Consider the following 72,089-nt stretch of genomic DNA (forward strand, 5'->3'; position numbering starts at 1 on the left):
TCCGGTGTGCTGGCCTCATTTGTTGGGGAATTGAATTTAAGAGTCATGAGTTAATATTGCAGCTCTATAAAACTCTGGTAAGACCACACTTTGTGTTGTGTTCAGTTCTGATCCCTTCATTATGAGAAGAATATGGAAGCTTTAGAGAGGGTGCAGTGGAGCTTCGCCAGGATGCTGCCTGAATTAGAGGACATGGCTTTTGAGGAAAGTTTGAGTGAGTTAGCGTTTTTCTCTTTGGAGAGAAGAAGGATGAGAGGTGATTTGATAAAGATGTAAAAGATGATGAGGCATTGAGGGTGCCATTAAACTTGATCAATATCTTCTAATATCCTGATAACTGAGCAATCATTGCTTATTTTTTCTCAGTTTATTCCCACCCTTCATTTTGGAAATCTGTAGAACTTGCACTTTCATCTAGCTTTTAAAGCCACAGGACCAACAATTGGCCTGAATAATCCTGGATGGAATCTTCATTTATGTAAAACAATGGAGGAAGTTTTCTGTAGCCTGACATTGCTTGGGTTAAGATATCTTGTAAAGGTGCTACCAGGCAGTAGACTTCATAATTCATGGGTGATAGAAGTTGTAAAGTTATGTATCCTTTGAATGACTGAATTTCCAACACATTATATATGTGGCTTATATAAATTATTTAAATTAAAGCAATAAAGATATCAGAAATTAATTTAAATTTTAAAATGGAGTAAATCAGAATTGTTTTTGTGCTTATTATAATATTGTTTTCAGTTTTACCTATTGGCAATTGTTCATGAAATAGGAAAAAAGTTACTGTATGTCATTACAAAAAATATAAACATAATTAATATTGTGATGTTGCAAAGCTACAAGTAAAGATTAAGACAATATAATTTAAATGAATATTGAAGTAATTGATATTGAATGCACTCCTTGAAATAGTGGTAGTGATTCAATCATAATGTCCCAGAGGAAATGGAGAAAAATAATTAATTCAATGAAGCATTAACTGAGCTTAGGAGGTCTTATCTAAAGATTAATCATATGACATTGTGAAACATGTTGAAACAGCATGAAATGAACTGGACCAAAGCATTGTTCAAAGCATAAAGAAACCTCATTGCAGATTGCTGGGTAGAAAAAGTCCTTTTATGATTTCTCTTAATTTCTTGCCAAGATTATCCATGCTTTAAACTATGAGTTGTAAAACAAGTACATAGTCTTCATACTTTCAGGATCATTAAATTCTACTGATAAACCTACTTTTGTACTAACAGTTCCTTCTCGAGCAATACGATATTGCTTTTAGTGACAATAGATCTGGTGTCCCACTGTGATACCAGTTATATTATATTGTTACTAAATACCAATTAACAGGCCTGTGATTGTGGGATATTTCATAAAAAATGGATGTGTGGAATGTGAACTGGTGTGTGTGTGTGTGTGTGTCGGGGGGGGGGGGGGTTATTAGTATCAGAAGTGTCAAATTATGCAGGCAATTTGCTTAGGCTATGTATCTATTCCCTTGAGTATAGACTTAAGTAACCACATTTGTTTTTTGACAATATTACTGCTAAAGTCTAAAAGATGATAGTTATATGACAGTATACACAAAGTGCTAGTGGAACACAGCAGGCCAGGCAGCATCTATAAGGAGAAGCACTGTCGACGTTTCGGGCCAAGACCCTTCATCAGGACTGCCTGGCCTGCTGTGTTTCACCAGCATTTTGTGTGTGTTGTTTGTATTTCCAGCATCTGCAGATTTCCTTGTGTTTGCTAGTTATATGACAGTTTCTATTTATGTGTGTACTATTAAAATGGGCAATTAGTTTAGATTACTCTATTATCAATGAGATGGAGTTTAAAAGTTCTCTGCTTTATACACTCCACCATATTTCACTGTGAGAAAATGTGAACGTGGATAAGTATCCCCTGCAACTATCTCTTAGAGTCTTGATGGTCTTAAAATAGCGGAGGCATGGCAGACGCAATCTGTAGATGAAGGGGGAAGGGGACACAGTCTTGGGAAAGGCAGAGTATAACCAGGGACAGGCTAGAAGAACTAATGATGAAGCGAGGGGAGCATAGAGGTGGAAAGGGAAAGCAGAGAAAGAAAAGTCCACAATGAGAAGGTAAAGGAAGTCCAGGGTAAAGGGGATTAGTGGGTGGAGGAGAGGTGAGTAGCAGCAAAATGAGATAGGAACAGGGTGAGGAGGAAAGTCAAGTCAAGTCAACTTTTATTGCCATTTCGACCATAACTGCTGGTACAGTACATAGTAAAAACGAGACAACGTTTTTCAGGACCATGGTGTTACATGATACAGTACAAAAAACTAGACCGAACTACATAATAAAAAAAACACAGAGAAAGCTACACTAGACTACAGACCTACACTGGACTGCATAAAGGGCACAAAAACAGTTCCGGCATTACAATAAATAATAAACAGGACAGTAGGGCAAGGTGTCAGTCCAGGCTTCGGGTATTGAGGAGTCTGATAGCTTGGGGGAAGAAACTGCTATATAGTCTGGCCGTGAGAGCCCGAATGCTTCGGAGCCTTTTCCCAGACGGCAGGAGGGAGAAGAGATTGTATGAGGGGTGATTCACCATCAATAACTCTCGGAGACGTGAGTCGAGATAGGCTTTTATTAGGTGGAAGAAAGCACCGTCAGCAGCCAGAGACCATCATACAACATCTTGGAGACTGAGGGAGGAGCAGTGCCTCCAATCGCCTTTATACAGGGGTCTGTGGGAGGAGCCACAGGAGCAGTCAGCAAGGGGGGGGGGGGGCGCATCCAGACAGGTATATGTAGTTCACCAGAAGGGGTGCATGGGGTCCTTCATAATGCTGTTTCCTTTGCAGATGCAGCGTGTAGTGTAAATGTCCGTGATGCGGGAAAAGAGACCCAATGATCTTCTCAGCTGACCTCACTATCCGCTGCAGGGGAGGAGGAGGATGAGGAGTGGAGCAAGCAGGAAGGATTGAGAAGATGAGAGCAAACAGCTAAAGATATAGAGCTAAGGGCAAGTGGAGTTGGGAAATAGGTAATGAGAAGATGATAGGGATCTTTTGGTTCTCAAAGAAGAAAGGGGACTTCCCCTGCTTGCTGATGTGATATACAGTACTTCCTCCTTAGTAAAGGAAGTGGACTCAGTTTTGAACTTCCTTCTCAGAAACATGGAGACATGCTTTCTGGGATAAATCCTTCTCCAGTTATCCAGTAATGTCAAGGTATATTGAAATGCAACAACTTAAACTGAAGTAAAATAAATCAGGAAACAAGAAAAATGAGGTTAATACAATCAGAAAAAATATAGAAGGAAATAAAGAAAGAAGAGGAGATAAAGAACCAAACAGTGCTAAAAGGAGAATCAAAGGAAAGCAAATCAGAATATAGAAAGTGGACACAAAGCAATAAAGGAATCAGAAAGAAACTAGAAGGAAGCAATATAAAAGCAGGAAGCAGAAATAAAGAAGCAATAGGAGTCAAGCTGAACTCACGTACTGGTAATAACTGCATCATAGAATAAGATATGCATTTTGCACAGCTTCTGAAACATGTGTCCATTGACTTCAGCACTACTGCTATACCAGTGACCATGGACAAGTTTCAAGGCAAATGAACCCATTCTGGCCGATTGCATCACTGCCTTGTACGGCAGCTCTAATGGACAGGATATAAAACAAAGCTGCAGGGAGTTACAGCCTCAGTCAGCTCCATCAAGGCCACTAGCCTCCTCACTGTTGAGGACATCTTCAAAAGGTGGTGCCTCCACAAGACGGTATCCAACATTAAGTGCCCTCAGCATCCCAGAAAGCCTTCTTTGCATTAGTACCATCAGGGAGGAGGTATAGAAGCCCAGAGACCCATACTCAATACTTCAGAAGCAGCTTCTTCCCCTTGCTATCGGATTTCTGAACGGTCCTGGAACCCATGAACACTGCCTTATTAATTGCTCTCTTTTCGCTCTATTTACTTTTTTTATATTTCGTATTGTAACTTATAGTAATTTTTTATGTCTTGCACTGTACTGCTGTCCCAAAATAGCAAATTCCACAACATCTGTCAGTGATAATAAAGCTGATTCTGATTCTGAAACCCAAGCAAGAATCCTTCACCAAATGATATCTAACACAGGAGAAAATATAAAATGTCCCTTGGCATTTCACAAGAGCAGTATCACCACAAGCCGAGTATTGATGTATCACCAAAAGTTTGGTAAAAAGGTTGTGTTTTAAGGAAGGACCTAAAAGAGGAGGAAACTATTTGAATTAGGGAGTTTTAGGAAGGGAATTCTACAACTTCAGGGCCATGTGCCAGCAATTGGTGGAGCTGAGGAATCTAAAAGTTTGGTTAGAGGTCATGACCAGGAAACTAGAGGGTTATAAAACTAAAGAAGATTACAGCAATGATAAGGAGTTTGTTCTTCTGCCATCAGGTAAACATTACAGGAGCATCAAAACTAAAACCACAAGGCTACTAAACAGCTTCCTCCCACAGGCAGTCAGACTGCTAAATAGCTGCTCTACCTGACTCTGCTTTGGACACTTTTAACTTGCACTGGACACTTATAACTTGATTTTAACCGACATGTGGCTGTTACGTTTTACTATTTATTGTTATGTTTATTATTTAGTGTTGCATTTGTTATGTTATGATTGCACTGCTCCTGGGAAACGCTGTCTCATTCTGCCCTGCTGAGCTGATGTACGGTTAGAATAACAATAAAGTTTTTGAATCTTGAATCTTAATCTCAAGGATGAGAATTTCAGAACAGAGTTGTCAGACCAGGAGCCTCAGTCGTCAAGAAAGCTAAGAACTGGACTTGATATGAGATAGATAGTAGGCATTCAGGATTTTGGTGAGTAGAAGATTTAGGTGGCGGCTGACCTAAAGAACACTTAGCCAGTCGACTTTTAAGGTAACAAAGACCTGAAGAAGCCTTTCAGAAACTTGCCAATACAAGAAATTATTTGAGATCCATGCATATTTTGAGAATACATGCAGGCTAATCTGACCAATCAAATTGTTCAATTAGAGTTTCCAAATATTTACACCTGCAATGTTTTTGTCTTATAACTACATTTTTCAATGACCCAAATGAGTTGCTAATTTAATCAGAAAGGCAAGAACAACAGTAATTGCCAACAGATGATTGTTTTGACATCTTTGAATTCAGCATTATTTTTTTCTCAGCTGGGTTGCTAAATTGTGCAGTGAGAAATAGCAATGGGAGGAATTGCAAGTCAACCTGGCTGCAATGCTGATCTGCACTGGCACACAGGAAGCCGTGGGTGGTCTCATCAGTCCATATCTCAGACGCCTTGGACTTTGGTGCCAAAATCAGGTAGACTCGTATGTGAGCATAATAAATAAAAATGCTCCTACAATAGATTGATATGATAGAAGATGGTTAAAAGAAGCTAGCACCAGCAAACAACACTACCACAGGCAATTTTCTCCAGATGGCCCATGAAACCGTCTCTTTGGCTTCTTTTTCATTTAAATGTGGCTCTGGTACCGCTGGAGCCTGTGATCTACAGTTCAAAGGTGGGTTTTGGGGCCGATTAGGTGATCTGTCACTCTGCCGTCTCTGAGAAGGTTCCGGGAGGCAAGTGGCCTTGAGGCCAAGAGGCTTCGAGATGGGACGTGAGCCCATTTCTCATCAATCTCACTGATCAAATCGTCAAGGAAGATGAAACATGGAAGTGAGTGTGGAAGGCAAGTGAGTGTTCAATGCCGTCTACCAGCCTCTCACTCACTGCTGCTGGAGGAGGGTGTCCCTCTCTCTCTCTCACACTCTCCATCTCGCTCGCTGCTCCTAGAGGAAAGCCACTTCGTTCGAGTGGTTTCTCTCTCCCTCAATGCTGTCGGAGGATGGTCCTGAAGTTCTGGATCGGTGGTTTGTGGATTGGACTAAAGAACACTGAGCTGAAATGAATATGGACTTTCAATTTTGTGTTTTATTTTCTATGTTTTCACTTATTCTTTCCTGTTGTCATTTGTGTGATTTGTTTTACAAGTGGGGGGGGGTTGATGTTTCTGTTACCATTCGTGTGATTTGTTTTTTTTACATGTGGGGGGGTTGATGTTCTTGTTACCATTCGTGTGATTTGCTTTTTTTACATGTGGGGGGGTTGATGTTTCTGTTACCATTCGTGTGATTTGTTTTTTTTACATGTGGGGGTTTGATGTTTCTGTTACCATTCGTGTGATTTGTTTTTTTTACATGTGGGGGGGTTGATATTCTTGCTGCCATTCGTGTGATTTGTTTTTCTTTACATGTGGGGGGGATTGATGTTCTTGTTACTATTTGTGTGATTTGTCTTTTTGTGCATGGGGGGAGGTTGATGATTTCTCTTTTCCCTTCTTCTATTCCCCATTCTGGCCTCCTACCTCTTGTCACCTCCCTATCACCACCCCCTCAGTCCCCTCCTCCTTCCCTTTCTCCTATGGTCCGCTCTCCGCTCCTATCAGATTCCTCTCCAGCCCTTTACCTTTCCCACCCACCTGGCTTCACCATCACCTTCTAGCTATCCTCCTTCCCTTCCCCCCACCTTTTTATTCTGGCATATTCCCCCTTCCTTTCCACTGCTGAAGATGGGTCTCAGTCCAAAATGTCAACTGTTTATTCATTTCCATAGATGCTGCCTGACCTGGTGAGTCACCCTCGCATTTTATGTGTGTTGTCCCAGGTAGACAACTCATTTTTCAAGTGCTCCCCAATGCCGTGATTGTAATGGGTCAACATCACTTCCATGCTCCAACCAAACTCTGCCGCAAGGGTCCTGAATTCCACAGTGTACTGCAGCCCCAAGTGTGAGCCTTGACACAGGCAAAGAATCTGATCTGTTTCCATGTTCCCACTTCCTGGATATTTTGAAAACCAGGCGCATCTCAGCAGTGAATTCCTCATATTTATTGCATATGGTGGTTTTATTGTCCCAGCTTTTGGTGACTCAGCTTAGAGCTCACCCGGTCAGGAGAGAGATGATGAAAACAATCTTGGCTCAGCCTGTAGAATACAGGGATAGCTGGAGTTCGTAGCATAAAACACGCTGGGACAGGAAATTGCAGCATTGAGTTGGGGATATGTTGAAGTGGTCAGACACTGGAATCTGGGGCTCTAAGGGAAGAGGTTGACTGATGCAGGATTGCTGTATCAAGACAGAGAGGCGGTTGAGATTGAGGAGCAGATGGTCGTTGGTTTCCCGGTGCTTCGGGATCATGTGCCCCTGTCAACAGACGACTTCCTTTAGGCCAACAACCTCTACTGTGTCAATCATTGAGTCACTGTTATGGTCCGGTCCGGAGCCGCATTCCGGGTCTTGATCTGGTCCGCAGACTCCGGACTCCGGGTCTTGTAGCCGTCCCTCCTTTCACCCTTAAGCCTAAATAGGATCATCTTGGCTTAAGGAGGTGCACCTGAGACCTATTGGCTGGCAGGTGTATATATAGGGGCTCTGGGACTGAGGCTAGTTGGGGGTTGGTGGGTCTGTCTATCCAGTTTTGATCCTGGCTTGGAGTACCCACTGTTAATCATCTAGTTCTGTAAGTCTGTTCTTGTAGTTCACCCTGGACTGAGCTCCCTTCTGATCCCTTGCCTCTGTTGGGTAAGCAGGCTGGAAGGCTGTTGCTTGGTGGGGGGACTCTGACCCTTTCCTACCCCTTGCTTCTGATGGGTTGTGTCCTACATCTCTGCCCAGGAGCTATGTGACCTGCCCAGGCCCCTGTGTCCCTGCCTGGGAGGCTGGTTCCTGCCTGGAAGTAATGTGGCCTGCCCAGGGGTCTATCTTCCCAGCATTCCTTGTCCCATAGACCCATCCTTTAGCCTAGCCAAGGTCCTGCCTTTGCCATGAACTCCAGGGTCCTACCTTTGCATGCCCCAGTCTCCCCATCTTGTTCTATCCTTTAGTTGTTCCTGTCCTGCCCCTAGTACTTCAGTGCCTGTGTCCTGCATTTGGGTCCAGTCTCCATGTCCCCTTGTGACATTCACCTGCTCTGGTAGGAAATGTAGAGGAGGCTTGACCCAAACACAGACCAGTGCAGAGGATTTAATGGTTTGTTAACTTTAATGATAAACTGCAAAATAACAAACCACAAGGGGCCACAAAATAGAGAATATATTTAACATAACAAGAAAACAAGGTAACTGAAGGCTAGGGGCAAATGGTTGAGGCTGGCTGACTCAATGGATGAACAAGAACTATAGTTGAGAGCTGGGTTTAAATAGGCTGCAGGTGATGACCTGGGAATGAGTGGCAGGTGACTCCTGTTAGGTGGGTGGAGACTGGGTGGTGCCTGCCTATGCAGGTTTAACACTGCTCTTCACTCTCTCCATGGCAGAGCCATTGATGTGCAATGGAGAGTGGTCAACCTGCACCTTCCTGAAGTCCACCATCACCTCTGTTGTCTTGTCCATGTTGAGACTCTTAGTTGTTCTCACATGATTTGACAAGCCTCTCTGTCTGCTGACTCGTCATTGTTGCTGATGAGGCTGACCACCATTGTGTCATCAGCAAACTTGATGATTGGATTTGAACTGGGTCCATCAGTGCGTGCACGAGTCAGCAATGTGAACTGCAGCCCTTGGGAGCACTGGTGCTCAGCATGGGTTCATTCCATCAAGAAATCTAGTATCTAGTTACAGAGAGGATTGTTGAGTCCCAGTGAGGACAGTTTACCCACCAGCTTCTGAGGGATGATTTGTTAAACGCTGAGCTGCAGTCGATGGACAACATCCTGGTGCATGAAGCGTTGTCCTCCAGGTAGGACAGGAAGGAGTGGAGGGCCGAGGCTATGGCATCATCAGTGAGCAGTTTGGGTGGTAGGAGAAATGGAAAGGGTCCGATGTAGCTGGAAGGTGGGATTTTATACGATCCATTACCAGCAGCTTAAAGCACTTCATGACTGTTGAGGTCAATGCCTCTGCACAATGATCATTTTGACCGTTACAATCGCTCTCTTGGACACTGAAATAATTATGGCTGTCTTGAAGCCTGCAGGGTCAGTGAATTGTTGCAGAGAGAAATCAAAGATGTCTGTCCAGACCTCTGTTAGCTGGCTGAACAACCCCTCAGCAGCTGCCCGGGTATGTTGTCCAGCCCTACAGCATTGTGTGGGTTTACCCTGGCTAGGACCGGCCTCACCTCAACTTCAGCCAGACCAGGAGCCCATTCCTCAGGGAGAAGGAGCTTTTGTCAATGTCACGTCATTCATTCTGTCAAATTGTGCATTGAAGGCATTCAGCCTAAAAGGGAGGGATAACTAATTACTAGTTATGGAAGCCATTCTGATTTTGAATTACATTTCTCTCAAAATGAAACTCAGTACCTTGCTGTGTTTAATGGTCTCCTTATCCAGTGCTACTGCTTTGGAATTTGTGTGTATAGAGTCCTCCCCATTCAGGCTCTGGGCTTATAACAAGAGTGCTGAAGATCTGAAATGGCAGAACTAGGCTTTGAGCAGCTGAAGCTCTTAGAGTTCTGGTCATAAAGCACAAAAACAGGCCTTTTGGCCCATTAAGTTGAGCTAGCTATCAGCCCCTCATTTACACTTGGTGACAGTTGTCCATCATGTCCGACGATGATAGGAAACCTGCGCAGGAGGGTTTTTAAAGAGGAATAGCCGTTGCATAGGGGCAGTTCCCCTCCCTTGACCTCAGAAGTCCAACAAACATCACAAACTGGGTTGCAGAGGGTGATCTTGATGGCTTCTGTGTCTTATCACACCCTTTGTTCCTCATGGAGCATTGCAAAACTGCCTTCCTAGCCATTGAGTCTCACTGTAAATCTCATTCACCCGGTCTGCCGGTCGCGTGCTGCGGCAGGCATGTCCCTATCTCACTGGGGTATGAGGCTGCCGGCCACCCTCAGCAGGTGAGAACTGAGTGTCCAGTGGGGACCAAAGGTGAGTGAACTGCCCCTGAATGGACACCCACAAGCCCCTTCACCAGAGGTGCTACCCCCCCCCCCCCACCAAGTACACCCAGTTACACTAATCCTCCTCACACTTCTGACCTTTGAGGCAAATAGGAGGAAACTCACATTTCTCCCATGCAGAGAATGTACAAACTCCACCCAAGGGTGTTCTTGAACCCAGGACCCTGATGTGAGGCAGCAGTTCTACCAGGTGTGTCACTGCTTGCTGAGGGGAGTGTTTATACAGCACACACTGAAAGCCAAAAAGGAACTGCAGACATTACCAATCTGAAATAAAAGCACAGTCAAAATAGTTGAGGCAGGTATAATAACACCATTTGAGCTGTATTTGCGTGTATATGGGTCGGAAGGTTGAGGGACACAGGCAAATGGGTGTGGTTTGGGTGGGCACCCTGGTCTGCATGGCCGAGTTGGGCAGTTTTCATGCTCTATTACTCTATGACGGCCTAACTCTAAAATGCTGAAAACATTCAACTGGTCAGACAGCACCGCGGAAAGTGAACTGAGTTAACGTTTCATTACACCTGCAGACTGGCGCATTTTCTGTTTCTTTTTGCAGCAAAAGCAAATCTGTTTTTTTTTTTCCTTTTGCAGTTCTCTATGCTTTTGTTAACCAAGAGACCTTGAGTGTCACGTTCAATAATTTGGTCCTTTCCCCAGCGCCCATAACATCCTCCCCACCCCTCAACTGCGCACACACAAACACACAACACACAACACACACTCACACACACACTCACACACTACACACCTCACTCTCTCACTCTCACTCTCACACTACTTTCGATAGCAGGAGTTCGAGTAAGAAAGCGATAAAGGGCCGCTGTCAAAGTTTGACGGATGGATGCCTGGTTCCCAGTAGCAACGGTGAATTTAAAAAGCCGCTATCCGGGGAGGAGCCAGTTCGGACCCGCTCTGCCGTCTGCAACTGCGGGTGAATGAACGGGTCTGGACCGGCCGGGAAAGCACTGCACCCGGAGCTCGCCCCGCTGAATCTGCCCCAACTGAACCCCGGTAGCACCGACCAAGAGGAGTCGAGCTGCGCTTCGGTACCCGTGATTTCTCCCCGCGCCTAGGTAAGTATGGTTTCCAGGGGAAAGCGGATCCCCAGCCTAATATTTGCGCTTCCATTCCTCTTTGTGTCAATTCCTTGTTTACTAATTATCTGAAACGTTTGCATTTATAGATTGTCCCCATTGTGTATAAATGTGGTTGACTGATGCTTTATTCAAATGTTCTGACTACAGGTCCTATCAGCTTCATTTTTATTGATCACTTTACTGATCAGTTGCGGGGAATGGTTGCAAGAATGGGTTAACGGTCAGAACAACGGGGGTGAAGTGGCTCACATTCCTACGCCCTGGTTGTAATATAAAATGCATGTGCCGCACAGCTGAGATGGGATCTGATGGGAGCTCAGGTTAGATGTGGTTTTGAAAGTCAACATGCTTTGATAGTGTACAGTAGCTGAAAACTCACCAGCATTCAACTTCTACAAATGCTCCCTAAGTACAACAGTGCCTCTTGTATACCCCTGAAAGTTCCTCCGTCTTGTGCACTCTATAACAAGCTTACACTTACAGAGAACTGTCAAACATGAAACTGTGATCTAAAGCATACAAAGACTCAAGTATCATTTATGAGAATTAGACGTGCTTGAATCAAGCACCTCATTTTTACCTTGGTCAGTTTTTAACTCCATTAATACTTGGCTCTGAACTCTCTGTATTTACCTGGATTTTACACTTGGATTAATCAAGTTTTCTGTTTGTTCTCTGCTTCACTGGTCCCTCTGCCTCTTCTGGGGAACTCTGGCTAGCCTCATTTTTTTTCTCTCCTGTAGGTAATACTTCTAAATCAGGGTTTCCAAGCCTTTTCTTTTATACCGTAGACCAATACCATTACACATGGACCCCAGGTTGGGAACACTTGCCCTAGACTGTATCTGAATCCCTTCTTCTTTAGTCAGAGGTTGGATTAGTCTCAGATAGCAATTAATCAATTATTTTAGTTTTGTTAATTTGCTTTCCCCTTTCCTTCCCAAAAAAAGACCCCAATCTCTCCTTTCTTCCTCCAGCTAAAGACCCTACTCTAATTTCCCACAGATGACTGGAAAGGTCAGTAGAGTGTTGGCTTTCTCAAAGGTACAAAGGGCAAGTTGTAAACTTGAAGGATATATGGACCTTCGAGGTGATGGAGTTCAGAGTCATCAAATAATGCCAGAACTAATAAGGTTATGTTCAGAACAAACGATGTGTTGAGGAGTACTAGGAAATTGGGATGATCTAATTGGAGCTGTTAATACTTGGGCAGCAGGATGAAGATATGTCTCTACCAAAGGAGGGATAAGGCAGTCCTTCCCTCCGCTGGCCTGCATGCCAGCCTTGGTCAAGGTATAGCACATGCTTAGCCCTCTGATGAGGGTAGCGTGAAGCCTTGGGAGCAGGTGGTGGACGGTCATTATGAGCAGCTGGTGCATATCACAAGTCCTGGTTCTGTGACCACTGATACCAAGCAGACAATCTCTGAAGAGCGTTGATAATGGCTAATGTCACTCCTCTTGTAAAGTCACTGGCCAGTAGAAGACAATGGCAAACCACTTGGGGAGAAAAACATTTGCCAAGAACAATCATGGTCACGTCATACAACATGGCACAAAATGATAATGACTCTTAACGAGATAATGTAATTTCTGTTCTATTTTCCAGTTCTTAATTCCTTGAGGTGAAGTAAACCTGTCATATCAACCACAAGCTGCCCTGTGATGTCACTCTCTTGTTAGTTCCCAGACACTTGGAATGCCCTCCTCTGAAGAGAGTGCTGCCTCAGAGCTTCAGCTGTGATCTCTACTACCAACCCCACTCTCCTCCCTCACCTACTCAGCTCACTTGGGATAAGTGCTGACTGGGTGGGGGGGGGGAGGGTCTCTGTCCTCATTACCATCCCCATTCCCTTCCTGGTCCAGGTCAGTTTACTCCTCTTGAGTGAGTGCAGCTTCAAGCTTCCATCTCCTCCTGGTCAGTTCACTGTCCTTGCTGAGTGCAAGTCTCTGGTTTCATGATGCCACTGCTCTCCAATCTGAATCCCAATCAGTTTCCTTCATCCAGGTGAGCATTGGTCTCAATTCTTGGGCCTTTACAATGTCCCCACTTCCTCCTATTCCCAGTCAATTCACTCTGATTACTATAGTCCTCAGAGAATTATTGGGGCTTTCCCTCTTCCTTACCAAAAGAAAAGAGACACAAAACACTCCTTTCTTCCACCAGCTAAAGATCCTACTCTAACTGAAAAGATCAGTAGAGTGTTGGCCTTCTCTAAACCTCTTTGTTCTATTTACTGTACAAGGGACTGAAAGCACCAAGTTGTAAACTTGAAGAATATACTGGTCTTCAAGATGGTGTAGTTCAAATTCGCCAAATAAAGAGCAAGTGACACTTTGAGGCGATTTTCCTTTGCCTGGTCTTGGGAAATTGGAATGATCTACTGTACTTGGAACTGTTAAGATGATGGAGGGCATTATCCTAGAGAATCTCCCTGGGCGTGAGGAATCCTGGATGTGGGAAGACAGCTTGAAGTTGTAAGCTAGGTCCTATATTGATGATATGGAGAAGCAATTCCCTACAGCTCTCTCCCTAAACAAAATGTCCACAAAGGCTGTCACTCAAAAACATCAGGTGAGACTGGCTGTTTTTAATGTTAGACCTGAAATTGCTAAGAATAGCTAGTAGTTCAGGCAGCCACTGTGGAGGGAGGAACAAAATGTCTGCTGTGCACGTGGATCTGCACCCCTCCATAGCTACTGCCTCATCCGAGTATTTTCAGCGCCTTTGCCACAGATGCAGGTTCAATGCTGACCTTGGGGGCTGACTCTGCAGAGTTAGTGCATTCTCCTGTGACCATTCTGCTGGCTCCGGTTTCCCCCCACATTCCTAAGGTGTGCATATCAGTAGGTTAATTGACCACTTTAAATTGCCGCCAACGTGTAGGCGAGTGGGAGAATTGATGAGAGCAAAAATTCACATTGATAGAGAAACTCAGCAGGTCAAGCAGCATCCATGGAGTTAAAGCGCTGGCCAATGTTTCATGTTGACACGCCACACCTGGAAACTGCTGAGAAATGCAGGGAAAATAAACAGTGGGATTAATGTGGGCTGAGTGTGCGCAGGTGCTTGATGGTCAGTGTGGGAATCGGTGGGCCACAGGACCTGCTTTCTCGCTGCGTTGTTTATGAATCTGTCTCCGGTTTGGCTGTTTTTTATTCACTGATTTGGCTGCACAGAACCTAACAAAGGCAATTCAGCCCGGTAGGCCGCAGGTCAACCACAAGGCAACTGAAAGCTGGAATGCTGGGGACTGAATAGACTAACACAGCTCCCACATTTCCTTCATTTCTTTTCAAAAACACCGTGTCTTTAGTCTCGATCACCAAATAAGTTAAAGGTGAATTCTGCTGCTGCACTGTGATCAAGGTTGCTTTTGATATTTTTATAGGATAGCTTTTATATGTGTGTTAATCTGCCAGCATGGCTTCTGGCTGCAGAAGTTTCTCTTGCAGCTTCAGCAGGGAAAATGCAACGCCTTAAGTCGCACACTTTGGAGGGAGAGATAGCAAGGCGGCTGGAGACAGAGAGGCGTGAGTCCAAGCATGCAGAGACGAGACTCAGGAATGGACTTCATGACTTGGAGGAGGCAAGGTTTTACTGTATCAACAGAATGACGAAGGAACAGAGACGTGTCCAGAGAGACCTTACCATGATAAAGAATGGTAGGTTGCCCTTGGTAAGATGGAGACATTCACACATTGGATGTTCTGAAGTGGCCCCTGGGCAAAGACAGTTCACTCAGGGACATTTCCAGTGACAAAGTTAAACAATCACATGCCAACTGTCTTACTGTTTTTATCTTACAAAGATATCATACCCCTCTTCCTTTAATTTCCCTTCTGGTACATTCTCTAAACCTCTTTGTTCCATTTACTGTGCACTCTACTGTCTCTCAGACTCTGCAGATGGGAGACAGACAACTCTGTTCTACTCTCTCCATAGACGCTGCCTGACCTGCTGAGCATTTCCAGCATTCTCTTCCTTTACTATTGAGACATTGCATCCTAGAGATTCTGTAAGTTTGAAAGGCTCACACCTAACTACTTCTTCCCCATTTAAAAAAAAATTAGACTGTACATATATAATTTGGAAATTGTTAGTACAGAAATTTGTTTTACAAACTCCAGGTGATTCTAATCAAGCCTTAATCATTACTGAACTATAAGATTTGGAAGCCATGTGGATTACCTTCCCTTGGCAATCTGGAGTTCCCCATTACATTATGCAGCTAATCCCTGAATGGTATGTAAGTTCTACACCACTGCTCTGAAAGAATTCAGGAGTATGTGAAATGGTCTGAATGTTGCCACATCCCACTGCTTGCCCAGTGGGTGTATCGTTCAGATAGCAAGGTAATTAAACCGAAGAAATGCCGAGCAAAATCTTTCTCCACTACACTGTTTAATTGTTTATTTAGTGGGTCTGTGACCGGTGTTGTGCCAGGCATTGCTCACAAGTGTGTCAACAAGTGCATTCTGATATCAGTTCTAAATTTTCATTTTACTTTCAACCTGCATTCCATTTTTTAATAATGGATATTGAAATATTGTGCTAGATCTATTACTTATTACTGTACGTTCCTTTAACAAGAATTGCACCCCCTTAGCACCTCAAAGAGGTTTCAACCCTGGGGATCAGTGTCCTGTATTTCTCTCATTAAGTGTCCCCTTTCCCCTGTGTCCCCTGACCAGACCATCTTACGCTTCCACTTCCTTAAGCCATTTCAGCTATTGTTTCAGTTTATTGTGCTCACTACCATTCCTATGTTTCTTGTACATATGACAAACAAGGGTCTGCTGAAATGTCCAAGTGTCTCCCAACTTCACCTAAAATTCTTTCAGCACAGTCCACGGAACGCTTATACTTCCTGGAGCAACTAAAAGACTACTGGCGGAACCCAGAGGATCAAGCAGCATCTGTTTTTGGTACGGTAGCTGTAGGAATTAGTAGGTTTATAGTAAATATCTCTAGATGGTTATCACCTGTGATAGAGTCAGAGAGATCCAGGGAAGAGAAAACGGTGTCAAAAAATGGTCCAAATGAATGTGAGGACGGGAGGTAAGGTTGTGAGCCTGTCATCTGGCGATTCGTCCCCATGTGTTCATAACTTGTTGGATTTTTCCCAGGCTATTCTAAGAAGAAGGTGGTAAGCAGTTTCGGAAGGCTATGTCCAGATACTAACACTGCAGTCAAGGAAAGCCCCGACTTCAGCAACAAAGTTTCACTCATCAAACCACCTGCAAAGGACGGAAGCTTCATCTTGGCATCAGAAAGAATCAGGTAGCAAAATATTTACCTGATTTTATGCTCAACATTTTGAACTTGTGATTCAATAATGTTAGCAGGATATGTTTTAGTTTCAGACCTAAGGATTTTTAGGTACTTAGCCAAAAAGATTCTTCAGCCTCTATATTCTGCTCATCTGATGTGGAAGCTGGGACTGACATTTCTACACAGACTGGTTAAGGTTGACAATGACAGGGCTGGTCCACCGTAAGCAAATTTGAGTGTGGACCGCACTGGGTCTAGATGGCTGCTTCCGCTGGCCACTTACTGATTACACACCAGACTCCACGGCTTGACTGCACCATCTCTTACCCATCTCCCGGACAAAGGTTTGTTCGCAGGTGAAACATTTCCAGTGCCCATTTATTATTGCCCCAGGCTTTTATTACTGGCGATGGCCTTGATGGTCACACATCTGAAATGGCCACTGGTACTGTCATTCATTAGGGTGATTAAAAGATTTGCTTGGCTGGATTGTTTTCATGAAATCCATCCTGACGTACATTTATGAGCTACTACCTAACCAAATAGCAATTTGTTTTGTCCTGTATGCTTGTTTTCACATATTTAGAGTCATAGAATCACACTGAACCAAAACAGGCCCTTCAGCTGTCCAAGTCCAAGTCGTCTAACACCCAATTCTACAATAATCCTAGTTTATTTCTCCTACGTTCCCATCAATTTCCCGCAGATTCTACCACTCAGCTGCACATTATAAGCAACTTACAGTGGCCAATCAACCCATTTAATGTAAACTTAACCGTTTTATTAGACTATTAGAGTTGTAAAGCATATAGCAATTGTTCTTCGGCCCATCGTGTCAATGCTGACTTTCATGCCTATCTACAGTGCCTATAAAAAGCATTTGCTCCCCTTAGAAGTTTTCATGTTTTATTGTTTTACAACATTGAATCACTGTTGATTTAATTTATCTCTTTTTGACACTCATTAACAGAAAAAGACTCTTTTGTGTCAAAGTAAAGACAGATATCTACAAAATGGTAGGCTAATTCATTCATGGAAAATTAAGGGACGAACGTTAGTTACATGGCAGTGATGTTCAGCAGAGCAAATAAATAGATTAAAAAAGAGCTTTGTTAGGCTGATTGGCCTGTAGTTGTCAGGTTTCTCCATCTTTCCATCTATAAATTGCCATGCTCCAGTTCCTAGAAGCATTCTCATTTTGCTGGGTATTTTAAAGAGTGAATTTAAATAGACATATTTCTAGACAGAAACAGGTCAAGAAATATGGGTAGGGAGAGGGAGTAAGGTATTGATATATTATCATATGGGATGCCTGCTTCTATTTTATGTTTCTTGGTTTCGGCCAGAACCTCTATACTTTCCAGATTCAGTGACATGGGATATATTAAATGTAAATAAGTTGACTTTCCTACTTTGAGAACAGCCACATTTTATCAGTTCTTATTCAATCCATTTTCACTACCAAACAAGAGATGCTGGAAATCCAAGCAACACACACAAAATGCTGGAGGAACCCAGCAAGCCAGGCAGCATCTATGGAAAAGAGTACAGTCGACATTTCGGGCCGAGACCCTGAGGAAGTTTCACTACCAGCTCTTCATTTTAACTGTAACATTGAATTGTTTTCTCTCCTGGTGAAGATACAATGCAGAGTAATCCTGGGGTGCCTTTGCTTTGTCCTTAGCCTCCATTAGGTCTCCTCTTTGATCTCTGATCAGTTCCGTTTTTCCTTTATCTGCACTATAACCATAGTCTTGCTGTTTGTTTATGGGAAGTCTTTTATGTTGCTTTTCATGTTGGACACCAAGTTATTCTCAGAGTCTCTCATTGCCACTATCATTATTCCATTTGCAGATGTAATTTGTACTTCCTATAGTCAAGTTGTCTGTTTGAGTATGAACCTTAATGTTGTCAGGAGCCTCTTTTTCCCATTCTTATTCCCAATTACATCATTCAAGAAACTTTAATTTTGAATGCATTTCCCTCACGTCTCCCACAAATTCACATCCTCAAAAAAAAAAATTAAATATGTAGTTTTTGTACCTCATCAACATTTTGGAAACCTATTTTTGATAACTATTTTGCCTAAAGCCAGAGACAGATCCTTTTCTGACTCCCTGAAGTTAATCTCACCCTGTTAACTTGTATACTGGACAGGTCTTTGCATGCTTCCACAATTATGTACTGTATTTAAATATATAATGATCAATGTCCCCTGGATGATCTCTAATTAAAATTTGTTCCATTTCATTTCACATAACCACATCTAACATGAGTTCCTTCTTCCAGGAGTTCCATTCCCCTTTTGTTACTAAACTGTTACTGTTCCTAATTAGGATGATTAAATTTCCCCATTACCATATCTTGTAGTTACAGAAGCATAGAACATAGTACGGGCCCTATGGCTTACAATCCTTCACTCTGCTCCAGAATCAATCTAACCCTTCCCTCCTGCATAGCCCATACTCCTCCAGTTTTCATTCATCCATATGGCTATCTAAGAGTCTCTTAAGTGCCCCAAATCTGTCAGAGGGTGGTGGGGTGGAGATACGTCTCTAACAAAGGAGGTGTAAGGCATTCCGACCCTCTGCTAGCCTGCAGGTCATCATTGGGCAAGGCGTAGTACCTGCTTAGACCTCCGATTAGGGTCACATAAAGCCTTAGGAACAATGGTGGATGGTCATAGGAGCAGCTGGTGCATATCACAAGTCCTGGTTATGTGACCACTGATGCTAGGCAGACAATCCCTGAAGAGTATTGATAATGGCTGGGGTTCCCTGTCTAGTGAAGACACTGCCCAGAAGAAGACAATGGCAAACCACTTCTGTAGAAAGATTTGCCAAAGTCAATCATTTTGAACAAGATTGCCTATGTCATACGAGACACCACATAACGAATGAAAGAGTATACCAGGCTCCACCAACAACCTAGCAGTGCATTACAGGCATATAGCACTCTGTGTAAAGAACCTACCATTGACATCTTCTCTGAACCTTCCTCCACTAGATTAAAAGGAAGCCCTCTAGTTATCACCTTTGCTGTCCTGGGAAAGGGTACTGGCTGGCCTCTCTATCGATATTCAAGGTGTGGTGGCATACAGTATAGTGTTAGTGCATCGCTTTAAAGCACCAGCAATCACTGATCGGGTTTCAATTTTCACTACGGCCTGTAAGGAGTCTGTACATTTCCCCCCCCCCCCCCCCGCCCCCGTGACCACGTGGGTTTCCTCCGGGTGCTCTGATTTCCTCCCACATTCCAAAGGCGTACAGTGAGTTGTGGGCATGCTAAGCTGGCACTGGAAGTATGGTGACACTTGTTGGCTGCCCACCACAATCCTCGATGATTTGATTTGATGCAAAGAGAGCATTTCACTGTATGTTTCAATGGACATGTGTCAAATAAAACTAATCTTTAAAAAAATGTCTTTAATCTATGCCATTTACAATCTTATGAAGTCACCTGTCATCCTCCTTCACTCCAAAGAGAAAACCTCTAGCTTGCTCAAACTTCCTTCATTAGACAAATGAGGCTCTATCATATGGAATTACATAGAACTATGTACAATGTAGAGCACAGAACGGCAGTTCAGCCTAACAAGTCCATGTTTATAGTTCTGGCATCATCACTCTAAAACATTTTTTCAACTTCTCCAATTTCATCACACCTTATTTGTAGAATAAAGCAACCAGGAGTGCATACTACTTAAAGAGTATTGGATTTAAATGAGGTTCAGTAACTCGAGAAATTCTGCAGATGCTGGAAGTACAAAGTAACACATACAAAAATGCTGGAAAAACTCAGAAGGTCAGGCAACATCCGCGGAATTGAATAAACAGTCGATATCTCAGGCCAAGGCCCTTCTTCAGGAATGGGTGAAGATGTCAAAAGAAAATGGTGGGGGGGAGGGGGGAGGGAAAGGAGATTAGCTAGACTGTAATAGGTGAAGCCAGGAATCTGATAGGAGAGGAGAGTGGGCCACAGGAGAAAGAGGAGAGGCACTGGGAAAAGATGATAGGCGAGTAGATCAGAGGTAAGAGGCCTGAATGGAGGATAGAAGAAGAGGGAAGGGGGCTGGAATCTTTTTTTACCAGAAGGAGAAATCAATATTCATGCTATCAGACTGGAGGCTTTTTACTGGAAGGTGAATATCGCTTTCTCCTTCTGGTAAAAAATATTTTACCTCCCCTCTTCAACTCCCCGCTCTGGCCTTTTACCTCTTCTCACCTACCTATCACTTCCCCCTGGGTCCCCTCCTCCTTCCCTTTTGCTCATGGTCCACTCTCCTCTCCTATCTGAATCCTTGCTCTCCAGCCCTTTACCTTTCCCACCGCCCCTGCCATCGGCTCCACCTATCACTCTAGCTAGCCTCCTTCCCCTCCCACCACATTTTTATTCTGGCATCTTCCCCCTTCCTTTCCAGACCTGAAGAAGGGTCTCAGCCCAAAACGTTGACTGTTTATTTATTTTTATCAGCTCTATCTGACCTGATGCAGTTCAATACTTTCTTTCATTCTATCTCTCTAGAAATTGCTGGCTTTCTTTTTTTGTAAGTAACTTTATAAAACTAGGTTTCTACCTGTCAATTTTGCACTTATTTTTACACTTCTTCCCACTGTGGACTTATGTAGAGACCCTGAAGCATAAGAGTTCCTGCAAGGTTCCTAACCAAACAGAATCTAGTAATTGCAGCATCCCTTCCCAGTGCTGCAGAAGTTTCTTTGATTAATACTGCTGTCTCTCCAACCTCTTCTCCTTTCTCTTCTTCCCTGAACGGCATGTTGCCAGGAACATGAGCTTTCTAGTTTCCCCCAGTTTTTACAGTAGGTCTCAGTATTTGCCATTGATTATTGATCATTCATCAAACAATTATCACACTGTCACCCTACCACAGGCCTTCTGTCTGACATAGCACATTAAGCTCATTCTATGATAGTAAAAGGCACTTTAGAAATGAAACGCCCTGCTTCTTTTATGCTAATCTCCTCAAATATATGTAATTCCAAGATCTTTCCAGTTTTAATCATCTCTCTACATGTTCCTCCTTTAATGGGAACTACACTCAGTGGGCACTTTATTAGGTACACATGTACACCTGATCGTTAATGCAAATATCTAATCAGCCAAACATATGGCAGCAACTCAATGCATAAAACCAGACAGACATGTCCATGGGGTTCATTAGTTGTTCAGACTAAACGTTAGAAAGGGAAAGAAATGTGATCTAAGTGATTTTGACCATGGAAGGATTGTTTGTGCCAGATGGGGTAGTTTGAGTATCCCAGGAACTACTGATCTCCTGGGATTTTCATGCAGAGTTTAGAGTTTTCAGAGAATGGTGTCTGGCGAGTGAGACAGAAAACACTGTGAATATTAATAACTTATTTCCAAACAGTAAAAATCTGAACGAACATTCATGTTTCCCAAGTTACAGAAACTACAAAGTTGAATATTTATCAAACATACATTCAAAAAACATACATAGTTAAAAGCGCACATGGAGCAATGACAAATGGTCATGTGCACCGCTTGCCTTAAACAAAGGAAGAGAAAAGGAACCTCCCAAATGTGCTCTCCGTATACCCGGGATGTTTGAAACTGGACACCAACCGGCTAACCAATGGGAAAAGCAGCTGCAGTTCCTAAACTAACCAATCACAATGGAAGCAACTTTAGACAATCAGAATAAGCCATTCCCCCCCCCCCACACAGAACAGATAGTAACTCATATAACTATGCATTATAACAGAAAAGCATCTCTGAACACATATGTCAAATCTTGACGACCACAAATATACACTCAGTGGCCAATTTATTTGGCACTGGAGGTACATAATAAAGTGGTCACTAAGTGTAGAACATTTAGCTCCTCAGTGTATTCTTCTACACAGTCTGGATCAGTTCTCAGCTTCCTCACCCATGCTTGTTGCTTTTTCATTCTTATTCGCTTTCTGGTAGTTTTACAGAAAGTTAACATTCTTCCACTGTCCGCCATTCCTTGGCATATACGCCTAATTATTCAATCCCCTCCTTCTGTCTCTCCTGCCCCATTTTTCAAGCAATTGTCTTTTATTCTTCACTTCAATTGATATACTTTTTAAGCTTATTTTTCTTTATGGATGTGGGTTCTAGGGTAGGCTTCATTTGTTCCGCAACCCCAGCCGTTCTGAATCTTCATTGTCATGCAAAAGAATTGCAGTTGCTGCATGAGGAAAATGTGCATGTCTGGAATTGGATTGCTGCTGGATGTGTGTGTTTGACAGGTGGAGTACTGTCATGTTTTGTAACTTTAGAACTTAAACTAATTCAAAGTGAAACAAGGGAGCTGAGAGGTGCGAGGCTTAGTTTGTTCTTTAAGCAAGGCGTGCACTTACACTTGGTAGTGTCATGGTGTATGCAATTCATGCACTTTTACATGTGACCATAATGAATGATGTAAACAACAAATAATGCTGAATCCAACAATTTACAAGATTTATTCAAATATTACTGAAATATTTAATACACAACACTCCTCCCTGCTTAGTTATAAATTTGACCTCAATATAGAATGCATCTCAACTAGATACACAATACACTATACATTACCGCAACTATACGGACATCCGCACATAGTAAATTCTAAATTGTCCCATTCAGCCCTAAAGGTTTAATCTCTGTGGAGGATTTCTTACTTTTGTGGGATAATGCCTTTCCTGACAAGGGGATTTCTCTGCTTAACTGGTGAGACTTGTGGCTGGGGAACAATCTCACATTTTGGGGCCTGCTCCGTGGTGGTTGTAGGAGTTGACTCAGAGACTGCACGAAGTGACTCTGACAGCGGTAGGCCTCCTTTCTTCTCTAATGATTGACTCTGTCCTCACCTGATTGATGTGTTGCCTCCAGGTGATATCAGATGCAATCTCCACTGTGTAGGAGAGTAGCCTAATTCAATCCTTAATCTTTCCAAGCACCCACTTATGATCGCCTCAGTCATCCCTCAACAGGACTGCTTATCCAGGAGCGAAACATCAAACCTCCTTGTTTGGAGAGCCTTCAACTTATCTCAGCTGTATGTCCTGCGTACTCCTTCAGAGATTGAGTTTGAAGAATCCAAGCATGAATGCAAGGGATGGGCCAGGAACAGCAGAGCTGGTGGGTTTTTGGTTATGGAGTGTCCTGCATTGCAATATGCAAGGAGGAAATTGGTGGGTTTTGATTCAGTGTCGGTGTAGTGTGTTCCACCGACATACCTCACTGGGCATTCTTTAGACTCTGGAAAGGCCTTCTGCCAAGTCATTTGTAGCTGGGTGATGGAGTGCAGATGTAATATGTCTTATCCCACTCATTTTTAGGAATGACTGAAACTGTCCCGCAACAAACAGTGGTCTATTGTCACTGACTAAGTATTCTGGAATATCAGTGCTCATGAAAAGGCTTGTCAACACACGGTGTGTGAGGTTGTAGTGGAGGCTATTGGGAATATGACTGGCCACTTTGTAGCTGCATCCAGTACCACCAAGTAATTTGTGCCCATGAATGGTCTGGCAAAATTCCCATGAATCCTCTGCCAGGGCAATGCGGGCCATTCCCGGGGAGGAGTGGTGCTGCTCTTGGCAGCTTCTGGATGTCCTGGTATCCCGAACAGTGCACGGCAAGCTTTGAGCAAATCTCCAATTTAGACATGCTTAGATGACCAGCATGTTGCTCCTCCAACACTTTACCTCTCAGCTTGGATGGTGTAACAAGTCTCAATCCCCACATAAGGTAATCCCATCATAGGCATGTTTATCTCATTGCTGATTAAAATGAGAGAACTGGAGTTTCTGCTGCACATTCCAGCCATTTTGGGTGGCCATGTAGACCTGAGACAGTGTGGAATCTCTTCTAGTTTCCATTGGATCATCTCTGCTCTAGTAGGGAGACTTCCAATTTGCATAAGGGAAAATACGTCAAGAGGAATATCTTTTTTTTGTAAATTTTTCCATTATTTTCTTTTCCAGGGGTAAATGGGACAATCCATCAACATTTCCATGATTAGGCCTCTTGTCCTCTTGAATTTAATCTTGTAGTTGTGTCCTCCAAGAAACAGAGCCCATCTCTGCATTTGGGCTACTACTGTTAGTGGATTGAAAATTGACGCTATTAGTTGATAATCAGTAATGAGGGTAAACTCTCTCCCATACAAGTCCTAGTTAAAACATTTACCACCCCAAATGAGACTCAAGGCCTCTCTGTCAAACTGTGTGTAATTTTTCTCTGCAACAGTAAGAAATGTGTTGCAAAGGCTTTGGGGCATTCAATTCCATCACTCAGGACTCCACCTATGCCATGACTCAACTGATACCACAAGATGAGGCATCACAGACAAGCTTCATTGGACAATGTGAATCATAATGTGTGACTACAGTGTCTGACATCACCATTTCCTTTACCTTTTTGAAAGCTTTGTCCATTGCCATTTCTTCCCAATCTGCAGTAATGAGTTTAAGGGGTGGAGCACCATATCCGGGTTTAGCAAAAACCTGTTATAGTAGATGACAAATCATAAAATCGACCGCAACTGTGACACATCCTTTAGCCCAGGAACATCCATCGCTGCTTGAATTTTCTCAGCGCACTTGTGTAACTCTTGTGCATTAATAGTGTGACCACAGTAAGTGATGCTTGGTTTAAAGATTTCACACTTGTCATGTAGTGCTCTGAGCCCACAATCTTCTACTCTTTTCAACACTATCTTCAGGTATTGACAATATTCCTTATCATCCTTACCGGTAACAATGATATCATCCAAGTATCTGCTTAGATAGCTTTGCAGCAGCTGGTCCATAGCCTTCTGCCAATGTGCAGATTCAGATAACACTCCAATGTGGCTTGTTAGTTGTAGTATTTCACTGTTACGAATGTCATTCCCGGGGGAGTTATCTTTTCTCCAGTATAAATAGTTAGATGGATATCAGTTCAGTATCTTTGGAAAGCTGTACAGTCCCATTTTGTGGAATGACTGAAACAGCCAAATATCCAGTTCCATTTCAAGTAGTTTGCTGTTCAATTCTGAAATAAGCCATGTTGTTTGTCTATTGTTACAAGGCTGAAGTCAGTTCTGTGTTACTCTCAACATTATCAGATTTTTTATCAACAGCATGGAGATTTGTGCTCTTTTTGTGATGGAAACTTGATATCTCAGCTGTTTCTCTACCCTGTGCAGTCCATTTTTTTCTGCCCAACTTACTCTTTGGCTATATCCTACTTTGTTGTATTTTCTCTAATTTTCATCTTTAAATCTGCATTGGTCTGGTGAATGCTGCAATAACAACCAATTTGTTCAGCCAGGCTGGTTTCTGTTTGGATATTGCAATTTTATTCAAGCTCACTTGCATTCCTAACTGCAACTCAATTGCACCTCTGTCTGCAATTTCCATTGAAACAGTGATTTTAACTGCTCTTTTAAGTGTAAGTTTTGATTCAGTTAGGCGCCATTAAGATTCCACAAACTAAGCAATCTCTCAGCGCATTATTAAGCCATTAACAAACTGACATACTCTTCAGTTCAGTCATGTATACCGAAATGGACTCTCCTTCCTATTTATTTCACTTATGAAACCTAAAGAGTTCTGCAATCAAAAATAATTTTGGTTCTAAATGTTCCTGCATTACCTTCACAATATCATCAAAGCTCATTTCGGCTGGTTTGGTTGGAGCAGTTAAACTTCGAAGCAAACTCTATGCCTTCAAACCCAATGCACACAGCAGAATTGGTATGTGTTTCTCATTGGCTATTTTATTTGCTTCAAAATACTGTTCAATTTGCTCAGTATACATGAGGAACAAACGAACATGTCAATCTTTCAGATGTAGCCAGCCATTACTGATTTTTTGTATGATTATTTTTATTCACATCTTACAAACCCATGAATTCTTACACTTACTGCCATTTTATTTTTTTTGAAACTCAACAGTCTCTGCGTGTGCTGCACTGTTTTCTATTTACTCACCTGTTCTTCCTGTGCTTTTCTTTTAACTCAACATCTTGTTGCACTTCAAGAGGTCAATAGCCATCTTGGGTCCATTTTTAAAATACCTCATCACCACTGTTATGTTTTGTATCTTCAAAACATTAAAGTAATTCAAAGGGAATCAAGAGAGCTGAGAGATTCTTTACTTTAAGCAAGGCGTCCACCTGTCACCTGGTGGAGTCATAACATATGTAATTCACATCTTTTTACATATAAACATTGTGAATTATATTAACAACAAATAATGCTTAATTGAAATATTAAATACATTACACTCCTCCCTACTTAACTATAAACTACAACTAAACATAGAATGCATCTCAACTATATACACAATAGTTACAACTACGATACAGACATCCACAGCATAGTCAATTCCAAATTGTCCCATTGAGGCTTGAAGATTTAATCACTGTGGAGGATTTCTGACCCTTTTGGGATAATGTCTTTCCTGACAAGGGGAATCACTCTGCTTGGCGGCTGAGTCTTGTGGCTGTGAAACTATCTGAAGTTTTGGGGACTCCTCCGTGGTGGTTGTAGGCGTTGACTCTGAGACTGCAGGAAGTGGTTCAGACAGCGATAATCACCTTTCTTTTTTAACAATTGACTCTGCTCTCCTCAACTGATCAATGTGTCACCTCCAGATGATATCAGATGTAATTTCCACTGTATAGGAGATTGGTCCAATTCTGTCCCTAATCTTTCCAAGTACACCCTATCCCCGTTATATGCGTCTTCAGACAATGCGTTTTCACAGTTGTGCGTCGAACCTACTTCTACCAACTTCTCCTTAACTGCATCCAAAACTCACAGTTATGTGTGCGTGTGTGGTGGAGTCTGCGAGGCTGTTGGCTGACCAGTATTGTGTGGGACGAGACACACCACTTTCCCGCCAAAACAAGCCACGCGCGCACGCCTCACAGTCTCACTCCCACCAGTCTCGCATTGGTAGTGGCAGCGTGTGTGTGTGCGATCTTGCTCTGTTGTTATTACATATGGTGCAGTGATTTTGTGCTTGAAATATTTAACCATGCCTCCTAAGTGTACTATGTCAAGTCCTGGGCCATCAGCCAAGAGGCAGAGAACTGCATTAACACTTGAAAAAAGGTTGGAAATTATAAACACGGCTGCGTCAGGTGAAGGTAACACAGCTCTGGGACTCTACTTCGGCCTCTCGTAGTTTACCATTCACTAAACCCCCATGCTCTTAAGGGTTTGAGTAAGAATATGCTTCCTGTCCACTGGGCAGCTAACAAGAAAGCATGGGTCACTGGTCAAGTCTTTGAAGATTGGTTTGCTAATCATTTTGCTGTTGAGGCTGAACGCTACTGCCGGGAACAGAATTTTGCCTTTAAAGTTCTTTTGTTGCTTGACAATGCGCCAGCCCATCCTAAACATTTGGAGAGCATTCATCCTAACATAACAATGCGTTTCCTGCCACCTAACACAACGTCGCTGATTCAGCCACTCGACCAAGGTGTGATATCTACGTTCAAGGTGTATTTTTTATAGTGAACCATCTCTCAGATGCTGCGAGCAACAGACGATTTTGAAAATCCATTGGAAGTCCTTCAACATCAGACATGCCATCAACACACTGATGAATCCTGGAAAGAGGTCAGGTCTTCCACTATCAGTGGAGCATGGAAATCAATTTGGGCAGAGTGTGTACACACCTACACGGGGTTTCCTGCCTTCACTGCAGCTGTCCAGGATTGTGTGGCCTTGAGCCTTAAAATTGGTGGGGAAGGATTCTCAGATCGAGACTGCTGATGTGGTAGAACTCCTGGATTCTCATGATGAAGAAATAAGTGAGGATGACCTTCTGCGTTTAACTCAGACTGAAGGTCGTAACAACAATGAAGAAGGAATTGTCAAGTTGCAAAGGATTTTACGGTGAAGCAACTGGCAGAATTTTTTAAGGCTGGGGAACACTTGACACAAACGGCGATAGACATGGACCCAAGATTAGAATGGAGTCAGCACTTCAGTCGTTCCCTGCAGTCAATCCTTCTTCCCAACAAGCAAATTTATGCTGAAAAACAAAATGCTGCCAAGCAAACAACCCTCACCACTTTCTTCAAACCGGTGTCATCCACACCAACTCCACCTCCACCTGAGCACTCCACACTTGTCTTATCTCCTGCTACCGGCAGTTCTGAGAGTTCTTATTCCATTCAAACAATCATACAAGTGCCTAAGAAGAATAACGTGAGCTGCCATAATGACTATCGCCCGGTAGCACTCACAGCTACAGTGATGAAATGCTTTGAGAGGTTGGTTATGACTAGACTGAACTCCTGCCTCAACAAGGACCTGGACCCATTGCAATTTGCCTATCACCACAATAGGTCAATGGCAAATGCAATCTCAATGGCTCTCCACACGGCTTTAGACCACCTGGACAACACAAACACCTACATCAGGATGCTGTTCATCGACTATAGCTCAGCATTTAATACCATCATTCCCACAATCCTGATTGAGAAGTTTCAAAACCTGGGCCTCTGTACCTCCTTCTGTAATTGGATCCTCAGCTTCCTAATGAGTAGACCACAATCTGTGTGGATTGGTGTTAACATATCTTCCTTGTTGATGATCAACACTGGCGCACCTCAGGGGTGTGTGATTAGCCCACTGCTCTACTCTCTGTATACACATGACTGTGTGGCTAGGCACAGCTCAAATACCATCTATAAATTTGCTGATGAAACAACCATTGTTGGTAGAATCTCAGGTGGTGACGAGAGGGTGTACAGGAGCGAGATATGCCAACTGGAGGAATGGTGCCACAGCAACAACCTGGCAGTCAATGTCAGTAAGACAAAAGTGCTTAATGTGGACCAGGAAGGGTAAGATGAGGGAACACATACCAATCCTCATAGAGGGATCAGAAGTGGAGAGAGTGAGCAGCTTCAAGTTCCTGGGTGTCAGGATCTCTGAGGATCTAACCTGGTCCCAACATATTGATGCAGTAATAAAGAAGGCAAGACAGTGGCTATACTTTATTAGGAGTTTGAAGAGATTTGGTATGGCAACAAATTCACTCAAAAGCTACTATAGATGAACCGTGGAGAGCATTCTGACAGGCTGCATCATTGTCTGGTATGGGTGCAGATGGGGGGACTACTGCACAGGCCCAAAAGAAGCAGTAGAGGGTTGTAAATTTAGTCGGCTCCATCTTGGACACTAGCCTACACAGTACCCAGGACATCTTCAAGAAGTGGCGTCTCAGAAAGGCAGCGTCCATTATTACGGACCTCCAGCACCCAGGCCTTGCCCTTTTCTCACTGTTACCATCAGGTAGGAGGTATAGAAGCCTGAAGGCACACACTCAGCGATTCAGGAACAGCTTCTTCCCCTCTGCCATCCAATTCTTAAATGGACATTGAACCCTTGGACACTACCTCACTTCTTTTTAAATATATAGTATTTCTGTTTTCTGCACAAGTTTTAATCTATTCAGTATAGTTATAATGTATAAAGTATACCAAATAATATTTACTTATTTATTTATTATTATTTTTTCTTCTATATTATGTATTGCATTGAACTGCTGCTGCTAAGTTAACAAATTTCACATCACATGCCGGTGATAATAAACCTGATTCTGATTCACTTTTTTAGGAATGATTGAAACTGTTTCCCCACAAATTGTGGTCCATTGTCACTGACGAAGTGTTCTGGAACGCCAGCCCTTGCGAAGAAGCTTCTCGACACATGAGTAGTGTGTGAAGCTGTACTGGAGGCTACTGGGCATACTTCTGGCCACTTTGCAGCTGCATCCACTACTCCTCAGAAATTTGAGCCCATGAATAGTCTGGCAAAATCCACATCAATCCTCTGCTAGGACAATGCAAGCCGTACCAAGGCATGGAGAGGTGATCCTCCAGGCATCTTCTGGATGTGTTGACATCCAGGACAGTGCACGGCAAGAGGCTCAATCTGCTGATCCATCCCAGGCCTCCAGACAAAGCTTAGGCCAATGCTTTCATTTTAACCACGCCTAGATGACTGGCCTGTAGCTCCCTCAGCACTTTAGCTCTCAGCTTGGATGGTGCAATCCTACATAAGACAACCTCCGTCAAGGGGAAGTTTATTGTAATGTTGGTAAAAATGAGGGAACATTCCAGCCATTTTATCTGGCCACGTAGACCTGAGACAGAGTGGGGCCTTCTGTGATTTTGCTTTGGCTCAACTCTGCCATAATAGGGCGACTTTTGATTTGCATTAGGGAGAATATGTCAGGAGGAATGTCATTTGTTGTAATTTATTTCTGTTATTTCCTTTTCCAAGGGCTGCTGCTGTTAGTGGAACACCCTTCTGTGGATTGAAAATGGACACTAGTGGTTGATGATCAGTACCGAGGGTAAACTCCCTCTCTTACAAGTACTGGTTAAAATGTTTTACACCCCAAACCCGACTCAAAGCCTCTCTGTCAATCTGTACATAACTTTTCTCGGCAACAGTAAGGGAATCTGATGCAAAGGCTATGGGGCTTTCACTTCCATCATTCATAACATGTAACATGACTTCACTTCTACCATAGGTGAGGTTTCACAGCAAGCTTCACCGGATGGTGTGAATCATAATGCATGAGCATAGTCTGACCTCACCACTTCCTTTACATTTTTGACAGCCACCTTGCTCTGCTTTGTGCATTGCCATTTCTTCCCATTCTGCAGTAATGGTTTCTGGGGGGTGGAGCACAGCAGCCAGGTTTGGCAAGTACCTGTTACAGTAGTTGACAAATCCTAAAAGCGACCGCAGCTGTGACGCATCCATTTGCCCTGGGGCATCCATCACTGCTTGAATTTTCTCAGCACACTTGTGTAATCCTTGTGCGTCAATGGTGTGACCAGAGTAAGTGATGCTTGGTTTAAAGATTTCACACTTGTCGCATAGGGCTCTGCACCCATAATCTTCTAAATTTTTAACACTGTCTTCATGTTTTGGAGATGTTCCTTGTCATCCTTATCACGAGAGACTCATCCAGAAAGTCATGAGGCATGGGATAAGTGGAACCTTGGCTGTTTGGATAAAAAATTGGCTTAAAGGAAGAAAGCAGAGGGTAGTTGTGGAAGGAAAGTATTCTGCCTGGAGGTCGGTGACTAGTGGAGTGCCGCAGGGATCTGTCCTGGGATCCTTGCTATTTGTGATTTTTATGAACGACCTGGATATAGAGGCGGAAGGATGGGTGAGTAAGTTTGCAGAAGATTGGAGGAGTTGTGGATGGAGCTGCAGGTTGTCGAAGGTTACAAGAGGATATAGACAGGCTGCAGAGTTGGGCAGAAAAATGGCAGATGGAGTTCAATCCAGATAAGTGTGAGGTGATGCATTTTGGAAGGACAAACCAGAAGACTGAGTACAGGATTAACAGTCAGTTACTTAAGAGTGTGGATGAACAAAGGGACCTTGGGGTTTAAATCCATACATCCCTCAAGGTCGCTGCGCAGGTTGATAGGGTAGTTAAAAAGGCCTATGGGATGCTAGGCTTCATTAACAGGGGGATTGAGTTCAAGAGTAGAGAGGCCATGTTGCAACTCTACAAATCTCTGGTGAGACCGCACTTAGAGTATTGTGTTCAATTCTGGTCACCTTATTACAGAAAGGATGTGGAAGCTTTGGAGAGGGTGCAGAGGAGATTTACCAGGATGTTGCCTTGATTGGAGAACAAGTCATATGAAGCAAGGTTAGCACAGCTGGGACTTTTCTCTTTGGAGTGTAGAAGAATGAGAGGGGACTTGATAGAGGTCTACAAGATTATGAGAGGCATAGATAGGGTGGATAGTCAGTACCTGTTTCCCAGGGCACCAATAGCAAACACCAGAGGGCATATGTACAAAATTAAGGGAGGGAAGTTTAGGGGAGACATCAGGGGTAAGTTTTTTACACAGAGGGTTGTGAGTGCCTGGAAAGACTTGCCAGGGATGGTGGTGGAGGCTAAAACATTAGGGGTATTTAAGAGCCTCTTGGACAGGCACATGGATGAAAGAAAAATAGAGGGTTATGGGGTAGTGTGGGTTTCGTACTTTTTTTAAGGATTATATAGGTCGGCACAACACGGAGGGCTGAAGGGCCTGTACTGTGCTGTAGTGTTCTATGGTTCTATGGTAACAATGATATCATCCAGGTAATGCTGAGTGCCTGGGCAGCCTTGCAGCATCAGGTCCATAGCTTTCAACCAGGGTGCAGGCTCTGATGCTACTCCAAAAATAAGTGCACTCTAAGTCCTTTGTGAGTGCTTATGGTGTGAAAAACTTTGGACTCTTCCCCTACCTCCATCTGTAGGTAGGCCTCAGCTAAGTCTACTTTGCTGAAGTGCTTCCCTCCAGAAAAGTTTTCTATCATGGGCAGAGGGTATTGATCTACTTTCAGAACTAGGTTACTGGTAACCTTCAAATCACCACAGATCCTGGCAGACCCATTCTTCTTGCTTACTGGGACCACTGGGTTGCTCGTGGGCTCCACTAAACCTTGGAAAGAATTCCTGCAGCCTCTATGTGATCTAACTCACTGGCTACTTTACCATGGGTGAGATAAAGAACAAGACGTGCTTTGCAACACTTGGATGTGACATTTTCATTTAACATTATTTTACCCTTGATATATTTGAATTTTCCACTGTCATCCTTGAACACTTCTGTGGCATCATGTAGCATCTTTCTTAATTCAATTTCAATTGGCTTCATTGCACGGGATTGGCAAGCAATTGGTGGACGGATCTCCAATCAAGTTGTAGTTGTTTCAGCCAATCATGCGACCACAATGCTGGTCCTCCAGTTTTTACCACATATAAGCTAAAACTGGCTTGTTAGTTGTTGTATTTCACTGGTACAAATGTCATTCCCAAAGGAGTTATCTTTTATCCAATATAATTAGTTAGTTGGTAATCCACAGGCTTCAGTTCAGTATCTTTGAAAAGCCAATCAGACTCATTTTGTGAAATGACTGAAATAGCCAAAGCAGTGTCCAAGTCCATTTTAAGTAATTTGCTGTTCACTTCAGATATAAGCTGTGTTGCTAGCTTTCACAATGAAAATCTCAAGGCTAGCCAGTCCTTTGTTACTCTCATTGTTATCAGATTTTTCTTCAACAGTTTCTTTTTGAAACTGCAACATGACGTTTTAGCTTTTTCCCTTTCTAGTCCAGTCCATTTATTTTAGTCTGCCCAACATGCTCTTTGAAGGTGTCCTGCCTTGTTGCATTCTCTGTAAGTTTCACCTGTAAATCTGCAATGGACTGGTGAATGTGAGCCCCTTCCGCAATGATATCCCAACTCATTCAGCCAGGCTGGTTTCTGTTTAGATGTTTACACTCACTTTCAGTCCTAACTTCCACTCATCTGTGCCTCTGTCTGTTCTTTCCATTGATACAGCAATTACAACTGCTCTTTTAAATGTAAGTTGTACTCCAGTTGGGATCGTTTTTCAATGCTTTCTTGTAAGATTCCACAAACTAAATGATCTCTCAGTGTATCATTAAGCCCATCACTGAACTGGCATTGTAATTTCTTCACTTCAGCCACATATGCTGAAATAGACTCTCCTTTTTGATTCTGCTTATGAAACTGAAAGCCGTTAAGCAATTAACAACAGTTTTGGATTTAAATAATCCTACATTACTTTCAGAATATCACCAAAGCTCATTTTGGCTGGTTTGGTTGAAGCAGTTAAACTTTGAAGTAAACTGTATGTCTTTAAACCCAAAGCATTCAGCAAAATTGGTACAGGCAGTCCCCGAGTTACGAACATCCGACTTACGGACAACTCATACTTACGAACCGAGGAAGGAGAACGCCGTCCGCCATTTTAAGTCATTGCCGTTGTCACTGTGTTGAGTGTTTAACTTTGTATTTGGCTTAAAATTTTCTTAGTAAAATTCACCCTGACCCCGCCCCCCCCCCCTTATTCCGGTCGCCTGGTGGCGCAGTCAGATCAACACTCTGCTGGAGAACGGAGGTTCCCGAGTTCGATTTAGTGACAGACTGCTTCCGTGTCGGGTTGATGTCGAGCTCGCAACTCAACCCCATAAAAAAAACCACCGCCACCTCTAGTTTAAATTCCCACGCGGAATATTGTGGAGGATCAAATACCCAAACCCAGCTCAGCCCCCACTTGTCCCATTCAGCCTGTCTCAGTGCAGTGGTCCTTAGGACCCAGCGGACCTCGGGAGCCGGCGGAGCTCGGGACCCGCCACCCGCAGTGTTTCTGTTCCATTGATGGGAAGCGATCGCGATTGAAAATAAAGTGGAATTAATAAAGCGTTTGGAAAGAGGTGAAACACCATCGGTCATTGGAAAAGCGTTAGGCTACAGTCAGTCAATAATCAGAACAATTTTAAAGGATAATGGATAAAGTGAGAATAATGGAGCATGTGAAAGGCCCTGCCCCGATGAAAGCTACAATTATTATTAAGCAACACAGTGGTTTAATTATTGGAATACATAAATTTCTTAAGTGTTTTATATGCATAGAAAAGTAACATATATACTATATACTAAGACAAACGTTTGACTAACTGACGCTAAATAATACCAGATGTACTTGTTCCGACTTACGTACAAATCCGACTAAAAGACGGACTCAGGAACGGAACTCGTACATAACCCGGGGACTGCCTGTACTTGTTTCTCATTGGCTATTTCATTTCCTTCAACATACTGTTCAATTAGCTCACTATACATGAGCCAGTTATCTGTGGAGCAAATGAACATGTCAATCTTTCCGATGTAGCCAGCCATTTCTGAGTTATTTGTATGATTATTATCACCTGGTACTCACTCTTGATGAACCCATGAACTCTTCCACTTTTTACCTTTTCTTAACTCGACTGTCTCTGCACATGCTGCACTGTTTCTTTTTTCCTTGACTGTTCTCTGCTGTGCTTTTCTTTTAACTTGAATGTCTCGCTGCACTTCAACAGTTCAGTAGCCATCTCGGGGTCATTTTTAAAATACCTCATCCCTACTGTATCTTCCAACATTAAACTAAAGGAGAACAAGAGAGCCGAGAGATGCAAGCTTAGTTTGTTCTTTAATTTAAATGAGGCGTGTACATATCATGTGGTATCATCGTGACATATGAAATTCACTTGTTCTTACATATAACCATAATTAATTGTATACAGAACAAAGATTGCTCATTCCAACAATATATTTACAAGATTTCTCAAATATTTCTGAAATATTAAATACACAATAACAACCTACCATTCCCACTCCATCAAAGCTTCAGTGGTCTCATTTCCAAGTGACTAGGATGTTTTTAGTCTTTTCAAAGTGCAGTTATAGGAGTGGGTATGATAATATATCCAACTCAACTATGCTGTATGATAAAAAGTAGCATTGCTACTGAATTTCCAGGCAAAAGTTGTCTTTCAAGAGGCCCAGTAAATCTAGGCAGCCACTTTGATATCTGTCTCTGATTGCAGAACTCGCTAAACTTTAGAGATCCCATTTTACATTGCAGAATATTTCAAAACATCCTGAACAACAGGAGAAGTATGAAAAAGCTAAGTATGGGAAAGCTAGCTTCCAAGGTTGAGATCCTGCATCAGATGATGTGTGACCTGCCGAGTTCCTGCAGCTCTGTTTAATTTGGTCAAAATCTGCAATCTTGTATCTCAACATTTTTGATGTACTTTTCATAACCAATATTTCCAGTTGACATCTATCAGTCCATCAAGCTCTACACTATAGCAATTTTCTCCTTCACTCACCCCAGCAAGAGTAAATTGGAGAATGAAACTTACTTAGTATTTCCTCTCACAGGACATTATATAACTGATCTTTTCAAATACCAAACAAGCAGAATTTAAAGGTACCATATTTGTATTGCATATTATATTTGTATTTGTAAGCAAAAAAGTGTCACCTGGTACTTGGAAATCGGAATCCCCAACAGATAAAGATTCCTAAGTGCATTTGTACAGATCTGCATTTGCAGTATTGTGTACAGTTTTGCTCTTGATGCACCATCAATAACTCTCGGAGACGGGAGGCAAATGGCAGGCTTTTATTAGCTGCAAGAAACCACCACACAACATCCTGGAGACTGAGGGAGGAGCAGTGCCTCCAACCGCCTTTATACAGGGGTCCGTGGGAGGAGCCACAGGAGCAGTCATCAGAGGGGCGTGTCCAGACAGGTATATGTAGTTCACCACAGCTCTCCTTGCCCAGAGAGGGGAAATACTTTCTGTAGAGAGAGTAGAGGACAGATTCACTATTTTTGTTTTAGAGATTGGGGAGATTGTTGGGTGAGGGAGATGTGGAGTCAAATGTTGTGTGAGCTAAAATTGAGTGGACCAGGACTGTACTCTCTGAAATTTAGAGAAGTGAGAAGAGATCTAGAAAGATAGAAAACCTACAGCACAATGCAGGCCCTTTGGCCCACAAAGTTGTGCCCAACATGTCCCTACCTTAGAAATTACTAGGCCTACCTATAGCCCTCTATTTTACTAAGCTCCATGTACCTATCTAAAAGCCTCTTAAAAGACCCTATCATATCTGCCTCCACCACTGTGGCTGGCAGCCCATTCTACACACTCACCCCTCTCTGACTAAAAAACTTACCCCTGACATCTTCTCTGTACCTACTCCCCAGCACCTTAAACTTGTGTCCTCTTGTGGCAACCATTTCAGCCCTGGGAAAAAGCCTCTGACTATCCACACCATCAATACCTCTCATGATCTTGTACACCTCTATCAGGTCACCTCTCAACCTCTTTAGTTCCATGGAGAAAAGGCCGAGTTCACTCAACCTATTTTCATAAGGCATGCTCCCCGATCCAGGCAGCATCCTTGTTGCCTCCTCTGCACCCTTTCTATGGTTTCCATGTCCTTCCTGTAGTGAGGTGACCAGAACTGAGCACAGTACTCCAAGTGGGGTCTGACCAGGGTCCTATATAGCTGCAATATTACCCCTTGACTCCTAAATTCAATTCCACGATTGATGAAGGCCAATACACCGTACACCTTCTTAACCACAGAGTCAACCTGCACAGCTGCTTTGAGCGTCCTATGGACTCGGACCCCAAGATCCCTCTGATCCTCCACACTGCCAAGAGTCTTACCATTAATACCATATTCCGCCATCATATTTGACCTACCAAAATGTACCACTTCTCACTTATCTGGGTTGAACTCCATCTGCCACTTCTCAGCCCAGTTTTGCATCCTATCGATGTCCCGCTGTAACCTCTGACAGCCCTCCCCACCATCCACAACACCCCCAACCTTTGTGTCATCAGCAAACTTACTAACCCATCCCTCCACTTCCTCATCCAGGTCATTTATAAAAATCACAAAGATCTCACCAAGACTTACACTGTTTGACAAGCCAGATGCAGGGAGGATGTTTCTCCTGGCTGAGGACACGAGGACCAGGGCTCCCACTTCAGAATAAGCCACATGCTATTTAGGACTGAGAGGAGAAATTTCCTCCCTTAAGGCATGATGAATCCTGGGAATTCTTTGATTTAATGAGCTTATCCATTGGGTTCATCAAAATAAGTATTTTTAAAGGAATGTGGGGAAAGGGCAGGGTGGTGCTGAGGAGAATGATTACTCGTGACTTTAATGCATGGTAGAGCAGGTCCAAAAAGCCGGATGGCCTACTCCTGCTCCTCCTCCTCACAGCTTTCTCTTACAATTGTAGAGCGCAGAACCACTCCCCGGTGAGAGCTGCCAGGATTGTAATACCACCCAGCGTCTCTCATGCTCTGCAGACACAGATCAATGAGTTCCTCAGTGGGTTCGGTGGCGAACGGGAGAAGCCTGATAAGCACGCTGCGGCAGAAGAGGTCCAAGCCCTGACACCACCCAAGCTGAATGCAGAAGTGCGGACTGACGGTGCCACTGCGTCAACCTCGAACCAGCCTGTCACCAAGCCAGCCATCTCAGTCACGGACGGTGCAGGGGGAAACCAAGCAGCACAGGAAAGCTCCCCCGATGGGTCCGAGTTCTATGCTCCGGACGGATTGCCCAGAACCATGCACACCATGCCCAGTTTCCTTGAGGCCTTCGCTGAAGCGAGGAAAGCACGATACATTAGACACCGAAACAAACCCGACAGTGAGAAGGAACTGCCGATCAGTGAAATCTTCAGAAAATGCAATGGGCCCATCCAACGCGTCACAGAGAAGGAAGCAACAACTGTCAGGGACAACAGCTCCATGGGAGCAAATTCAAATTAAACGAATATTGCAGAATTGGACTGAAAAATTAGAGAAAATAGTTGCCACACTTGTTACATCCACCTTGGATAATATTTGCCCCAGATGGACAGATTTGACTCCTACCATTGTGCCAGAGCCAACGTCTCTTGTGCCCTCTGACACTGGTCCCAACAGAGCTTGCGGGGTTAGTGGGAGCTCACCTTGAGACAGGCAAGCTCACTTCATACATATTGCCCCCATTTTATTCCACTGAATAGAAAGTGACTGATGCTCTCCCCAATCCCAGGACTGATTAATTGAACCCCAGCAATGGGATAGAAAACAAGAGGAAAATGAAGTTCTGAAGCCTGAACTGAGCATGGCCTTTGTGGAGCATGTAGTCTCTCAGCCTATTGAGTGTTTAAGTCTCCTTTTCATTGCCAAGTCCCTAACCAAGTCCTGGCTGCGGAGTTCTTGCCCTACGTCTAAGATCCCTGCTGCTAATAGATATCTTTCACAAACTTTAACATCAAATCTCCAGCTATCCAGAGACAAGAAAAACTCCAGATGCTGGAAATCCAAGCAACACATACACAAAATGCTGGAGAAACTCAGCAGGCCAGGCAGCATCAATGGAAGAGAGAACAGTTGACAGTCGGGCTGAAACCCTTCAGCAGGACACACTAATTAATCAGGAGTCCTGACGAAGGGTCTCGGCCCAAAACATCAACTGTTTACTCCTTTCCATAGATGCTGCTTGGCCAGCTGAGTTCCTCCAACACTGTGTGCGTGTGCATGTGTGTCCACCTGTTCAGCTGGTTTCCTCCCGGTCTTTATGGACAAAAGCATTCCTCTGATTTTGAGCTCTAGCATTTAGATTATATCTCCTATCTCTGACCGCTGTGTGGTTTCAACCCTATCATAACTTGTTTTCATTTTAAACAACTCAGAAAACCCCTCCTGGTATTCAACTGAAAACACAAGAACAGTTTCGTGTAACAATACTTGCGACAGGAACAAATGCAAGTTGATTCAACCATGTGGAATCCATTATTACATTCAGTAAGTCAGAAAAGCAAACTTAGCCCAGGGTTATTCTGCTCTGTACCTTGCTCAAAGACAGTGTACTTTCTTTGAATATATTGCACGAACCTTCAGCTTTTTATGGGTTGAGAGGAAAGAATCATAGTTGACAGTGCATGTAAATATGTTTAAAAACATAAAGGTGTAACTGAGCACAAATACACTAAGATTCTGCTGCACACTTGGCACAGACTCTGGGTTTCCCAATGTGTCTCACGGCCCCATGGGTGGAGGTTGGTTGCTGGAATATTATATCAGCCTTAGGCGTACCCGCCAGCAGACAGTTAGGCTCAATTTTCTTTACTGAGTTATAGATATGAGTCAAAAACTGCAGATGCTGGAAAACTGAAATGACGGGAAATGGTGGAAACACTCAAAAAGTCATTCAGGAAATTAGTAGGAAACCTGCTACGGCGGCAACACATTCATAAATAGAATTGGCCCAGATTTTCTGCACTGGTCTTTCATCTGTAACACCCTGCAATGAAGAGTTGTCTTTTGAGTTACAAACTCCACAATTTGCTGGACCTTTTGTGCCATGTCAGTGTCCTCACTTCGAAAGCAGCAACTCCACCTTCAAAATTCTTTGAACTTCATGAAGTAGCTGCTTGGCACATTCATTTCCGATTACTTCATCACTGACGGAGCTGGAATGTGCTAACAAATTATTTAATGCTTCCTGGATTGCAAGTCAACCTTTCCACCCCAGAAAGCAAACAACTGAAACTATGGAGTTTCATTTCCATGGAACTTGCCATTTAACTTCTTACTTAATCTGCAAAGGTATTCTTTCCTTTACATCCAATTTCCTTTTCATACTTCATTTGGTTTTCTATTTCCCAGTAAGTGGCCTTTCAGTTGCAGGAAAAATTAGGAGCAGCACCATTTTTTTTTTGTTGGCAAGGACTCAGCTGAATCTGAGTTCTAGCCCACTGATGTTAGCCTGCTGATCTGCAACTCCAGTGTTATCAGTTGCTTCTTGACCTTGGTGCTGTCTGAATAGATTTTGCACATTGTCCTTGTGACTGCTGAGTTATCCTCGGATGCTCCGGTCTCCTCCCACATTCCCAAGACGTACAGGTAAATTGGCCCTAGTGTGTGGATAAGTGTTGGAATCTAAGGCAGGAGTTCCTAACCTTATTTATACCATGGACCCCCACCATTAACTGAGCAGTCCGTGGATGCCAGGTGGGGAAGTCGGATTGGAATTTGGGGAGGATAAATGTGTTAGAGTAGGGTTAGTGATGAACTGAAAGAACTGTTTCCAATCGTCTGTAGACTGATGATTACTTACTTAATTTAGTAGACAGAAAGCCTCAACCGAAAATCCATGCCACGGTATTAAAACAGCTAAAATATATGGATGTAGTAATTAAGAGAGTTTGTATCAGGGCTTTGTAATTTATTGCTAATTTGCCACTTTGAACAGAAGCTTCACAAAGTGATTACATTTCCTTTATCTTACCTCAGATTAGTTCCTTCTGCCTCTGTTTGGTGATTGGTGCAGGCTTCAATGTCATAGTGGAAAATGGATGCTGAACATTCCTTTAAGTTATTCTATTCAGTGTTGGCAAAGTCAACTAATTACTGACAATTGAGGTCTATCTGAATTCAGATCATCATGTTGTGCAGCTACATTGAAATGAGAGGCCCAAGGTCAGATTCTAACAAAAGTCCCGATGCAAGACTGTACTGTAGATTTCAATATTTTTGGATTTTTCTTTTAAACCACTTGCAATGCGTCAGAAATTTCCCCATGTGCTGGTTCTTTTGACACTATCTTTAAAGGTTTATTTGTTAAAAATATCTCTCAGCAGAGCAATTTGACCAGGGTGGAGTCGCAATCTCCTTCAACCCGCCAACTGTATGTAAACACACCCAAATTCTGAAAATAATTTATTAAAAGGCAAATTACAAGGATAAATTTCAATTAGCATGATTTTAGAAACTTGCTCTGCCAGATTATTGCTCATGAAATTAAGTTCAAAGTCATCAGCTCTGAGGTAGAGACAGTGCAAAAGTAATACAGTTTGAATAAATAACGTAGTTAATTTACAGAACCCATATATATAGAATTAATCCACATCTTGGGAATAAGTTCACCAAGCTGAGTGAGGAATTGCAGGCATCAAGATATGTTTGCAACACACACAAGATGTTGCAGGAAAGATACCTTTGATACCTTTGTTTAATTTGAAACGCATTTAGAATCAGAATCAGGTTTATTATCACTGACATGTGTCGTGAAATTTGTTAACTTAGCAGCAGCAGTTCAATGTAATACAGGTTCAATACAACTCATTACCACGTTTTCACATGGTGCGACTTACATTATGTTCCATTTAAAAATTTTTATTTAGAGATACAGCGTAAAACAGGTCCTTTCAACCCAACGAGTCTGCAGCAACCGAATGCATCCACCCTACCAATTAACCTACTAGCCCATACATCTTTAGACTGTGGGAGGAGACCAGAGCCTGCAGAGGAAACCCACATGATCACAAGGAGAACATACAAACTCCTTATAGACGGCATCGGAACTGAGCCCAGGTCACTGGCACTGTAATACTGCTACTCTGACCACTACGCTACTGTGCTGCTCCAAACTGGTTGAACTAGTTAAACTATTCACAACATTTTGCTAAAACCCTTTTAAAAATTAATGGGTGTAAAAAAGATGGGCTGTACAGTATTTTTTTTAGGAATGTCTCCAACCAATCGCAAAGTGTTTTACAATCAAAGAGGAGGAGTCACTATACTAAAGTTAGGAAATATAGAAGCCGTTTGATGTATAGTAAGTTTTCATATACGACGGTGAGTTAAACAACCAGAAATTTATTTTTATTGTTATGCTCGCTGTGGGACAAATATTGACTGTGACACCAGGAAGAACTCTCCTTGAAACTACTGTCATCAGATTTTTATATCAACCTAAGTTCTTTTATAATGAGTGGAGATTTTATGCTCCATATTACAGAAGTGGGACATGAACTATCTAGCCAGAGATGAGATTCCTGTCATTCAATAACCTTTGGCTTTGCCAGTGATGTCCATCGCCAACTGGCATGGAGTGGCACTGGTACTCACCACCATAAGGGTGATCTGAGATTTAGACCTGCTAGCCAAGAGCAGCAACCAGGTATTTCCAAGTCCATCAGGTATGCAGCTTGGAGGGGAACTTCCAGGTGATACTTTGCTGTGAACCTCACAAATGAGTCACAGTTAGTAAATTAGATTGTATTAGAATCCTGAATCCTTTCATTCTGTATAAAATTGCACAGTAAGTCATTATGAAAAGCACTAGTAGCTCAGAATATGCATTGTCCATTTCCTAAGACCTTATCATTAAAAACAGGAGCCCTCACTTGACCTTCTCCTCCTCAGCTGTCAGTATTTGAAGCAAATGCAGTATAACTTCAGCTTATTCAACTTGGCCTATAAGATTGGTTCATTTACTGCAATTGCTACTCGGAATAGGACTAGTCTGTAATTCCCGTGACAATGGTGAAGTAGATTGCCTTGAATTTTATATTTTATCTCTTTCTAGTTTAATGAAAATTATACTTCAATTAATCATCAAGGATTTTACAGCTTTTTGCTGAACACTGCAGTAATTGATTACAGACGTGCAACTAGAAATCCATGGGGAAAGACTTTAGCTTGAAATTAGATAGAATTTTGTCTTTGGCCACAGACATTGCAGAAACATCTCTGGGCCCAAAACTTTGGTTGAATATTTACTTTGAATCAGACTGTGCCACAGGAAGGACAGCGCAGCTAGTGGCGCAGTCTGATGACTGAATGGCTGAAAGTCGAGAGGCTATTAAAGCTCAAATGGGTTTAAAGGAGGAGCTGTTGTGAGCTGACAGAAACCAACCTGACCTGGAGTCTTGCTGCCATCTAAAGATACATCCTGGGCTCCAGTCAGACTGAGTGCACCATTGCAGATAAAATACTACAGAAGTCTTCTTAAAAGATACTTGCAAAGGATAAAGCTTCTGCTTGGTATCAGTCAATATTCACATATGGAATGGAGATATAAGAGACTGCAGATGCTGGAATATGGAGCAGTAGATGAGTTGCTGGAGGAACTCAGTAGGTCGGGCAGTATCCGTGAAGGGAAATAGATGGTTGAAGTTTCTTATCAAACCTTTAATCTGGACTGGTTTTAGCAGACCAGATGAAGCATTTCAACCAGGAACAATGATCGCACGACTGCTGTCAAGTTGTCATTCTGACTTGTTGGAGTACAGGTACTCCTCTTCCTTCACTATAAGTCACTGAATTAATATGGCCATGGTCAACACTGCCCTTAACATTAGATCTGCTTCAGTGTCAAGGGCAGAGATGATCGTGGTCATATTAATTCAGCACAGTATCACGGAGGGGGAGGGGATGATGAAGGGGCTCAGAGCCATGGTGATGGAGTCTGCTAATGGTTCAGTCATTGCATTACGAGAGTGGTACCCCGATGCCAGAATAACAATGGTGAATTCATTCAGCTTCACACATTTAGTAAATTCACATTAATAATCTGGAAAATTTAAGAAACAGCTAATCTTAAAAACTATTAGATTATCATAAAATTCCACTCAATGCATTAATATTCCTCAAAGGCAAATATCTAGCATCCTTACCTGGTTCATTATATCTGTGATCAGAAAAGACCCACAGAAATATAATTGATTCCTGTTTGTGATCTGAAATGACCCACAAAGACGCTGTCAAGAACATGTAGGGATGTGCAATAAACGCTGGCCTTGCTGATGATTCCCAGACCCCGAAAAATAATGAGAAAGAAATATTTCAATGAGTATTACAACACAAAGGATCTCAAAAGTTTCCAGCACAAATAACAACTTATGTTAACCATGCTACATATTATTTGCAAATTATTAAAAGGACCACCAAATCTTTACCAGTTCAGTGAAAATCCTGGCTTAATGGTTCCCATTTATTTAGCATGTTTAGCGCAGTGAAACACAACACTCCTTTCACAGAGACTGATTGGTGAAGACTGAGATTTAGGGCATTTTTTACGCTTGATGAATTACTTTTGTCACAGTTAAAATGCCAACGTACTTAAGCTCTCACACATAGCAAGTCGGAACAGCGATCAAGTAATCAGGTAAGCATGCTGCTCTTTGACCCAGTATCATGGAAATTTAAACATCCTTGTGAAAAGGCAAGGCATCAGATTAAGAGACATGAAGGAGAGGAAAAGTAAGCTGACTGTTGAGGCTTTTCAAGGCAAAGAGAGGAACTCCATTTAAGAGGAATATACAGCCCAAGTTCCAGAGTGTGAAGCTGAGGTGACTGAAGGTATAAAAGTATGAAGGAGTAAACAAGATGTTCAAAACCAGAGCAGCAGTGAACACAGTTCACAAGGTGCAGTTCTGCTCTGTATCAGTGAAGCATAATCATTCTTTGCCCATGTCACTTCAGATAAGAAAGAAAATCAAACATTTAATTCCTGCTTTGATTTTCTTTCTTATGAAATGTGAATTTTCCTTCCATCACAGAAGTGATTAGGAACAACATTTAAGTTCAAGTTACTTAGCCACTCTAATGTTATTAACCAGAAATATAATGTTGTAATGAATAACAATATGTGTTGGAAACACTCTGCAAGTTAGGCAGCATGTGTGGAAAGGCAAACAGAGTTATCAATTTGACTTTTTAATCAGTTTATCAGTTTGAAAGTTTAACTTTGTTTCTCTCCACAGGTACTGCGTGACCCATTGAGTATTTTCAGCATTTTCTGTTTTTCTTTGAGATTTCCCACATGTGCAGTTTTTTTTGTATTTTTGCAAAGACTGCGGCACATACATAGAATAAAGAGCGAGGAGTATAAAAGTAAAGGAAGAGGTAATACTGGGTCTCAGAGAACATTATGGTAGATAAATCCCCAGGTCCTACTGGGATATACCCCAGATTATTGAAAGAAGAAAGAGAAGAGATTGCTGCAGTCTTGATCAATATCTTCATGTCCTCTCTAGCCACATGCCAAGTCCTGGAGGACTGATGAGTAGCTGAAGTTTTTCCATTATTCAAGAAGAGAAGCAGGGATAATCCTGGAAACTACAGACCAGTAAATCTCATGTCAGTGGTAGGGAAGTTACTGGAAAGAATTCTTAGGAATAGGATTTATGAGCATTTGGAAAACCCCGCCCTAATTAGGGATAACCAGCATGGCTTTGTGCAGGACAACTCGAGTCTTACTAACTTGATTGAGTTTTTGATGTGACGAGGGTGATTGAGGAAGGTAGAGCTGTGGATGTTGTCTACATGGATTTTAGTAAGGCATTCGGCAAGGTCCCTCTAGGAGGCTCATCCAGAAGATTAAGATGCATGGGATCCATGGCTGTTTGGATTCAGAACTGGCCTACCCATAGAAGATAAATGGTAGTGGTTAAATAGATTTATTCTAGCTGGATGTCTGGGATTAGTGGCATTCCACAGGGAGCTCTGCTGTTTGTGATCTTCATCAATGACCTGAATGAAAATGTAGATGGATGGGTTAGTAAGTTTGCAGCTGATATGAAGTTTGGTGGTGTTGTGGATTGCATAGAAGTCTGGCAAAGAATACAGAGGAATAGAGATCAGTTGCAGATATGGGTGGAGAAATGGTAAATGGAGTTTAATCCAGACAAATGAGAGGTTTTGTACCTTGGTGGGTCAAACGTAAGGAGACAGTACACCTTTTGGGGCAGGCCCTTAATAGTATTGATGAGCAGAAGGATGTTGAGGACTTGGAGAGGGTGCAGAGGAGGTTTACCAGGATGCTGCCTGGATCAGCTGAGGGGAGGTCTGATAGAGGCTAATAAAATTATGAGAGGCATAGATAGAGTAGACAGATAGTATTTTTTTTCCCAGGTTTGAAATACCTAATACCAGAGGGCATGTGTTTAAGCCGAGGGGGGCAAGTTCAAAGGGGATGTGAGGGGCAAGTTTTTACACAAGCATGTGGATGCCTGGAATGCGCTGCCTGGGATGGTGGGAGAGGAAAATAAGTTAGGGACTTTTAAGAGACACATGGCACATGAATATGAGGAAAATGGAGGGATGTGCACATTGTGTTGGCAGAAAGGATTAGTTTAGTTGCCATTGAGTACTAATTGAATTGATTCAGCACAACATAAGGGCCTGTTCCTGTGCTGTACCCTTCCACAGTGTATTCTGTGTTCTGTAGGAGTGTTGGGTGTGATCCAGAGGTTGATCAGTGCTGCATTGCAGTCACATTCTGGCAATCCCTCTAACAGCTGCTGTGCAACACGTGACCTCAGCAAGCCATGCCCAATCCAAATCTAATTTAGAGTTTGTTTCTTACATGTTGATTCTTGCTGAAGCTCAAAATCAAGCTTTATTGTTGTGTGGAATTTCGATATTCATTCAGGATGGTGATTTCATTCCATGCTTTCTTCCTGCAAGGACTTGTACGTGCACCCCCACACGTTAAGTGGAGGCCTGGAGAAGAATTGGGTCTTTCTTTGTGGATGGCGAGGTCTGCGTTGTGCAGACAGACATGAATGTATTAAAATCTGTGGATTACTGATAACATGGTATAGCATATTTCGCTGTCATCTTCACACTCTCTCCCCACCAACACTATACCTGATTCCAAACATCCTGAAGTCTGCTCTGAAAGCAGCGTTACAACAGGAGGAGGAAATCATAACCGAAGGGGATTCACAGTATAACTTCCATGAGTTTAAATACACAAGTGGTGTTACTATAGATATTACTAATTGATAAAATGTAGCTTTGAATATTTTTCCTTAATTTAGCATTAATGTTAATGAAAATATCTGAAAAAAATAGACATTGCAATGCCTTTAGTTGAATATATAAACCTTCATTGAGTGAATTTAGTCAGTCCCTACTACAGGTCTAGGACAAAGTGCACTTACCATATGAAGCTTTCAAAACAATTGCCAATGTCAAGTATGTAACTCTTCAGATAATAACACCAAAAGTAATGTATGCATTAAATTGCAGCGGGAGAACTACATTCAGTTTTTTACAACAGGCCCCAGAGAGGATGTCTATGTAGTAGAGAGCTATCTAAAACAATGCACACTAGCATCTTGCTTGCCAATCAGCTCCGATTTGTCATACTGCTCAAGTCTTCCAGTTGGAGCAGTCAGAGGTGCTACCCGACTGTACTTCCAAAGTAAAGACATTTGTTGAGGCAGAAAGGTGTTTGCCTTCTCCATCTTTGTGTTCAGCAGTGACGGGGATCTGACATGAAAAGCAACCCTCTCCTGGTGCTTACCATAGCAATGAGTTCAGTTCTGTGTGAAGAGGCTGACTTCCTGAGAGGGCTGACGTGGTCGGGCCGGGGCAAACAGTGCAGGCACTCGGCACCAAGGTGCAGGGTTTAGGACAGAGCCTATGAGTTCACGCCCTTGCTAGGTGTGGTGCGGTGCATGTCCCATATCCTACGGTCCTTCATCTCCTCCCAGAGGATGCTGTAAGAGCTGCTGGCTCACCGTGTCTTTTTGCTTAGTAGCAGCATAATGGAGATTTCGTCATGGTAACAAGGTCAAGGGTTTTGTTACCATGTGGTTTATGAGGACATGATTCACTAATGGTTTTCACCTGAAGCAGTATGAAGGGCAGAAGGTCCACTGAATACTATTATTAGTTTTTCAAAGTTAATGCTCTAACGACCTTTTTTAGTACTGACTCCATTAGTGGTTGTGTGTATTAGGAATCCGTCCCAAGAGCTGTGAAAGATACATGTAGAATCTTTTAATGTACTTTAAAACAGAGTTATACAAACCATCAGAAAGGACATTTGTAATCTCTCTAGTATTCTATATTTGCCTGATCTCATTTCATCATACACTGTCGCAAATAATGTGCTCATTTTATTTTACCATTATGACTGGAAGGTAATATTTTTATTTTAATGTGTGCTATTGGGCTAATATGAATATGCTGAGTCTATAAAATAAAAATGGAAAAAAATCTCATCTTTTTCAGTTGGGGAAATGGAGACGAATCCAGCATAATTCTACTTCTTAAAGTTTCTTTAATTAATTATAGAACAAAACATGATGCTGGCTTCTTGTCACCACAAGGTAGAATGTATTGAATAAAATATGGCGTGCAAATGTGTAAGTGTGTGTGATTTCAACACTTCCATCTGTTAGTCTTATGTAGAACAAGTAATTTAGGAAACAAAGTACACTTGGCGATTGTTGTAATGTGAACAAAGTCACTGGAGACACTCTGCTGGTAGATATAAAGTTGTCTTTTATTCAACAAAATGAGACACCACATGTATCATATTGAGACCCTTTCAGAGGAAGCGGCCTGCTCAACGCAATAGTACTTGACATTTTACATGCTGAAGATCAAAGGTCAATATATTTACTATGTGTCTACAATGCTTCCTTTGAATTACATATAACTTTCACACCTCCTTCTTCGCCCCCACACTCCAGACAACCAAAATGAATGTAAATCTGCATTGTTTGGTTTTTCGATTAACAGCTCTAGGATGCTATTTTCCGGAGCTGCATTTTAAATTTAACCTACAGACCATGTTCAGGTCTAAAGATTAGTGGTTGCAGTTGGGTTTTGCAGTTAAAACTTTGCGATTCACCTTCAGTCCGGAGTGTGCTCCAACATTGCTCAAATTGTCTTTTGTTGTCCCCTCCTTTTATCTTTCCTCTGCTGCCTTTTTACGCACAATTGTTTTTGCAATTTATGGAGTTTAATGACTTGCACCATACTGTTGCTGCAAAGCAACGTATTTCATGTCATTTGTCAGCGATGATAAATCTGATCCTGATCCTGACTCCTCCTCCACCCAAAGGATGTATTTTTACACATTGGAGAAATCATGTCTTTTAGTCAAGTAGCCTGTTTCACTCATATGGCAGGAGTGATGGGACACCTGTATCTAATCCGAGTTACTATGTGACTCTGAAACTACTGGATTGCCATAAAGCCCATCTGAACCACAAATGTCCTTACAGGAACCCATGACCAATCATGACCTTCTGAGATGTTGACTCTTAACTACTTCCACATATGAAGGATTAATGGAGGTGTTGCCAATGGTAATCAAACCTCTGTATATGGTTAGAATACTACTTCCCTCCTGGTTTCATAATACAGTTTTGGGACAAATTTCTCCTTGGAATTCACTTGATCGTCGCCATTCCTAGACAATTCACGATGGTCCTGAGCTTTTCAGTGAGGAAGTTTCTTTCTCAACCAGGACTGAATGGATGAGTGGGAACTGTTAAGAGAGATAGACCTGGGGGGCATCCAGTGTACATTTAGTTTGAAAATGGCACCAAGAGGCATTAGCTGCTCAAGTGCCAAGGATCATCGGATTAAACCACAGGCCCCCCCCCCCCTATTATTTTGCTCATTGCAAGGAAATCTCTACCAGTTATTAGAAGATCTTGGGAATCCCCTGGAGGATCAGAGGATAGCTAATTTTGTTCCACTGTTTAAGAAAGGCTCTGAGAATAAACCAGGAAATTATTGGCTGGCGAGCCTGACATCAGTAGTGGGAAAGTTATTGGAAGGTCAAGTCAAGTCACTTTTTATTATCATTTTGACCATAACTGCTGGTACAGTACACAGTAAAAATGAGACGTTTTTCAGGACCATGGTGCTACATGAAACAGTACAAAAACTAGACTGAACTACGTGAAAACAACACAAAAAAAAAACTACACTAGACTACAGATCTACACAGGACTGCATAAAGTGCACAAAACAGTGCAGGCATTACAATAAATAATAAACAAGACAGTAGGCACAGTAGAGAGCAGTAAGTTGGTGTCAGTCCAGTCTCTGGGTATTGAAGAATCTGATGGATTGGGGGAAGAAGCTATTACATAGTCTGGCCGTGAGAGCCCGAATGCTTCGGTGCCTTTTCCCAGATGGCAAGAGGGAGAAGAGATTGTATGAGGGGTGCGTGGGGTCCTTCATAATGTTGTTTGCTTTGCGGATGCAGCGTGTAGTGTAATGTCCGTAATGGCGGGAAGAGAGACCCCAGTGATCTTCTCAGCTGACCTCACTATCCGCTGCAGGGTCTTGCAATCCGAGATGGTGCAGTTTCCGAACCAGGCAATGATGCAGCTGCTCAGGATGCTCTCAATACAACCCCTGTAGAATGTGATGAGGATGGGGGGTGGGAGATGGACTTCCCTCAACCTTCGCAGAAAGTAGAGACACTGCTGGGCTTTCTTTGCTATGGAGCTGGTGTTGAGGGACCAGGTGAGATTCTCCGCCAGGTGAACACCAAGAAATTTGGTGCTCTTAATGATCTCCACTGAGAAGCCATCGATGTTCAGCGGGGAGTGATCGTTCCGTGCCCTCCTGAAGTCAACAACCATCTCTTTTGTTTTGTTCACATTCAGAGACAGGTTGTTGGCTCTGCACCAGTCCATTAGCCGCTGCACCTCCTCTCTGTATGCTGACTCGTCGTTCTTGCTGATGAGACCCACCATGGTGGTGTCATTGGCGAACTTGATGATATGGTTCTGAGCTGTGTGTTGTAGCACAGTTGTGGGTCAGCAGAGTGAACAGCGGTGGACTGAGCACGCAACCCTGGGGAGCCCCCGTGCTCAGTGTGATGGTGTTGGAGATGCTGCCTCCGATCCGGACTGACTGAGGTCTCCCAGTCAGGAAGTCTAGGATCCAGTTGCAGAGGGAGGTGTTCAGGCCCAGTAGGCTCAGCTTTCCAATCAGTTTCTGAGGGATGATTGTGTTGAATGCTGAACTGAAATCTATGAACAGCATCCGAACATATGTGTCTTTTTTGTCCAGGTGGGTTAGGGCCAGGTGGAGGGTGGTGGCAATGGCGTCATCTGTTGAGCGATTGGGACGGTACGCAAACTGCAGGGGGTCCAGTGAGGGCAGCATATAGACATAACAGAATGGGAATGGGACGTAAAATTAAAATGTGTGGCCACTGGGAGATCCTGCTTTCTCTGGCGGACAGAGGGTAGGTGAGGGGAAGGAGTGGTCTGATTTGGAATGTCTAATGAGTCCCCCAGCAAAGTGTGGCCAAAGAGCTATGGGAGAAGTATTTCATTTACTATGGCCTCCCCAGGAGGATACATAGTGATCAGGGACGGGATTTCGAGAGTAGGCTCATACATGAGTCACTGAGCATGCTTGGAGTCGAGAAGTTGATCCTCAGCCTGAGAGATTTAATCGGACCTTGCTAGACATGCTTGGAACCTTGGAAATCAGCAAGAAGAACAAGTGGAATCGACATATTGGACATCTGGTCCACTGCTACAACTGTACATGAAACAAAACTACCAGATTCTTGCCATATTATCTGATATTTGGGCACAAGGCGAGGTTGCCCATCGACCTTTGTTTTGGGACTAGCGAGGAAGACCTACCACTGAAGACTTAACTGAAGTAAGTGTCTGATATGAAAAGGGAGCTGAAAAAGGCTTATGAATTAGCTGAGGTCACGGCTGCCAAAGAAATAAGAATCAAGGAAATAAAAGGAGCTATAATCAAACATTTGGGTTCTCCCAACACAGGCTGGGAGACCGAGTCCTCGTAAGGAATTTAGGGCAACCTGGGAAGCATAAGTTGGCTGACTGCTGGGCACCTACGCTCTATGTAGTGGAGGGTCAGATACCAAATGTACCTGTTTTCTGGGTGAAACCAGAGAATGGGAAAGGGCCTATCGAGCTTCTCCATCAGAACTACCTTCTACCTCTGGAACAGTAGGTGCGGGTTGATCCAGAGCCCGACCTGGAGCCTACACCTAGTAAGAGGACTCTATGGTGACGCGGAGAGACTGAAGGACCAACAGCAGGAAAGATTAGACCGACCCCCGCCTCTGGATAGGATATGGACTCGGAGTATGAGGAAATGAGGGTGTGGTACATGCTGCCTTTTGCTAAATCCCCACTGATTGAGGAAGAGATTCCCAACCCTTCTCACGCTGAGGTAGGTGAAATCGGGGGGACTATCTGTGGACAGGCTGGGTTTCAGTGGGACCATGAAGGAGATGAAGTAGGGCTCAGCCAAGTGGCAGAGGGTTCCGCGTTGCAGGAGGGCACGAGTGATAGACCAGGGGAGGCCTCGCCACATAGACCAGAAGAATCCCAAGGAGTGTCGGAACCTGAAGAAGTAGATGAAGGGGTAAGGAGGTCTCAAAGAATCAGGAGACCCCCAGATAGATTGGCCTATGTCACACCAGGGGAACAGAGTGCTATGGCCATCCCCCTAATGAGATATGTCACTACCATTTACAAATGGATTGGAAGTTCTGACATCATGAATTTTCTTTGAAAATAGTGTTATTAATAATAGGGTGACAAATAATTTCAAAGACATGAGGACATGACTATATTGGTGGGGGGAGAGTGTAATGCCCTGGTCATATTTTTTTTACTGTTATGCTGTTCTGTATTTCACTTGGTGCTGTTCTGTGCAAGCTGCTTGTTTGGGTTACTGTTGAAGATAAGAGTTAGGAGAATTGTGTGCTATCCAATTAGGATGACTGGATTAAGGGGAGGTTTCTCTGGTGAGGGACACTAAGGTTGGGCTTGGGGCTTTTGTTAGAGAGAGATGAAGAGAGAAGACACCAGAGTGAAGAGGTTGTATACAACCCGGAGGGGGGCCATGATTCGACGAAGCCCAGGGTGCGATCGAAGGAGGATCGGTGAAGGTGGGCTCCAGCTTGTGCACGTTAAACTGTTTCATTAAAATGGACCCTTTTCTTTTTTTTGTTCTTTCTTTACTAACCCTTTAGTCAAATTAAGAATTATAAAGCTAAATCTTTTAATTCTGGTGTACTATCTGTTAATTCGTGGCAGTTATTTGTAACGCATCCACACAAACGGTGTTTTGGGATGGGCTCGCATCTCAATCTCACACGTTTGCTGGGGCTGGAGATTGAATTCCCTGTACCTATGCAGCCGACGGGACCAGAGTGTTTCATGGTTAACTGGATCAGCAAACTTGCAGATGGCACCATGATTTGGGGTGTGGTGGACAGGAGGATGACTATCAAAGCTTGCAGTGGGATCTGGGCTAGCTGGGAAAATGGGCTGAACAATGGCAGGTGGAATTTAATGCAGACAAGTGCGAGGTTTTGCACTTCGGTAGGACTAACCAGGGTAGGTCTTACACAGTGAGCATTAGGGTATTGAGGAATACAGTAGAACAGAGAGATCTGGGAATTTACAGTAGGACCAAAGTTTATTGAAAGTGGCATCACAGGTAGATAGGGTCGTAAAGAAAGCTCCTGGCACGTTGCAATTCATAGATAGAAGTATTGAGTACAGGAGTTGGAATGTTACGTTGAAGTTGTACAAGACGTTGGTGAGACCTAATTTGGAGTTTTGTGTGCTATTTTGATCACCTACCTACAAGAAAGATGTAAATAAGATTGAAAGAGTACAGAGAAAATTTATAAGGAGGTTGCCAGAACTAGAAGACAGTATTAAGGAAAGATTGAATAGGTTACAACTTTATTCCCTAGAATGTAGAAGGTCGAGGGGAGATTTGATAGAGGTATACAAAATTATGAGGAGTGTAGGTAGTGTAAATGCAAGCAGCTTTTTCCACTGAGGTCATGGGTTAAGGGTGAAAGGTGACTTAGAGGGCACTGGGAGTGTTGAACAAGCTGCCAGAGCAAGTGGTAGATGCTGGTTCAATTTCAACATTTAAAAAATGTTTGGATAGATACATGGATGAGAGGGCTATGGTCCAGGGGCCAATTGATTGCACTAGGCAGTGTAAATGGTTCATCATGGAATAGATGGACCAAAGGTCCTGTTTCTGTGCTGTAGTTTTCTATGACTCTGTCACTCTAAAGGAAATGTGCTAGAAGCCAGCACTACCTTGAGAAGGAGTGGAATTGGTCTCAGAGCACAATACAGGGAAAGAAGCAGCCTGTCTCATCACACCTTCTAAAAATGAGTCACTTGGTATGCCATTGTTGGCCAGCCAAATGACCTCATCATCCGAAAATCCATTTCATCCCAATAACCACACCCCCCCCCATAATGGCATCAACTCCACCCTCCAGTTGTGCAGTTCATAAGTGCCAATTTTAAATTAATCATCCACGAATTAGCTCTCAAAATAGATGAAGTGTCCTCTTGTTGCTATATTGGAACAAAAGGGAAAACTGCAAAGGCCAGAAGAGAACTTAGCAGGTAGTGAACTGAGAAAAGGATTGATACTATGATTATCATGATTTTGCTTTCACTACCAACAGACAAGTTAATGATAGTAAGTGTATCCTTCTGTGGCAAAATCCCTCTTTTTTTCAGCCTGATTGAATGTGTATTTTATTTAATATTGTCCCTGCTATCTGTATCACATCATCCCACACCACATTCTGTTCTTCATTTACTTACCAATTAACAAAACAAAGTTCATTTGAAGCTCCTGCATTAATGAGATTCATTAATTTGCTTGCTTCAGTGCTGAAGGTAAAAGAAAAATCTCATTTTATCAGCATCCTCACAATCCACGCCTCTATTCCTCTCTCGGACCGGCAGGGCTCTGCAGTAAGGTTTCCCCATCCTCACAATCCACGCCTCTATTCCTCTCTCGGACCGGCAGGGCTCTGCAGTAAGGTTTCCCAATCCTCACAATCCACGCCTCTATTCCTCTCTCAGACCGGCAGGGCTCTGCAGTAAGGTTTCCCCATCCTCACAATCCACGCCTCTATTCCTCTCTCAGACCGGCAGGGCTCTGCAGTAAGGTTTCCCCATCCTCACAATCCACGCCTCTATTCCTCTCTCGGACCGGCAGGGCTCTGCAGTAAGGTTTCCCCATCCTCACAATCCACGCCTCTATTCCTCTCTCGGACCGGCAGGGCTCTGCAGTAAGGTTTCCCCATCCTCACAATCCACGCCTCTATTCCTCTCTCAGACCGGCAGGGCTCTGCAGTAAGGTTTCCCCATCCTCACAATCCACGCCTCTATTCCTCTCTCAGACCGGCAGGGCTCTGCAGTAAGGTTTCCCCATCCTCACAATCCACGCCTCTATTCCTCTCTCGGACCGGCAGGGCTCTGCAGTAAGGTTTCCCCATCCTCACAATCCACGCCTCTATTCCTCTCTCAGACTGGCAGGGCTCTGCAGTAAGGTTTCCCCATCCTCACAATCCACGCCTCTATTCCTCTCTCAGACCGGCAGGGCTCTGCAGTAAGATTTCCCCATCCTCACAATCCACGCCTCTATTCCTCTCTCAGACCGGCAGGTCTCTGCAGTAAGGTTTCCCCGCCTCTTCATCCTCTCGAAATTTGCAAGCCCAAAAGCATCCTTTAGGGAACGGTGAAGACAAAAGGAGAAGGCAGATGCTGAAATCCCGGTATTTAAAGAAACAGACACTAGAAGGACTAGGTGAGACAAGCTGCATCTGCAGAGACAAAAGACGTAATTTGGCATTTCGGGTCAAGCCACTGAATTGAGAGGGATGGAAGTGAAGAGGATTGATTGATTGATTGCCAGTGGTACGAGGTGGGGGGTGTGGTTCTAGCAGGTGATAAGTGGAACCAGGTGGAGAGGGAGGGGATAATAGTCAGATGGAACCCAGAGGGATGAGATGAGGAAGGTGAACAAAAGAAAACTCAGTGGACAGGTGAGTGTGCTTCGACTGTGAGTTATCTTAAATTGGTAAGTTTCTCTTCCAATTCCTCTGAATTTTGCCAAATTAAAGGGTATCCGTGGGCTCCCATGTGGATCCTGACTACGCCTGTATTTTGTTAGCTGTCAGGAACAGTCCTTGTTCCAAGCCTATTCCAATATCTCACTCTTCCTCCCATCACCACTCCTCCAACTCTTCATCCACAACACCAGTGACAGCTTTGCTACTATCTCCCGAAGTCATGCAGAATTCTTCAATGTTGTCGCCTTTTCTATTAACTTCCCCTCTGTCTTCAAATTTGCCTGGACAATTTCTGACACTGCACTTTAGTTTCTAAATTCCTGCATCTCCACCTCAGATTCAGAATTGTTTATCACATGCACATGAAAACATGGAGTGAAATGCATCTATTGCATAACAACCAACACACTCAAGGATGTGCAGACTTGCTACTGAAAACCCACTATAAACCCATTGTCTCCCACAGCTACCTCAACTATACCTCCTCCTACCCTGCCTCCTTTTTCTCAGTTTCTCAGCTGTATCTGATCTCAGGCCGAGGCATTCTGCAGTGTTCTCCTTCAGGAAATGTGGCATTTCCTTTGCCATAGTTGATGGAGCTCCCACAAGCATTCCCTCCATGCCTGCTCTCACCTTCATCTCCCTAGACAGAACAGCAATGGGTGCTCTTCCTTGGCGCTCACCTCTCATCCCACCTGTTTCCACATCCAATGCACCGTCCTCCTACCTTTCTGCAAACTCTAACATGATCCCACCATCAGTAACATAACCCCCACCCCTTCAGCTTTCTTCAGGACCATTTTCTTCATGATCCCCTGGTTCACTCATTACTTCCACAACCCCCCTCCCTCCCATCCCTGGCAATTTCCTGTGAAACTGTAACACCTGCCCCTTGTCCTCTTCCCTCACCACTGTCCATGAACTTAATCAGCCCTTCCAAGCAAGGCAGAGGTTCACCTTTACCTTTTCTGTCTAGTCTATATCAGTTGGTGCTAACAATATGACCTCCTCTAAACAGGTAAAACCAGGATTTGATTAAGCAACCATTTTGCAGTGCACCTGTCCATCTTGAATGTTGTGTATTGAATATATCAGTAATGTTTGAGTAATATTCTAAATGTATTGTTTGATTAAACATTCATTGTTGTTTACATAATGCATTATGGGTTATTTGTAAAAGGATGTAAATGGAGTACATCATTACACTGCCACATAATACTTGTACGTGTCGCTAAAAGTAAAAACAAAGTCAGACTTGTATTCCCAGCCCCCTTCTTTTCTTTTCAATTATTTTTTATGTTTTGAAGTTACAGAACATAAGACTGAGCTTCAGCTGCATGTCAAGTTAACCCTCCAACTGACGGGTCCATCCTTACTACAGAGATGCCAAACACAATCTGGAAGAAACAGTGTCTCATGTTCTGCTTGTTTAGCTTACCACTCTAGAGCTTGAGGTTTTCATCTTCAGGCAACCCACAGCCCTGGTGCTCTCCGCACACGCACACTTACCTGTCCACCTGGTTTTCTCCTCTTTTTGTTCACCTTTCCGATCGCCTCCCTTCACCTGGCTCCATCTCCCTATTGCCTCCTCCTCATTGGATTTCACATAGCACCTACCAGCTTCTATTGCAGCCCGAGTCCACTTCCACAATTTACTGGCAATCTTCCCTTTTCCTGCTCAGTGCTCCTAGAAGAATCACCTTTGAAAGCCAAGCCAAAGACCAAAGCTCCATTTTTACACAGCCTGGGAGCAAATTATCATTCTACAATTGCTAAAATTCTGAAGTAAAAAAAGATCAGTGGAATTACTCAGTAGGGGGACATCTGTGCAAAGTGAAACAGTTAGATTCTGAGGTGTGTGATCAAGCACAGGGCAAATGAGGAAGAGCAAATATTTCCAATAATTTGATCAGTTTTTACCAATCCCGAGATCGAACTTTTTGGAAAAAAAACACCAGGGAATAACACAACTCATGAACAACCTTCTGAAAATGGCTCCTTTTGCAGAGAAGTGTTGTTTTATGGAATTTGTTGCCACTTAGTGGTAAAGACCAGGCAGTGCAAGATATCTTTTAATAAGCAAGTTAGGCACATAAACATTTGAACTGAGACAAATTTTATTTTGTTTCTGTTGTCTTGGCAACAATGGAAAAATATGCAAATGAGAGAAAGAAAACTCGCACAGGCAAAAAAAAAGATTTAAAGAATGTTTTTTTCTTGAAGAAGCAAGGCTTGCATTTGTATTGTGTTTTCACAACCTCAGTACAAAATCTTTACAACCATCGAGGTACTTTTCAACTGCAGTCACTATTGGTATGGAGGAAGAAGAGGAACAATTTACATCAGACTCCCACAAACAGTAGTTTGAAAATAAATACAAAACCATTCTTAATGCAACACACACAAAATGCTGGAGGAACTCAGCAGGTCAGGCAGCATCTATGAAAATGAATAAACAGTTGACATTTTGGGCCAAAACTCATAACCATATAACCATATAACAATTACAGCATGGAAACAGGCCATCTCGGCCCTTCGAGTCCGTGCCGAACGCTTACTCTCACCTAGTCCCACCGAACTGCACTCAGCCCATAACCCTCCATTCCTTTCCTGTCCATATACCTATTCAATTTTTTTTAATGACAATATCGAACCTGCCTCTACCACTTCTACTGGAAGCTTGTTCCACACAGCTACCACTCCCTGAGTAAAGAAGTTCCCCCTCGTGTTATAACTTCTGCCCCCTAACTCTCAACTCATGTCCTCTTGTTTGAATCTCCCCTACTCTCAATGGAAAAAGCCTATCCATGTCAACTCTATCTATTCCCCTCATAATTTTAAATACCTCTATCAAGTCCCCCCTCAACCTTCTACACTCCAAAGAATAAAGACCTAACTTGTTCAACCTTTCTCTGTAACTTAGGTGCTGAAACCCAGGTAACATTCTAGTAAATCTCCTCTGTACTCTCTCTATTTTGTTGACATCTTTTCTATAATTCGGTGACCAGAACCGTACACAATACTCCAAATTTGGCTTCACCAATGCCTTGTACAATTTTAACATTACATCCCAACTCCTATACTCAATGCTCTGATTTATAAAGGCCAGCATACCAGAAGCTTTCTTCACCACCCTATCCACGTGAGATTCCACCTTCAGGGAACTATGCACCATTATTCCTAAATCACTCTGTTCTACTGTATTCTTCAATGCCCTACCATTTACCATGTATGTCCTATTTGGATTATTCCTACCAAAATGTAGCACCTCACATTTATCAGCATTAAACTCCATCTGCCATCTTTCAGCCCACTCTTCTAACTGGCCTAAATCTCTCTGCAAGTTTTGAAAACCTACTTCATTATCCACAACACCACCTATCTTAGTATCATCTGCGTACTTACTAATCCAATTTACCACCCCGTCATCCAGATCATTAATGTATATAACAAACAACATTGGACCCAGTACAGATCCCTGAGGCACACCACTAGTCACCGGCCTCTAACCTGAGAAACAGTTATCCACCACTACTCTCTGGCATCTCCCATCCAGCCACTGTTGAATCCATTCTACTATTTCAATATTAGTACCTAACGATTGAACCTTCCTAACTAACCTTCCATGTGGAACCTTGTCAAGGGCCTTACTGAAGTCCGTATAGACAACATCCACTGCTTTACCCTCATCAACTTTCCTCGTAACCTCTTCAAAAAATTCAATAAGATTTGTCAAACATGACATTCCACGCACAAATCCATGTTGTCTGTTCCTAATCAGACCCTGTCTATCCAGATAGTTATATATACCATCTCTAAGAATACTTTCCATAATTTACCCACCACTGACGTCAAACTTCAGGCCAATAATTGCTAGGTTTACTCTTAGAACCCTTTTTAAACAATGGAACCACATGAGCAATACGCCAATCCTCCGGCACCATCCCCTTTTCTAATGACATTTGAAATATTTCTGTCAGAGCCCCTGCTATTTCTACACTAACTTCCCTCAAGGTCCTAGGGAATATCCTGTCAGGATCTGGAGACTTATCCACTTTTATACTCTTTAAAAGCGCCAGTACTTCCTCTTCTTTAATCATCATAGTTTCCATAACTACCCTACTTGTTTCCCTTACCTTACACAATTCAATATCCTTCTCCTTAGTAAATACTGAAGAAAGGAAATAGTTCAAAATCTCCCCCATCTCTTATGGCTCCACACATAGCTGTCCACTCTGATTTTCTAAGGGACCAATTTTATCTCTCACTAACCCTTTGCTATTAATATAACTGTAGAAACCCTTTGGATTTATTTTCACCTTACTCGCCAAAGCAACCTCGTATCTTCTTTTAGCTTTTCAAATTTCTTCCTCAAGATTCTTCTTCAAGAGAATTTTTAATGTTGTTTGTTGAGGATCAATATTAACCAGGACACTGGAGAGAAACAACCTGCCCTTTCAAACAGAATCTGAGATCTTTAAGTCCATGAGAGGGGTAAATAAAACTCACTTTAACATCTCATTAAAGGCAGCATCTCCCATGGCGCAGTGTCCTCTTGGCAAAATCACAGGGAGTCGCAAAAGCAATCCATGGTCAAAGGCATCATCTCTACAATTCCATTAATTTCCCAATATATCTTCTTTTTCTGTGTGTATATTTCTGAGGAGAAATTGTGTTGAATCATCATTTTCAAAAAGAAAATGTTAGCTTTGTTACAAGAATCACCCTTTGTAATAATGATAAGGGAGGAACAGAGTGAATCTGTAATTACTGACAAGTACCTTTATTGTCTCAATGGAAGAATAATTGAACTTACACAGCCAAGTCCCTGTGTGCACAGTCAAAGAACCGAAAATATTATACTAGTTAAAACGGAGTTTCTGCTGCTGGCCACGTGTTCCTCGTAGTCCCATTTCAAATCTCCACATGTCCATGGGGCACCTCTAATCCACAATGGTGAACCTCCTACTAAGTCATTGCTGCTTTGTATGTGAAGATTTCGGCCTTTATACTCATTCCTCGCCAATTCAAATATTGCTTTACAGTGCCATTGGCTGTAGATCATATGTCTGAGCTTTAACACATTTTTATTGGCTCTGCTCCAAGCCAGCATCCATTTATTGCCCTCTTCCCAGCAAGTGACAATCAGCAATTATTGCTCTTTGTTCTCAATCAACAACCAGATTGAATCTTGCAGAACTGATACAGATCCCAACAGTCAAAAACCTGCATGCTATATCCAACCAAAGAACACCTCTCCAATAACGTCTTATTTGGAAATTATCTCTAGTTCAGCAGATTGCCTTGGGCATTATTGTGTCTTCTTTAAAATATTGATCAAACCAAGTGACTGACTCACAAAATGGCGATCACTGTCACTTCATAAAATGGTAGCCTCTATCTCCTCCCTCATGGCAAGAACAAAGGAAATTGGTTTGTCTGCTTCCACTTTCATTCACATTCTGTAGTTCTTTTAGGCCAAATCTCTCTCTTCTTGATCCAGAGGTATTTATTTTAGGATCAATAACCTCCTCTGTTCTCTTAACTACTCACAGAACTGCTATGAACCCCCAGGAGTTGTGTGACACATGCATCACAAAGATAAAGGTACCAATTACTTACTGAATTCATACACTCTGTCTACAGACAATCATGTTCTCTGTATTACAAAACCATCATCCTCTTCCTTTTGCACAAGTTCAGAATTCCATCTTCTAAGGTGATCCACATTGAAGAATACCATTATCAGTGTACATAAAATTACTGCAGCATACAATACAATCCTCAAAGTCAGCCAGGGATGCATTTGAACATTTGATCCCCAATTCCAAAACTTTTCCAAAGAGTCTGAGTTACTCAATATTTCATTTGCATTAGCAAAATGTCTTAATAACTTTTGTATATTTAGACCATTAATAGATCATCTCCTTTGCCTCCTCCACAACATGTGTCAAATCTGGATTCAAATGAGGTATTGGTGGCAACTTGGTAACATAGTCCCATAGATATCAATCCTTATCAGTTTGTTGGACTGGTATGTTCTCCTATGTTACTATATTTATTGGTGGCTGAGTCAAAGCTTGTCCTCCAATAGGCAAATCTAAAGTCATGCTCCAACTGCAACATTACAACTTTCCAAGGGACTCTATTTCCATCCCCTGTTGCTTTTGCTACAATATTTCTGTCCCACCAATGCATATTGTAAGGAAAAACTCATTTACAGGCAGAATAGTCAATGAACAATTCTCATAAGTACTGAAACCACTATTCAGAAGTTTCTGTCTTATCATCTCTTCTGGACAAACCCAGTGGGTAGTCCCTTTTTATGATATCTTGATAAATCTATCCATTTCCCAGTAACAGTCATAACAACCGCAGGTGTTGGTAGATTACTTAAGAATATCCAAGTCTCCTCATGATATTTGCCCACATGGTGAACTCTTTTCAAAGAGTGGTTTAAATTATTTCCAGGTCGGTGATAATGAAATACCACGCTGAAATAAAACCTTCCTTTACTGTAATCACATGTACCCAGTACTTTATTGGTTCGTGTAAGAATTCTTATATAACACAAGGGCACCTTCCCTAACCCCTTGTTTTAGTTGATCATCTGATACCCAATTTGGTATTTGATGTTCATCAAGATGAAATAAAGTTGTGCCAATCATGGCGAGCAACCAACTAGTTGCTCAACTATCTCTGCTGAGATATGTAGCAGAGATCTCAAACATATGCTTTCCCTCAGATATGAGGTCTATGCGGTCAATTATCAGATTCACGGTATCTTGAGGGGCTTTAGAAATTTAATTGAATCCAGAGATACCTATTATGCACTCGGACCAATTTGAGTCTGTATCTGATCCCAATAATTTTCTCCAGTCGTATCCAATATCTGCTGCTGGAGAGACTATATCGGGCTTCTTAATTCTGCTGTATCTAAAGTATTGACCGTTGCAAATCTTCATGCGTAACATACTTCCACTAATTCCAATAGTCCTCACTTCTTTCTATTTTTGACTGACTTAATCTCACTCCTGCTCAGTTGTGTCCCAAGAAAATGATTAAAAAACTATGCCATTGTAGATGAGCACCATTCAGGCACCACTATTTCAGTTAGATTAAAAATAACCAGCACTTGCTGGTACCCTGGTACCAAAATGACAAATTCCTCTGAACTTCCTAACACTGACAACCTTGTGTTATGTTGGGACTTATTACATTTGTATTCTGGTATAGTTTCAGCTAATTGAGGTTGTGGGGTAGTCAATTTTACATTATTCTCATCATGTTAAATTAAACCTGTAACGAAGTATCGTTTCTGCTCTTATTTCCAGTTTCAAGTTTCAATCATAAATCATTTTAAGTCCATATTTGCTACTTGATTTCTAGCCCATCCAATCCAGACTCCCAATTGTCTTTGGACTCAAGCCATCCATCTTTTTGCCCCCCAACCAATTTCATTTCATAATAGGGGAGGCAGGAACCAACATGTTTTTTTTTTCTTTTCTTGACACAACTCCACTGATTCTCAGAATGACAGAATGGAAAAGTTCTTCCTTGGTCAAATCTGTCACCATCTACTTGGAAAAGCTGTTCCAATCTCAAATCTTCCAAATCAGGCTTACCACGTTCATCGGTTGTCAAGTCTCCAAAGATGGGACCATCATCTACATCAATTGTTACGTGCCGACAATGACAACATTCCAGTTTCCCCACCACTATCTTCAACTAGGTGATGTAGTACCATCTGCTTTTTTCTGGAGAAGTCAGTACCCTGTATACTGACAGACTTGCTTTGTCTATAATTTCATAGGACCCTGCAAACCATGGATTTAAAAATGGGGTGGATTACTGTATTCTAATCATCACTTTTTCCTGGACTTAATTCCTGGGACTGACTTTTGAGTCAAAGTAGGCCTTAGTCTATTGCCTTGCCTTTTGTAGTTGATGGGCTGCCACATAACTGACCTCTTTCACTATCTCTACCAATCATTGTACCCACTTTTCTGACACATTCCCATCTAGTTCAGGTTCTGGCAAATCTAATCCTAACAACTCACCCAGCCCACTCTGTCTCTTCCAGTTATGGGTTTATAAGGGGTGTAACCCATTGATGATATCACTGTATTCCTTATTATAATCAGTACATAAGGCAAAACTATCTACCCAGTTGTTTCATGTTGTTGCACCATTTTGGCCATCAAATTTTTTAATGTTCAGTTCACTCTTTCCACAATTCCTATAGACTGTGGTCTATAGGGCATATTAAATCTCTGTCCGATCTCTAAAAGGGCCATGACATCTTGCATTATCTGGGCTGTATAATGTGTGTCTTGATCCGATTCTATACCATCATTCTCACAATCCTGAATGAGAAGTTGCAGAACCTGGACCTCTGTACCTCCCTCTGCAATTGGATCCTCAACTTCCTAACCAGAAGACCACAATCTGTACAGATTGGTGATAATATCTCATCCTCGCTGATGATCAACACTGGCCCACCTCAGTGGGGTGTGTGCTTATCCCACTGCTCTACTCTCTATATACGCATGACCGTGTGGCTAGGCATAGCTCAAATACCATCTGTAAATCTGCTGACGATACAACAATTGTTGGTAGAATCTCAGGTGGTGACGAGAGGACATACAGGACTGAGATATGTCAACTAGTGGAGTGGTGCCACAGCAACAACCTGGCACTCAATGTCAATAAGACGAAAGAGCTGATTGTGGACCAGGAAGGATAAGATGAAGGGAACAATCCTCATAGAGGGATGAGAAGTGGAGAGAGTGAGCAGTTTCAAGTTACTGGGTGTCAAGATCTCTGAGGATCTAACCTTGTCCTAACATATTGATGTGGTTATTAAGAAGGCAAGACAGTGGCTATATTTCATTAGGAGTGTGAAGAGATTTGGCATGTCAATAAATACACTCAAAAAACTTCTATAATTGTACCATGGCAAGCATTCTGACAGGCTGCATCACTGTCTGGTATGTGGTGGGGTGGGGGGGGGGGGGGAAGGGGGTGGCTACTGCATAGGACTCAAAGAAACTGCAAAGGGTTGTAAATCTAGTCAGCTCCATCTTGGGTAATGGCCTACAAAGTACCCAGGACATCTTCAGGGAGCGGTGCCTTAGAAAGGCAGCGTCCATTATTAAGGACCTCCAGCACCCAGGGCATGCCCTTTTCTCACTGTTACCATCAGGTAGGAGGTACAGAAGCCTGAAGACACACACTCAGTGATTCAGGAACAGCTTCTTCCCCTCTGCCCTCCGATTCCTAAATGGACATTGAACCCTTGGACACTACCTCACTTTTTTTAGTATACAGTATTTCTGACTTTTGCACATTTTTAAATCTATTCAATATACCTATACTGTAATTGATTTACTTGTTTATTCATTATTATTATTTTATTTTTTCTCTCTTCTAGATTATGTATTGCGTTGAACTACTGCTACTAAGTTAACAAATTTCACATCACATGCCAGTGATAATAAATCTGATTCTGATCTGAAGTAACCCCCATTGAGTGAAGATCCTTTCTAATAAGATTTATGCAGTTGGTTGTGTTTGTCATAGTCGGGAAAGCTTCCACCCACTTGGTTAAAGCATCTACCACCACAAAAATATATTTGTACCCTCCAGGGGTGGGTAACAAAGGTCTAACATAATATATCTGCAAATTAGTCCAAGGCCCTTCCACTGGTCTGGTATGTCAGAGGGCTCCTTTCTTTACATTCTTATCAGAATCATATTGTGCACAGATCAAACAATTCTTCATCCTAGTCCACTGACATATCTCCTTTATCTTTCCCAGGGTACTGTTGGCTCCCTGGTGGCACCATAAATCATGGTACCAATGGATCATCCGATTTCTTCCTCCCTCTGAAACCACAAACTTCCCTTCATAGAGGACTATTCCATCTTTAACATGTACACCCTTGTGCTCTGTGTACGTTTCTGACCCTGCTCCTTCTAATGACTTTTATATTGTTTATCTTTCCTTTGCTCCTTGGTTAAATCCATAACCTTAACATAATAAATCTGCAAATTAGTCCAAGGCCCTTCTGTTGTTCCTTCTGCCTTCTCATCTCCCCAGCTCGCAGCTACCATTCCTGCCCATTTGAAGCATCTTCCTTCACTAATTCAGCCTCCTTTTCCCCTCAGGGGATAATTTTAAGTGGGCTTTCACCTTTATGACTCCATATTCTTTCCTTTGCTTCTTCAAACAGGGCAGCAGATTGGAAGAGCTTTCCATCAGCAGAAACAAACCCTCTTTCTTCCCAAAGAAATTGTCTGTGGGGCTATCGCAAATGTACATATTATCAGCATGTATGACTGATCTGAGGAGGAAATGTTCGGGGTGGCTAACCACTTCTGCTGCCTGTGCACTCATGGGGTTGGGTAACGTTAAAGTTTACTTTTCCTGGCCATCTTCATCCTCTACATATATAATGCACCCAGTTCTCCTCTCCTCGGTCTCCATCTCCTCCCTCATGGCCAGAACAAAGGTAATTGTCTGTTTTCATTTGAATTCACTGATCTGTAGACTGTTGTTCTTTCTGGCCAACAGCTTTGTTTCCTGACACAAGTGATGCTGTGATGTAGACCTACAAAGCAGCATTCTTCACAGCTTAATCACATAGTGACCAGTTGAACAGTTTAGGAATGAATGCTGACCATTGTACCAAAGGGCTTACCTACTGTCAGTAATTCCTGCTGAAGGATTAAAGTTCAAAGAAAATTTTATTATCAAAGTACATATATGTTACCATATACAACCCTGAAATTCATTTTCTTGCGGGCATACTCAGCAGATCTATAGAATGCGAACTATAACAGGATCAATGAAAGATCAACCAGAGGGCAGAAAACAACAAACTGTGCAAGTGCAAATATAAATAAATAGCAATAAATAATGAGAACATGAGATATTGAGATAAAGAGCCCTTAAGGTGAGATCATTGTTTGCGGAAACATCACAATAGATTGGCAAGTGAACATAATTATCCCCTTCTGTTCAACAGCCTGATGGTTGAGGGGTAGTAACTGTTCTGGAACTTGGTAGTGCGAGTCTGGATGCTCTTGGACCTTTTACCTGATGGCACCAGCAAGAAAAGAGCAGAGCTGGATGGTGGGGATCTCTGAAGATGGATGCTGCTTTCCAATGACAGCGTTTCATGTAGATGTGCTCAATGGTTGGGAGAGCTTAACTCGTGATGTACTGAACTGAATCACTACCTTTCCAACCACAACCTTTGGTTCACACCTCTTCAGACCCCTGATTTCACTGGAGAAAAGAAATATGTAGACGTGATTTCAATGTAGGTATGTTTTACGGCCATTTGCAATCGCCAGGATTTTGCAAATAGTAATCAATAAATAGGGCGGTTGCTCTAACTTCTTGAAAGATTTTGAAGAGTAAATAAGGAGAAATTGTAATTGCTGGCAAGACGTTCAATAACCAAAGGGCATTGTTTTACAGTAGGCAGGCTGCAGATGCTGTAATCTGGAGCAAAAAAAAAACAAACCACTGAAGGAGCTCTGCACAGACCCAGAAAGAGAGGGTGAAAGAAAGAAGCAGGTGGAGGTGGGTTAGGGTGGCAGGGAGGAGTTGTGGTTCGAGGTAGATTCAGAGTGATAAGCAGAGACATAGTGGGAAGTAGAAAGGTTTTAAATCAACAGGCAATAGGACTATAAGCAAGACATGGACAATCACTATCATGTGGCAATTTCCAGTCCTTCAATTTAGTGTTTGATAAAGTGTAAGCAGATTTAATAGTAAATATCAAAAAACAATTAGATGAAAATTTGAAGGGAAACTTGCAGCATTTAATTTAGATGAGGCCTCGTATCAATCCCACATATTAATGTCAGGGACAGGATTGGGAACTATCTGAAACGTAAATGGGAGAGTTCCTGTCAGTTTTCTGGGCAATGCTGGCTGCCAGATATTATTGAAAAGCAGGTTGTGCTAGAATTCACTGTAAATGCCGGCACTTCTATGCAGAATTTTTTAAAAAACATTTAAGTCTCAGAGAGCTCAAGAATGCCGTGCAAAGTACTGAACTCACACATTGTTATTGTGAAAGTTGTTACTCAAATGTATACAGTATGTATTGTTCTTATTGTCCAAGGTCCCACATGAAGACAAGAATTGAGAAAGCGAGCCACCAGCCACTTTCATACAGATCTCAAGAATGGTAGAGTATGTTTATTGTGAAATGTTATACTATTATTTGTGATATTGTTTTTCTTGGTTACTAAAAGGCACGCTTTCCATGATTCATAGAGGTGGCATCTGTGTAATGTGCCAAACAAGCATTTTTTCCTCATTTTTATGCACTGAATAATGAAATGATTCTCAGAGTGTTTGGACATTTTGTTTTTGATAAATTTGTTGAGAACTAACCTTTCCAAAGGCCCAGTATATATAGGTATATCTAGCAAATTTAGCTGCCAATGCCCACTGTTTGAGAAGAGGGTACCACCCCCCCCTTACCACCGAGGAGGAGATACCTCCATCCAACAAAATACTTTAAATATAGTTTATTTATTTTAGTGATACATGTTTAAATTTAGATAAAATTCTTAAAGCGCACTTTAAATTCTTAGAGCACATTTAAAACAAAGAGATTGTCTATTTTATAAACTATTTCCAAATTAAAGAGTCTTAAACACATGGCATTTCCAAAACTTAGGTACAATTCCTATGCTAAAAAGATATACCAGCAAGTTGCAGATGAACAAGTCATCCATCACAGAAATTGAAGGCAGTGGAATAGATTCCAGTCACCCCCATCTTTCTGTCATTCTTCTTGTTCCTTGACCATTCCTAACAATCATGACTGCTATCTTACGTTTATACTATATTTTGCTACTTTGTGATTTCATATGCATATGCTTTTTTTTTAACATACAATTTCACACAGATGGTCTAAAAGCTTCAGGGGACAAAGATCCCAGATGACTAAAATTAATGCTATGAAGGCTGACTCTCTGAGGACGCAAATCTCCCAAGCATTGATAGATCCACTATTCGATGTGTTAGGTGATAGTATCAGTCTGGTCTACAAACTTCCTTGAACCAAATAACTAAGCCAATGTTGTCTGGTTTGATGTAAGCCCAATTAACAAAACTGCATCTCCTGAGCAGCCAGCTCCATGCTGCTTAGACAGTGGTGTTTGCTTGCCAAGCTGTCAGGCTTACTATTACCAGCAACTTACATTAAGAACTGAAGACAGGTTCTTGTTTATGACAAGAAGCTGACCAAAGAATATTGGTTGTAAGTTTAGTTTACTCAATAACAACTCCTTGAACCCTGGAAGTATTAGCTGCTGTGTTAGAAAGTTGAGTTTGGCAAAAAGACCCCCCTCCCCCGCCGGGCTTCTATGTGATATCCATCATACCTTCAGACTAAAAAGTAAGATGACTTGATATCACAAAACAACCCAAATAAAATTCAGCACTCTTAGAACTAGGAGGATATATAATGACTTAAGTTAAAGAGAGAAACAATGTACCTTTACTCTGTTTAACACGAATAAAGAGAATTTTTACATCTGATCTGCCAGATGCAAAGAGAGTGAATCAATCTGTCCTCAGTCTATTTAAAAAATTACCTCACTACTGCTATGCAACACTACAGATGGTATGTTTCTACACATTCAAGTGTTCAAACACATAACAAAAGCTTAGATTTAGATGGTATATACAACATAATCTTAGCATGTTCCTAAGAAATGGACAGGCACTAAGCTGCTTATAGTTTCAAAAATATCTCTATTCACAAAACATGAACGGTCTTCAAAATTAATGTCTCAACATCGTGCAAGTTTCCTTCGCCTCTCATTTGATTTTCTATCCTCCCTCCACAGCCCTTGTCCACAACATGTGTTGATCCATATTCACTGAGTTTGTTACTGTATTTTTTGACAAAGACACTCCTTACATTCTCTTCACTGCCCTGATTTTAAGTTTTCTCTTTTATTCACTAATCATCCTCCAAAAATAAATTACTAGTCCATAAGCTGGCTGACAAACTGTGTCAGGGAAGAGAGATATCACAGATTCCAAACTATTACCTACTGTTAAACAATTTGCACCACTTCACTGTTGACCCTGTGAGAAAACATCACAGTCATAATCGCTCTGTGATTGAGTTGTTTAAGAAGTTTTAGAAGCATAAGAATTGTTGAAGACTGACAATATTCATCTTTTAAGCAACAACTGAACAATTGAAAGAATGGAATCCCATTCCTGCAGGTAGCGAATTCTTATTTGATGATGAGTGCCTCACTTCTGAGTTGTGTCTTTTAGCTCACAACTCAGGAGCATGATTGGAAATCCTGCACTTAGAAACTGGACAGCATCTAGGACAAATCCTGTTTGACTAGCACCCTATCCTTAAAGATTCATTCTTTCCGGGACCGGTACACAGCGGCTGCAGTGTGTAAGGACTGCTAAGTGAAATGCCATATCACTCAGGCTAACCTGGCAGCACCCCTCAAATCCAGAAACTCTGCAGACAAGAAGGACGAGGACAGCAGGCACTTGGGAATGCCACCGCCTGCAGAGTCTTCTCCAAGCTGCACACTATCCTGACTTGAAAATGAATTGCTCTTCCTTTATCATTTCTGGGTTCATATCCTGGAACTCCTGACCTGAAAGTGTTGTGGAAGAAGAGCCGTTGGCTCCTTGGGGCTGGACAATAAATGCCTCCCCTTAGCCCAAAATATGAATAAAAGGCTAAGTGGACATAGTGGATGCATTGGTTATTAGCTTCCAAAATCACAAAGATCCTGGAACAGTTCTCATATATTAGAAGATAGGAAATGTAATCCTTCTATTTATCACAGGAGGGTGAAAGAAAATAATGACCAATAATTGGCCTGACATCAACAATATGGAAAATATTAGATTCAGTTATTAAAGAAATGATAGCAAGGTTATTAGAAATTTTTTCACGGAAAGGTCATGACTGTCTGTAATCTTCTGGCCAAGTGGGCAACAGATGTTCAGTTGCATTCAGAATCAGAATCACGTTTATTATCATGGACATATGTCATGAAATTTGTTGTTTTGTGGCAGCAGTACTGTGTAAGACTCGCAGTTACTATCAATTTCAAAAAGGAATAAAACAAAAGAGGACGTTTCAAAAATCTGATGGCGGAGGGGAAGAAGCTGTTGAGTGTGAGGTTTCAAGCTCCTGTACTCTCTCCCTGATGGTAGAAATGAGAAGAGGGCACTTTCTGAATGGTGAGGGTCCTTAATGACGGAGGATGCCTTTTTGAGGCACTATCATTTGAAGATGTTGGCAATGGTGGAGACATGTGCCCAGGATTGAGCTGGCTGAGTCTGAAACCATCTGTAGCTTCTTTTGACCCTGTGCATTGGAGCCTCCACACCAGGCAATGGTGCAACTAGTCAGACATCTGTGGTACATCTACAGAAATTTGCTAGAGCCTTTGACATACCAAATCTCCTCAAACTCCTAATGGATATTGCTGCTGGCATGCCTTCTTTGTGATTGCATCAGTATGTTTGGCCCACAATAGATTCTCTGATAGTTTGATGCATAGGAACTTGAAACTGCTCACCATTTCCACTGCGGATCCCTCGATGATGACTGGTGTGTGTTCTTCCGACTTCTCCTTCCTGAAATCCAAAATAAACTCCTTGGTCTTACAGCCGTTGAGTGCAAGTTTGTTGTTGTGATACCACTCAACCAGCCATTTTATGTCACTGCTGTACACCTCCTTGTCGCCATTTGAAGGTAGTGTTGTTGAGGTAGCAATCAATAGACTCACAGATATTAAGGTAATCTGATGCTGAGATAAAGGATCAAGTTCAAGTTTATTCATGTTATAGGCATAAATACATAGGGCATAAATGTAATTAGCATATTCAGAGCAGCAGCAGCACAGTACATTA

General features: G+C 42.4%; 1 protein-coding gene across 2 annotated transcripts; it reads left to right on the plus strand.

Moving 5' to 3' along the window:
- The first annotated feature begins 10,866 nt into the window (after positions 1–10,866).
- Positions 10,867–48,635, plus strand: LOC140737236 (coiled-coil domain-containing protein 190). Of its 2 annotated transcripts, XM_073063549.1 has the most exons (4): positions 10,867–10,996; positions 14,461–14,685; positions 16,150–16,303; positions 37,944–48,635. In XM_073063549.1, exons 2-4 carry the CDS (start codon positions 14,490–14,492, stop codon positions 38,479–38,481), a joined length of 888 nt encoding a protein of 295 aa, XP_072919650.1. In that variant the 5' UTR covers positions 10,867–10,996; positions 14,461–14,489; the 3' UTR covers positions 38,482–48,635. The 2 variants fall into 2 exon arrangements, with proteins under 2 accessions (XP_072919650.1, XP_072919649.1); XM_073063548.1 differs by lacking the exon at positions 10,867–10,996 and having other exon boundaries at positions 14,289–14,685.
- The last annotated feature ends 23,454 nt before the right edge of the window (positions 48,636–72,089 follow it).

The sequence above is a fragment of the Hemitrygon akajei genome, chromosome 12 (genome assembly GCF_048418815.1).
Source record: "Hemitrygon akajei chromosome 12, sHemAka1.3, whole genome shotgun sequence".
NCBI classification, from domain to species: domain Eukaryota; kingdom Metazoa; phylum Chordata; class Chondrichthyes; order Myliobatiformes; family Dasyatidae; genus Hemitrygon; species Hemitrygon akajei.

What these genes read in the sequence shown, in the direction of transcription:
- LOC140737236 (XM_073063548.1), top strand. Translation starts at nt 14,424, where the DNA reads ATGTGTGTTAATCTGCCAGCATGGCTTCTGGCTGCAGAAGTTTCTCTT. An exon ending in CCTTACCATGATAAAGAATG is followed by an intron (nt 14,686 to 16,149) that starts GTAGGTTGCCCT and finishes GATTTTTCCCAG; the next exon opens with GCTATTCTAAGAAGAAGGTG. An exon ending in TTGGCATCAGAAAGAATCAG is followed by an intron (nt 16,304 to 37,943) that starts GTAGCAAAATAT and finishes TTACAATTGTAG; the next exon opens with AGCGCAGAACCACTCCCCGG.